General features: G+C 40.2%; 1 protein-coding gene across 1 annotated transcript; it reads left to right on the top strand.

Moving 5' to 3' along the window:
* The first annotated feature begins 45,028 nt into the window (after positions 1–45,028).
* On the top strand, positions 45,029–48,094 carry CCN2 (cellular communication network factor 2). The gene is made up of 5 exons (XM_061130101.1): positions 45,029–45,131; positions 45,246–45,468; positions 45,771–46,022; positions 46,152–46,363; positions 46,739–48,094. Exons 1-5 carry the CDS (start codon positions 45,066–45,068, stop codon positions 47,033–47,035), a joined length of 1,050 nt encoding a protein of 349 aa, XP_060986084.1. The 5' UTR covers positions 45,029–45,065; the 3' UTR covers positions 47,036–48,094.
* Positions 48,095–72,089: the final 23,995 nt, after the last annotated feature.

Raw genomic sequence — 72,089 nt, 5'->3', positions numbered from 1 at the left:
TGGAAGCAACCTAGATGCCCATCAGCAGACGAATGGATAAGGAAACTGTGGTACATATACACCATGGAATATTACTCAGCTGTTAAAAAGAATTCATTTGAATCAGTTCTAATGAGATGGATGAAACTGGAGCCCATTAGACAGAGTGAAGTAAGCCAGAAAGATAAAGAACATTACAGCATACTAACACATATATATGGAATTTAGAAAGATGGTAATGATAACCCTATAAGCAAAACAGAAAAAGAGACACAGATGTACAGAACAGACTTTTGGACTCTGTGGGAGAAGGCAAGGGTGGGATGTTTCAAGAGAACAGCACTGAAACATGTATATTATCTATGGTGAAACAGATCACCAGCCCAGGTTGGATGCATGAGACGAGTGCTTGGGCTTGGTGCACTGGGAAGACCCAGAGGGATAGGGTAGAGAGGGAGGTGGGAGGAGGGATCGGGATGGGGAATACATGTAAATCCATGGCTGATTCATGTCAATGTATGACAAAACCCACTACAACATTGTAAAGTAATTAGCTTCCAAATAATAAAAATAAATGAAAAAAAAAAAAAAAACAAAACTAAACCATCACCACCACCATAGTTGATTAACAATGTTGTGTTAGTTTTAGGTGTACAGTAAAATGATTGATCTTTTCTCAGGGCTTTCCAGGTGATGCAGTGGTAAAGAATTTGCCTGTCAATGCAGGAGATGCAGGTTCGATCCCTATGTTGTAAAGATCGCTAGCAGGAGTATCACCACTTCAATATTCTTGCCTGGAAAACCCCATGGACAGAAGAGCCTGGTGGACTACATTCCATAGGATAGCAAAGAGTCAGACATGACTGAGCACTCACTATTTTTTTCAAATTCTTTTCCCATTTAGGTTGTTGCATAATACTGAGCAGAGTTCCCTATGCTATACAGTAGGTCCTTATTGGTCATCTGTTTTAAATATAGCAGTGTGTACATCTCCATCCCCAACTCCCTAGCTATCCTTCCCCCCACCCCTTTCCCCCTGATAACTATAAGGACATCATTTCTTAAGTTATATGGTTTCAAACTACATCTTCTATATGTTCTACTTTCCACATTGGGCTTCAAACCAAGAAGCACAACAACCACCACCTAGATTTTATGAAACATACAACATAGATTAAATATTCTCATAAATATCTTCATTTTCATGTGGATTTTGTACAGATACTTTAAGAATACGTGACTCAGTAAGTAAAAGGTACATGGTATACACATATATTCATGAAGAATGATATTCAAATATTTAGAAAGTGCTGTTAGATTGAGTCAAACATAGTGTGACCTCGTGGACTGCAGTCCGCCAGGCTCCTCCGTCCATAGAATTCTCCAGGCAAGAATACTGGAATGGGTTGCCATACCCTTCTCCAGGGGATTTTCCTGATGCAGGGACTGAACTCCCATCTTCTGCATTTCAGGCAGATTATTTATCATCTGAGCCACCAGAGAAGCCCCAAGGATTACCATACATAGTAATACTGTCTCTGAAACTTCATCATACTAAAAAATGTGAGAGAGTGCTTACAAACCAGGTTTTAAGCTAATGAGTTCTATTCAGTCAAATGCTATGAATAGCAATGTATTCAGTTTGTTTACTTTCATTTGCCATGGTTATAGGTATCCACATCACACTTATAAATGTTGGGATACAAATCCTACTTAATTTTAATCATAAACTAATTATTTTTCCATGAATTTGGATTTATCTGACTGCTTCTCTACTTTCAAGTCAATATTAAATTATAATTCTGTATAAGAGAAGGCAATGGCAACCCACTCCGGTACTCTTGCCTGGAAAACCCCATGGATGGAGGAGCCTGGTAGGCTGCAGTCCATGGTGTCTCGAAGAGTCGGACACGACTGAGCGACTTCACTTTCCCTTTTCACTTTCACGCACTGGAGAAGGAAATGGCAACCCACTCCAGTGTTCTTGCCTGGAGAATTCCAGGGACTGGGGAGCCTGGTGGGCTGCCATCTCTGGGGTCGCACAGAGTCGGACACGACTGAAGCGACTCAGCAGCAGCAGCATAAAGTCAAAAACAGCAGAACAACTTACTGAATATCTTAATTCTAGGAAAGAACAGACCAAGCACAGCAACTTGCATAGATAAGCCTGAATACATCTTTTTTTAGATTATTTATAAAGTGAGGAGTATTCACAATTGATACTGGGAACAGACCTCAGCACTTCTGTATTTCAGAATAATCTTGATGTACAGCTAGATCAAGAAACTTAAAAGCATTTATGGATGCCTATGCATTAAAATGTACTACATGCAAAGCAACAAATAAACTTTGCCCTGAATATTGTGTTTAAGCGTCTCATTTGTAAAACGGAAGGAACACCACCAAACTCTTCTGCCTGGTGCTGTGCAGCCATCAGAGGAGGGAAAAGCATGTGAAAGAACAATGGAAATCCTAGAAAGGGACCCTACAGACAGTAAGATGTTTGAATAGTTGCAATTACTGTTGGTATTCATATAAGCACAATGCTTACTCGACTATGAACCTAAATGTCTGAACCCTGTATTTTTTTTTTTTAATTCAAGCTAGAATTTCCTTGGGGACAATTTTCTTAAGACATTTTAGAGATTTTCATGCTTATTTTACTTCTAACCAAAAGTGCTGCAAAAAAAGCCACTGTCGTAATTCTTTCACACCTCTGTTTCCAATCCTGGCCAGATTCTCAAAAACGAAAAAGATGTGTTAAGATAGTCAGGGGAAAAGTTCAGTGGATGCTACTGAACCTCTAAAACAAACTTTGGAACAAAAGTGATGATGCTTACTTTTTGGTGCTCAGTTTGAGGTTCTTCAACCTACTGAGGTGGTCAATCTGCCCTAATTTCTAGAGTTTTGGTGATTAAATATTTTAATTGTCTATCCTATTTTCCTTATATTTATAATCCTTATTCCCAGAACTGAAATCCTATAACTGCCTAAGGCAATGGAACATATATAGGTGCATTCAAACCCTGCCAGATTTGAAAATGCGTTCAAGCCTACATATTTAATATTCATTAACTTCAGTAATAGAAGCACTTGATAATAAATCATGTGTTTCCTCTCACACTTACTCTAATAAGAATTCACAGGAGACTCAGGAGAGTGTGGAAAGGGAATAAGAGCCATCCTGTTAGGATGGAAAAATCTCAATATTCAATGATCTCCTTTAAGTTCATGCTAAGATCCTGGTATGGTAAAGGAATTTATGTCAATCTTCTTCAGCTAAGGAGAGAAGAACTCTATTAGACAGACAAAGAGTAAGATGGAGAATAATAGCATGAAAAAAAGAGAAACAGAATTCTTGATGGTGAAAAATCCCCAAAAACAAAATGGAAACTAATATCCAGGTAGATTATTTTAGGTGTTTTGATGATGTCATTCTTTCAAGGGCCATTAGAAGTCAGTGAGTTATTTAAAAGGAGAGGTTAAAAGGGTTTAGGGGAACTAAAGTCCCACAATTTCCAGGAAATAAAAAGCACACATCTACCCTCGTATGCCTTTAAGTGTATAATTAAAAGAAGAAAGCTTTAATGCCTTTCTAACCATGGCAGCCAGGACTTCTATGCTTTATTTTTTTACCTAAAAGAAGAAAAACAACAACAGTGAAACTAAAACCACCAAGTTCAATTTCATGGGCCAAACCCTAAAAATAGGTCAGACTTTGCTTTCTTACGGAAAGAAATACAAAGTAAGAAAGAAAAAGCCAGAAGATCTGAACTGCATTGCAAAGTTGTCTGAATTTAATGTCAAATCCACAAGGAGGCTTGGTTTTCAGGGGCTTCCTGTGAACTGTGTTGAGCTCTAAACAGTCAACAGTGACCAAATTCACAGTGCTGGGAGGTAGTAGGGAAAAAAATACTATTAAAAAGCATATATGCTTGGCTCTTTATGTTAATATTTGAACATACAATTTCAGTTATTACAGAAAGTCTTCACAGCTGTGGTTTAGAGTTTTATGTTAGGGCTTCCCTGGTGGCTCAGATGGTAAAGAATCTGCTTACAATGCAGGATACCTGGGTTTGATCCCTGGGTCGAGAAGATCCCCTGGAGAAGGGAATGGCTACCCTCTCCAGTATTCTTGCCTGGAGAATTCCAAGGACAGAGGAGCTTGGCGGGCTGCAGACCATGGCGTCACAAAGAGTCAAACACGACTGAGTGGTTAACACTACCACTATTCTCCATAAGCTCACACATAAAATGGTAAGACTAATCATGCAAGACAGTTTACTCTGCATTGTGAATACTAGTTTCAGCATGTTTTTCTGCATGCATCATAAGGACTATGGTTTAAAATAATCACACTCACCAGTGACCAAGCTCACAATGCTGGTAAGTGACAAAAAACACAGGTTATTAAAAACATGTGCTTACTTCCCATACTAGCGTTTGAACAACAAATTCAGTTATTACAGAGGAACTTCATAGCTGTATTAGTTCTCCATAAGTTCACATATTAAATGATGGGATTAAACATATAAGACAATCCAATTCTGAATTTTAAACACTGCTTTCAGTGTGTTTTCCTGCATTGTCATAAGGGCCACGGTTTAAAATAGTTTATCTTACATTTGTATGATACATAATTAAATATAAAAGAAAACAATTTAGGATTCAGAATTTTTCTTCAGTATCACATCATCATTCATAAATATCCTCCTTAGTTTATAGAGTATACTCTAAGATAGATATTTTCATTGGAGTAGTATTCCTAATGGATCAACTCAGCCAAAATTTTCATTAAAATGATACATCTATTGAGATCAAGAGAGGAAGCTCAGAATCTCATTGTTCTACATATATTTGCCCTCTAGATTCATCTTTCAGCAAACACTTATAGAGTATCTGCAACTGTGCCATGGGTTATGTTGGAGACAAAGATAAATGAATAATCAGCATGCATTAGTGGAAAGAGGTTAAATAATTTATGTTATTAATTGCTTAGTTCATTGCCTATAACAAAATAAACCCCCAGAAGGTTTTAGCTACTGCAATGGTGGCAGTGACAATGATGACCCATAGGAAAACATTCCAGAATTTCTGTGCTTTCAGTTTTCACAAATATACTGTGCCATTAATTTAATTTTTAATAGCAACAAGCTTTCTTCCTGCCAGGAAAGAAGGGTTGGACAAATGAACAAAAACAATACATAATACAACGCATAATGCAATTAGAGAGGTAAAGCCAAAGTATTGTGGTCCCTCCAAAAAGGGTGTTAAAATGAGGAAAGACTGCTTTCTTGCAGAGGTTAGTATTGAATCTAGGTTTTGAAAGATGGGAAGCACTTAATCAAAGAGTTCAGCTAGATTACAGAATACATAAAGGGAGTTGCCAAGTAACAGAGCAGCTGATCTCGAATGCCAAGCTTAGAGTTTATTTTAGATTTTATTCACCAAAAAAATAGGAAGCTTGTAAAAGCATTTGAAGAAGGAAGTAAAATATACAAATTCATGTTCACATATATGCAAGCATATATGTCTGTGTGCATATATATTTCAAAGTACAGTCCTATCCTATTCCAAAGTACTTTCTTCCTTCCTAGTCAATAATTCACTTTTCCACTCTGGGGACATGATGAGCGAGCTGCAGAGGGCAGGCTCGAAGAGCTGGGTGCATATGAGGTCAGGCACTGTGTCCTCGTCTTGGCAGGCAGGCACGCAGGCCTCAGGTGGGGAGGCTGGGTGACAACCTGGACTCTACAGGGCCTGAGCAGACTTTGCCCCAGGAGACCTGTGGACACCCTTGGGGAAGGCTGGAAGCTGCCAGCCCGTGTCTCATGACAAGCCTTATTTGTTCTGTAGTGCTTGCACAGGAAGGATTGTACTAGAAGACTGAAATGTTACCTGTCCTAGAGGCTGGGAGAGAGACAGCTCCTGTTTAGATCTGGAAAGATCTGGGAGCAGAAAGGTTGCTTGTCTGCATCTTAAAACTTGGATGATTCTTTTTCTACTGCTTGAAGTGTTAGTTTCCTAGGACTGGAATAACAAACTGAGTGGGTTAAAACAACAGAAATGTATTCCCTTCAAGTTCTGGAGGCTGGAAGTCCATCAAGGTGTTCTCAAGGCCATGCTCTCTTTGAGGACTCTAAAGGAGGAGTCCTTTCTAGTCTCTCCTAGTTTCTGGAGATTGTTGGCAATTCTCGGTATTCCTTGGCTTATCTGCAGATGCATGACTCTAACCTCTCCCTCTGTCTTCACACAGACTTCTTCCCTGTTTGTGTCTGGGTCCAAATTTCCCTCTTCTTACCAGGATGCCAGTCATTAGATTAGTGCCCACACTGACACAGTGTGAACTCATCTTAACTCGATTACATCTGTAAAGACTGATTTCCAAATAAAGCCATATTCATAGGTTCCAAGAATTGGGACTCCAACATACCTTTTGGGGGGAACACAATTCAACCCACAACAGTTGGCCTGCTGATCACCAAAGAGAAACTGTTGTGTCTCCCATCATTCTCTTTGATCTAAAGACCTAATATGCTAACTAAGGTAAGAGAATGGTAAAGAGAGGCTGCATTCATAGAGATTTCTGACAACAAAACTGGCAGGATTTGGTAACAAAACCAAATATATCTTCCATCAAATATGGGAACTTTTTAGTTCACTGCAGGAACTTTTTCCTGCACTGTTTCCCATGTCCTTTTCAGACCCCACTTTTGTTCACATTAGACCTTCTAATTCTATCCTATAAGTGACAGAGTCTTAGTTCATTTTTACTTCAAATCTTTTTTTCTCTTTATTTAGATTCAAATTGAATCATTAGTATTAGCTGTTTTCAGGTTTATTGGCTTTTTCTTCTGTCATCTTCAGTTTTCTCTTAAGCCCATCTGGCAACTTATTTTCCCTTTCAGATCATGTTTTTTCAGTTCTCTAATTTCCATTTGGTTCTTTTTTGTTTGTACAAATCAGGTTGGTATTTATCTGTTGAAACTTCCTCTACTGACTTATTGCGATCACATTTTTCTTTACATTTGTATATGATTATAACAGTTGCTTTAAAATCTTGTCTGCAGATTACAATTTCTTGGAGTAAGGCTCTATTGATTACTTTTTCTCTTGAGTATGTGTGCCACTTCTCTGTTCTCTTCATATATTTAGTCATTGTGTTTTGCATCCTGATTCTTGTCGAGAATATGTTACATTTCTCTGAAGAGTAGAAATGATTTGTTTGTTTGTTTTGGCAGGAAAATACCTAGGAAAACTCAAAGTCCAAATTCTGTTTGCCCTGTGGTGGCCAACTGCTAAAATCTGTTCAATCCTTTCAGCATTAGGATTGCCCTCTACCACACATGCATACTTCAGAGGCCAACCAGATATTTGGATAGAGTTAACACAAAGAATTTTGAGCTCTCCCAATGTGTTTCTCTCCTTTCTAAGATTTTCACCCTCACTCTCCAATCTCTGTGCTAAGCACTAAGTCACTTCAGTCATGTCCGACTCTTTGCGACCCTATGGACTGTAGGCCTCCAGGCTCCCCTGTCCATGGGATTTTCCAGGCAAGAATACTGGAGTGGATTGTCATATCCTACTCCAGGGGATCCTCCCAACCCAGAGATCTAACCAGCATCTCTTATTGTCTCCTGCATTGGCAGGCAGCTTCCTTACCACTAGCGCCACCTAGGAAGTCCAGTCACTATGGTAACCCTGAAAATAATGCTGAGTGGGAATATGGGAAACTCACCTAATGCTATTCTCTTCTTTGAAGTATCAACACATCCTCATTTCTGCCCACCTTTTTTTGTCTTCAAACAGCTTCAGATAGTTGTGATATATATACACGCACACGCACACACACACACACACACACAGAATCACACACACACAATATGTGTGTATGCAACTACATGTGTGGATATAAAATTATGCATATATTGCAAACTTATGTATATATTGTTTATGTGTATAACGTTCTCATTGGAATGGTTGATCTGATCTGAGTTACTCTGCCATTACTAGAAGGAGAATCCATACCTAACACAGCATTAGATGCATTCCCTTTTTAAAAATTAGGGAAAAAAGTAAATAATAAAGTCCTTAAATGAAAAATGAAACATAAGAAAAAAAATAACTCAATACAAAAATGAGCAAAAGAATGAATAAACCACCATTTAATAGAGGGGAAAACACAAATTGTCAATAAATATATAAAAAATTATCAACTCTAGCAATAGTTGAGTAACTTCAAATTAAGATAATAAAATTATACCTATTTTTAAAAAATTAAGACAAATAACAAAACCAAGAGATGGATCGATGGGAATTGATCTGCTTGTAGAAACAAAAAATTGTACTTTGGAAAAGAATTTCATATTATCTTGAGAAGCTGATCACTTGCTATGATTCAGCAATTCCATTCCAAAATATAAACAACCTAAAAAAAATCTCCTTATTTGTGCATCAGGAGAAGTGTATTAGAATGTTTAGAGAAGTATGTTTCATAATAACAGTAAAAACTGGAAAATCAAATCTCCGTTTCTAAAATGACAAATTTTGATACAATCACAAAGTTAATATCACACAGCAATGAAAAGAAATGACCTACCACTACAGACACTAATGTGTATTATCTTAGAAATAATATCAAGTAGAAAAAGACTAGAAAGATAAGTATGCAACCATTTTTATAAAGCTTAAAAAATATAGGTATAAGTTATATCTTATTTCAATTCATGTGGTAATTTTTAAGAGAATGATTAATAAAAAATTCAGCATAGAGGTTACCTCTTAGAAAGAAACAGGAAATGGATAAGGAAAGAATAAAAAGATGTTTGGCATTTTTCTAATTCTTATAGAGATGATGGGTTCATAGGCATACTTTTTAAAATGTACTATGTAAGCATTTACATTTACAGAAAATTTTGTATGTATAAAATAAAATGTAGAAGAGGCAGAAAATGGAGAGGGCTTAGAAAAAATTGAATAATATTATAATAGCAGGGAGAATCTCTTGCTCCTGTTTTCAGCTAAGTAAATACTTCTTGGCTAAATACATATTTTTGTAAATCCCAATTTGAATGGCATTTAAATAATTAGGTCATCAAATGCCTTTAATATTAGCCTACTTTTTGGAGTTACAAGGTTTTCAAAGGTCATATTTCTGTTAAAAATGATATTCTGGGTATTTAAAAATTAGCAATTTGTAAAAAACATATTTTGATAAAATAATTTTGACTTCAATTTTATGTACTCTTGTACATCATAGTGGCACTTGTAACTTAGTAGTAAAGCTTATTACTTAAATAAGCCCTCCCCTTTGGTTTACAAGTAGTTTGATAGTATATACCTAAAAACTATTGATATAGAAAATATTAAAATCTATTATTTCCATGTGAAAAGAAAACACACCAAAGATTTCATCTATTGTGGTTTTAGGCATTCAGTACTGCTGTCTGGAAATTATGGAACAATATTATGACCTAGTCTAATTCCTGTATAAAATATAGGTGCATTTATATGTATATATACTCATTTAATATTAGTAATGCATAGAAGGAGAAATGTAGAAAAAGAATAGACACCAGAGTATTAACATTTATTACCTCTAGGGTTCCTGGAAGAGGAAATGGCAACCCACTCCAGTATCCTTGCCTGGAAAATCCCATGGCCTGAGGAGCCTGGTGGGCTACAGTCCAAAGTATTGCAAATAGTCAGACATGACTGAAGTGACTTAACACACGTACACACATCTCTAGGACTGGGATTAGACCTAACTTAATTTTTTAAGCAATATAGTTCTATAAAAAGTTTAATGTTTCAGTAGTTTGTGCTTTTTTATAATAATAAAGATAATGAAAAAATTTATTCTATTATTTCTAGATAAAGTTTCTGAGTCAAATCCTCTCCATCAATATCTCATCTAAACTGATATAAGTTTTTTTCTTTTCAAAATGTGGGCCATTTTGAAAGAAATGCTTTCAGAAGAAAACCGCATATGATTAATGCTAACTTGAAAAGATACTCTAAAATTCTGTGGTCTTCTTAACATCACATGTTGAATAAAGCTATTTGGGATCATATGATCATATTGCAGACTTCCCAAAAAGGCCACAGAGCCTATTTCTAGTAATGTTATAGAGTTCCTCTTGAAAGCAGCTGGGAATATTTAGGGAAATAGTCACAATTTGGAATGTAATTAAATTCTTAGTCATTAGGGTAAAGAACATACCAGACAACAATCAATATGCCAGGCTTTCTTAGGCCGAACAGAATGTGAATTATAAACCTAGAAATAAATTCCAGAAAGGAAAAAAAATTCCTTATTTGTTTCTCCTACTTACCAAGTATGTTTTGAGTTCCAATGGGTCAGTTTCTCCAATCTGATGATCTTGGAACCCTGAAGAATAAAATTATAGGTGATTAAGAGCAGGGACAATGCCCATTTGGAGTAAAGTTAACATCTTTCCTATTCGAGTGTGGTCTGTGGGCCAGATGGGAGTTTGGTAGAAATGCAAACGTTGGCCCACCCAGACTTACTGAGTCAGAATCTTCATCTCCACAAGACCCCCATGTGATTTATGTGCACATTAAATTGAGGGACTCACTAGTGTAGATTAAGTTTATTTCAAATAAAGTTACGTAAAAAAACCACTTGCTTTTCTTCAGGTCATTAAATTCTACAGTAATATATACAAATAATATGAGAAAGATGTTGCTGTTGCTCTTTTCTTTTAATCTCTTTTCTACTAAAAAAAAAACTATGATATATCTTTTTACGGATATTTGTTTCTATAAACTAGAAAAAAACAGGAAAGGAGGAATTTCCCTTAGGATAAAGGACACAGGCAAGATCTTCAAGGGCAAATACCAAGCTGGAATCATTGTTCTGTTAAAAAATCCTTTTCTGCTACTGTTGCTGTTTTTAATTAAAGGATAAAAGAAAACAGTTATCCCAGTAGATATTAACATTTTAATGTATGAAGTTTGAGTTAAGAAGAACTGGAAGAACCCAGTTATGATGCTGCCATTAGCGTTTACAGATAACACAAAAACTCAAAAGTTCTAAAAGTACTTAGAAACAAGGCCTTTCCTAATTCACTGTGTAATCCATAGGCAAGCACCATCCGTTTCTGCCCTGCCATACACTTCCAGGTGTTCTCCATTTCCTCTGAAATCCTTCTCATCCAGAGCACCAGCTCTCTCCTCGGCCAGAGCATTAACCCCCTAACTGGTCCTCCTAACTGGTCTCCCTTCATACCTCCTTGTCTCTCTCCAGTCCTTCTCAGACGACAATCAGAAGGACCTTTGTAAACATAAACCAGATTGCCGACTTTATGACTTACAGTCTTCCACTGGCTCCTACACAATGGCCCAATGGGCCCTCTGGGAAAGACCCCCGCCTCCTTCACCACCGGTTACCCCCCTGCTCTTCCCAGGTGCACCCACACCAGCCTCAGGTCCTTATTTCTGGCTCTTTTCTGCCTCTGGGTCTTTGCATCTGTTCTTCTCACTTCACCCTAACACATACACTCTGGCTTTTTTCACACTCAGCTCACTCTCATCCTTCAACTCAAAGGCCTCTGCAGACAGGCTTTTCCGGCCTGGCGACATTATTTGAAATAGCACCTGACCCCTCACACCCCAGTGACTTTATCTCATCACTCTGTCTTTCCTAGTATCCCATGTGTGAAAGTGTTAGTCGCTCAGTCATGTCCAACTCTTTGCGACCCCAACAACTATAGCCCACCAGGCTCCTCTGTCCATGGAATTCTCTAGGCAAGAAGTGGTGTGGGCAGCCATTTCCTTCTCCAGGGGATATTTTCCAACCCAGGAATTGAACCTGGATCTCTTGCATTGCAGCCAGATTCTTTACCAACTGAGCCACCAGGGAACTCCCATAGTACAAAACATAATAATCTTTCTGATTGGGTCCCCTGCTAACTGCCTGTCTGCCCAGCTGGACTCTGTGGTCTGTGAAAATAGGACTGGCCTATCTTTTTCACTGCTCTGTCCCTAGCACACAGAGGTGCCCAATAAACATGTGATGATGAAGCAATGAATGAAATGAAATGAATTAACATTACCAAGACATGCTTCTTGCTACTGCTGCTAAGTCACTTCAGTCGTGTCTGACTCTGTGCGACCCCATCCCTGGGATTCTCCAGGCAAGAACACTGGAGTGGGTTGCCATTTCCTTCTCCAATCCATAAAAGTGAAAAGTGAAAGTGAAGTCGCTCAGTCATGTCCAACTCTTTGCGACCCCATGGACTGCAGCCTACCAGGCTCTTCCATCCATGGGATTTTCCAGGCAAGAATACTGGAGTGGGGTGAGACATGCTTCTTAGATGGTTATTATTATTGTTAATTATTTCTTAGTAACGTCTTTCAAATAGAAAAAAACTTAAAACATCCCAGAGGTATCACTGTACTATAAGTCATCATTAATATCACCTTCATATCTTTCATCAATATAATAATCTCTAGGTATCATGGCCACTAAATTTAGGAGAATATGGCAACCAAGTCATCTAGTTCCAAATCACCTTTGATAGTGCCCACAGATATCTTCCTAAGAATCACATCTAATGTCACACTTCACAGATAGTTGTCTACACAATCTGTTTTCCTTTCTCCCTTCCTAACAGAACCTGCATTGTGGGAACTGAAATGTGTCCAGATAGCATTTCTCAGCTTTCCTTGCAGTAAGTTGAGGGCCATGAAACACAGTTCTGGCCAGAGAGACAGAAACCTAAATCTTTAAAGAAAGTTTGGCATTCTTCATAAAGACTCCACTAGTTGCTCTGAGTTGCTTCCACTAATTTCCAACCTGAGACTTGAATATGGTGGCTGCAGCCACAGCAGCCACCACTCAACCATAAGGAGAATATGAAGAGAATCACAGAGACCTTGGATCTGATACCCTTGAGACACTGAACCAAAACCAGCAACTACTAGTCTTCCAAACAAAGGAGGAGGGAAGAAACGGAAAAAAGGAAGGAAGATTGACACACACACAAAAGGAAAAATCTCAATAACACTGTACCTGTGAAAGAAATTAAATCTCTAATTTCTCTCTCAGGAAGAAAACTTTAGACCTGGGTTACATCAGTGATGCCTTGAAACCTTCAAGGAAGAAATAACACCAATCTAACACAAAGGCTTCCAGAAAAAAAGAGATAAGGAAATCTTTCCAATCTCATTTTGTGAGGGCAGCATGTGATATCAACATTGAACAAGAATTTTGTATGAAAGAAATACAACAAGCAAATCTCTCCCTTGAACACATATATAAAATTCATGACACAAGATATAAGCACAAAATTAAATTCAGTTGCAAATCAAAAGGATAAATATCAAAACTAAGATTTGTCTCCACTAAATGTGCCCAGGTGATTTAATATTTAAAATCTTTTAATAAAATTCAATAAATAAAATTTAATAATTCAATAATAATTATTTTGAATTGAATAATTGAATTGAATTTAATAATTCAATAATAAAAGTTAATAAAAACTGAAAGAAAAAGAGAAATGTTTTTTCATATGTTGTTGTTATTTACTCATTAAGTCATGTCCAACTCTTTGCCATCCCATGGACAGTATGAAATGAAATGAAATGAAATGAACAAGAATTTTGTATAAAAGAAATAGTAGCCTGCCAGACTCGTGTGTCCACGGGACTTCCCAGGCAATAATACTCTTGTGAGTTGCCATTTCCTTCTCCAGGGGATCCTCCCGACCCAGGGATCAAACTTGTGTCTCCTGCATTGCAGACTGATACTTTTACCAACTGAGCTACCACAGAAGCCTGAAAACTCATATGGTCATCTCAAAAGAGCTAGGAAAAAATAATCATTTGATAAAACTCATGCTCATTCACGGTAGAAAAACTTTTTAGCAAATTAGGAATACTGACGAACTTCCATAATCTGATAACCACAAAAACAACAAAACAGAAAAAGCCAAAGGCAAACATCATAATTTATAACAGAAGAAGGTATGTTTAGTCAACTGGCACATAGTAGGTACCCAATAAAGAGCTGCTGAATGAATAAAGTTTAATTTATCTTATTTGAAAACAAAAACACTAAAATATGCCTGTTATAAAATTAAGCTTTCTTAGTAAGACAGTAACTGCTATTAGGTAATATTTCCAAATAAATAGAACAACATAGATACGCTATCATGTGTAAGATGGATAGCTAGCGGGAATCTGCTGTAATAGCACGGGAAACTCCGCTCATTGCTTCATGGTGACCTAAATGAGTGGGATGGAGGCGGATGGGAGAGAGGCCTAAGAGGAAGGGATATATGTTTACACAGAGCTGATTCACTTTATTGTACGTCAGAAGCCAGCACAATATCATAGAGCAACTGTGTGTGTGCGTGTGTTAGTCACTCAATCATGTCCAACTCTTTGTGACCCCATGGACTGTAACCTGCCAGGCCCCTCTGTCCATGAAATTCTCCAGGCAAGAATACTGGAGTGGGTTGCCATTCTCTTCTCCAGCGGATCTTCCTGACCCAGGGATTGAATCTGGGTCTCCTGCATTGCAGACCTGGGTTTGAACCCCGGCTCAGGAAGATTCCCCGGAGAAGGGAATAGCTCCCCAGTCCAATATCAGTTCAGTTCAGTTCAGTCGCTCAGTCGTGTCCGACCCCGTGAATATACCCCTCAATTAAATACATAACTAAATAATCTGGTAATGGCACCAATTGTTGAGAATTTCCTGTGATCCAGTCACTTCACATTTGTTACCTTATTTAATTATTACAAAACCCTCACAAGGCAGATACTATTAATATATGCAATTTACAGATGAGGGCAATAAGGCCTAGAGTCATACAGCTTGCCTAACTCACAAAGATACTATATGGCAGAAGGGTTTGACCTCAAATAATCTGTCTCTCACAATACCTTTTCAACCTCATGTGTTACTCTATCTTTGATTTCTAAACCATTTTTCACTTACAGTATGTAGTTTTTAAAAACCAATAAGAAAAAAGAAAAGCAATAAGCAGAGTCCAACTTCCTAAAAGGAGATATGAGACATAATGAAAGTGCTTATAATGGCACCTAGTGGAGCCAAGATGGTGGTTTTAATAAAATTGAGAAAGAGTGGATTGCTTTCCCACAGAAATTGTGGAAACACAGAGGCCGTCCAGCCTAAGAAATATAAAATTGTTCATGTTTTTGATCTCTGGACCAAAGGAAAAACTACAAATTCCAATGTTTGGAACATTAAATGGAAGAGTTTTAAAGGAAACCATTATAATCATGGTACCCACCACCACGATGAGAATCCAAGCCCTGTCAACATTTCTTTTTAAGTTCACTATTAGGACTTTCTAACTTATCCAGCATTATTCAGCTAGCGCTTAAAAATCTTAAATGTAAGATCTTAACTTGTGAGTGATATTATTCCAAGAATCATGCAGAGGAGAATGGATATCATGTGATACAGACACAAAAGAAAAATACTTGGCTTCTGCAGCATTTTAACAGGTATTAGCCATCTTTTACTTTATTTTTCTTGCTTTGGAAGAAGGTTTAGGGGAGCAGGGTTGACCTGGGATGGAAGATTATATTGTCAACTCAATCATGAGCAAAATTTTTAAAGTTTAGTACGTTATGTACAGTTTGATAAACTCTTTAAAAACCTAGATACTGTCTCCATTTTCTGAGTCTACACAAAGGGTTGAAATCTCATAAAGAAAGATTATTTTTAAGAACTCTGGCACTCTCTTTTTTGTCTGAATCATAAAAAAAGAAAGAAAGAACAGTCTTTTCTAATCCTGTCCAGTACATTCCAGCTAAATAGCAGCAAGAAACAGAATAAAAGGAACTATTTGGTCATTTCAGAACTTCAACAAACATTGAGTTAAAATCTTTCCTCGGTAAAAATTAAGGCTAGAGAGCCCTGATCCTTCTGAAAATGCTTCTGTTATCTCTAACTGCCATGTTCCTTGACATTATTATTTTTTTCATCTCCCTTCCTTGAGATGACTTGACTTTAAAACGAAATGAAAGGTGAAAATAGAAATGTAGTAAATTATATCTTACAAAGGCAAATGAAGTAAACTTATTTAACAACTCAACCTGCAATTATAGTTCATGCCACCATTTACCATGCTTGAAAAGCATGATGAATGTTTTTGTAAGATTACAGTACATGGCTAAGTCAGAAGAGAATGAATGAAACAATGCAACCCATCCAATTCATTACAGTCAGTCCACATAGTCACATAATATGGAAGAAACCAAGAAAAAATAGGCCCCTCACTGACACTGAAAAATAACATAATGTATTGTCCAAGGCCACTCTACTTTTTTGGAATCAAATAAACATAACCTTATGTGACTTATTTTCTTAATTGACCCAATGAGATTTTTTACCTCACTGGATCTTGAAAAAATACAGTGCACATGAAGTTTTAACTTTAAACTCCCTCTGTCTCCTGGGATTACTAAAAGTCAATTGGTTGATTATTAAAGGGCAAAGTAATTTAGATTTACTTCCTGGTAGGGCCTGATAATCCTCACCAAAAGAGTTGTCAGACTGTTTTTACCTAAACTAGAATTTTTCCTTCTGAGTTTATTTTACATAACAAATTTATACATCAAATATTCACTTAATGGGTAAAACCTCATAAAAATAGACCCGTTTTAAGTAAACTGTCCAATAAATAAGGAAAGTCTTGAAACTATGGGAAGTGTATCTCTTTCTACAATTATGCTCTAAATCTTATGATTCACACAACTTTCTCATGTCGATTTTTTTGGCTACAAGTACATCCTAACATTAAATAAAAATGGTTTCAAAGCAAACTAGTTCATGTGTCAGCCTAGTCTAAATATGGAAGGCATCATCTTATAAGTAGAAATGGTGCTAAAATTCTGAAGTTAGAAGATTTACTGTAAGTAAGAAGCCAAAAGTTCAGATACTCAAAGTTGATCCAAACCTTTTGGGTTGGAAATATCACAGAAGTGGGCTTTTCCATGAAATGGCCTGTATTTCCTGTTTTTAGCTAAGCTGGAAATGTAGTAGGAACAATACTCATTATGGCATGTCATTGCATCTACTTTGGGTTTGAAAACACCAAGCAGAGACTATGAGCATGACGAATCAAAAAAAAAAAGTGAGTAGAGAGGTGTTCTGGGCTAAGAAAAGGAGAGTTAATGGGAACAGAATTTCCTAACTTGACCACCAGTTAACCATAGCTTGGACATCCAACGTGCTATGAGTCACTAGCAACTAGCTCCAAAATAACACAAGAACATCTTGGGCTAGATCATTACTGGAGTATATTGTTAATAATATTTCCAGAAAAAAAAATTAAGCAGAAACAGTTTGAATAACTGTTCAAGGGATAAAATGGTGCACATGTAAATTTCATTTTCAGAATAATCTGGAAATGAGATGAAGCGAACAACTTGCTAGACAGACAAACGACTTGGTAGACATTCACCACATTCATTTAGAAACTTTAGGCAAAAATCACAGCTCTCATCAACAGGGTTGATAATAGCTCTTTACAAGAAGAGTGTGGAATTGTTAGACAGAACACAGACTGCATTTTCAAAAGCAAAGTCTCAAAATGTTCATGGATTGTGAATACAGAGGTATATTTTGCATTTTCCAGAAGGCCACTTAATGACATTGTCTGTAATTTAATTTCCTTCACTCTTCAAAACTAAAACTCCTTAGTTGGTAAATTCAAACTACTAACATTCAATCACTTAGTTAAAAAAAAAAATCACTTAGTTAATATATATATTGGATCTGAACAATATTGGTTATGCATACTCAGTTAAGAAAGAAAATTAGAGAGCTGTTCTCCTTTTCTACTTGATTGCTCCATAATCAAGGGCACATTGTGAAGTTGGACAAGTCACTTAGTGATGCAATACCTAAGGGTCCCCTTAGAAATATTACTTGTCCCCTAACAGATCAATCCTCAAAGATGAAAAAGAACCAAAAAAATTAATAATGAAACACAGAAAAAGAAAACAAGTGTTTAGGATTTGCATCCAGGAAGAGACAGCCTCAGTAGCATAATACATAGACACTAACTACAAATGAAGTTTGTGAGTCCTTGCAAAGAAGAGTTAAAAGTAAGAAAAAATGAAATGAGACAGCAGAACTGAGACACTGGTCTGGGTGTCACTATCTTCCTCATCCATTCCTGTGTGGGGGTCTATCCATCCTAGAAAAAGCAGCAGGCTAAGCAGGGTGGGTCAGGATGGCATCCCAGGTGTCTAGAACTTGGTGGTGCAGTGGCCCAGTCAAGATCAAACAGAAGAGCAGAGGCACATTGCTCAGAAGTGGCCCTGGAGAAAGTTCTCCTTCAAGACTAGGGTATGAAGCCAAGTAGGAAAAGAGCCCACAGATTCTGGAATAGGGAGCTAGGCCAGAATCACAGGCTCAAAGATGATGAGAGGGCCTAGCCCTTTGCAGAGAACAGAGAAGCATGCCTAGAATGTGCTCTTGGTGGGTACCAGAATTGAGGACATGTCCCAGAGCCTGGGGCAGAGATCCAGCCCCAGAGTATCCTGTTTCATCGTGTTTCTATGGTTTTGGGCAATCTCCCTTTGTCCACAGTTGCTGTCTCTCCCCTTTATTTACACCCTTGACTTTCATATGTGTGTGACTTGTGTGTCCTGAGGAGTTTGTACTCCAGATGTGAGTGACACTTACCATGAAAACAGATTAATCAAGTGCACGTACAGTGTGTTTATTCGTTGTTTCTATGGTTGGATTAATTACTGAGCAATTTTACTCAATTGAGTAATTGAGTCAATGGTTAAAAAAGACACAGAGATAAAGAAATAACAGGTCTCTTGTTTGGGGGCAGTCAGGCTTCCTTCCTGGAACTGGGCTGTCGGCAGGCTCTGAAACTGGCCTGTGCTCCATTGTGAGGCCACATTCAATTGAGGGTAAAACCTAGAATAGTATTGCTGGACTTGAACTAGAAGACTATGTATATTCATTTTTTTTCCATTTATTTTTATTAGTTGGAGGCTAATTACAATATTGTGGTGGTTTTTGCCATACATTGACATGAATCAGCCATGGATTTACATGTGTTCCCCATCCTGAACCCTGATTCCATGACAAAAAACTATGTTCGTTTTCCTGAGAAGGACATTCCCTTGCCTCGCTGAGGGAATTCTGACAATAAAGGAAACTCAAACTACGCAGAAAAGCCAAAAAATCACAAACGATGTGACTCTCCTAATTTCTCAACTACCTGAAGATGAAACCCTGATAGTGAGTTATCGACTGGGGCAAAAACCATTCATTTTTTATTTCCCAACATCTAAGCATAATGTCTGGGATATGGTGGGCATTCTGTAAATACTCAGTGAGCTGAACTACACCATGTTGTTTCATATTCCCATCACTGGTTTCCTTTCATCTGGGTGAAAGCTGTACTTGACCTTGGCTCACCCTTCATTTCTTCAGAAAGACACTACCTGACCACCCCGACTTAATCCACTCCCCCTAATGCTTACAGTTAAACTACTATGTACTTTCCTTCTAAGTACTTATCCCAGCTTTATTTTTATGTTTATTTGCAAGGCTCTTTGATATAAACAATGCAAACCAAACCTTCAACAACCAAGTCTGAGGAGGCGAGGACTGTGTCTTTTTGTTTACCGCTCATGCAGTAAATATTGTTTTTGTTGGCCCTCAGTAAATATTTGTTAAAGTAGTGAACCAAGAACCCATAATTTTCATGGTTTCCTCTCATTCTAATAATACTCACAAGACCTCAAATAATATGAAATAAATTATTCAGCACCCAAATCACATAATAGAGCTGGGAAAGTAAGTTTGTGCCACAGGCCATTCAGTTAGGAAGAATTCTGATAAGGCAAAGGAAAAATGCCAATACCTTTCATTATAGCCAGAAGTACACCACCATGGAATGTACCATAGAAATTTTCATAGAGAAATTTTTATTCTTTTTAATCATCCAACTAATATGCAAGGGAGCTGTGTAAATGAGCAGTTGGGTGAGAATACGCATAGCTTGCTTTCAACAAAGGTCAGCTTTTCTAGTTTGGCTCTGATCTTTTACCTGATCCTGTGACAAAGAAGACAATTTTATGGCTGATTTATACCAGCTTTGGCTAAAAGTAAAAGTTCAATTCTCCTCTTCAACCATAGAATATGTGCACCAGATGCCCCTGGCTCTTTTAGAAGGTAGAAAAGAATCTCAGTTCTGTCACTGCGTGACTTTAGAAAAATTACAAACTTTCTCTGTTGTGCCCATTTTTTAAATCAGTAAAATAAATAATTGATGTATTGATAATAATACAGTAACTTTGTGGAATAAGGCTATATATTAATATCTAAAGCACTTGGCACAGTATCGTAAGCTCTCAGCCAATGTTGTTATTATCATATGATTTGTGGCATTATTACCACTCTTTCCATGTATTATTTTATTGGAAATCAAGGAACTGGTTAGATTGAAGAGCACTGGTTAAGACTCAAATAAAAAAGATCCAATGCCTTCATTGAATAATTCTACAAATGTTTATTGAGCTTCTGCAAGGCATCAAGGTTGACCAGCTCCCAGAATCAAATGCGTGACTTATTGAGAAGTTGGAAGGGAGAGGGTAGAACTGAGGAAGAATAACTGAACCATAAGTTAATGGTACCAAACTGAGGTCCAGACCCTGAAGACAAGAATTTCCCTGGCAGTCCATTGGTTGGGACTCTGTGCTTTTTCTGCAGGGAGCATAGGTTCAATCCCTGATTGGGAAACTATTAATAAGATTCCACACGCTACGTGACATGGCACAAAAAATCAACCAAACAAACTCTGAAGATAGTGAGTATAAGCAAAATGAGTCATGTACAGAAGTGAACCTCAGAGTCTTTGGGCATCATTGCTGCTGCTGCTAAGTCACTTCAGTCACGTCTGCCTCTGTGCGACCCCATAGACGTCAGCCCACCAGGCTCCCCCGTCCCTGGGATTCTCCAAGCAAGAACACTGGAGTGGATTGCCATTTCCTTCTCCAATATGTGAAAGTGAAAAGTGAAAGTGAAGTCGCTCAGTCGTGTCCGACTCTTAGCAACCCCATGGGCCGCAGCCTACCAGGCTCCTCTATCCATGGGATTTTCCAGGCAAGAGTACTGGAGTGGGGTGCCATTGCCTTCTCCGTTGGGCATCATTAAATCTTAGAAAACTGTATTAACCTTTCATGAGAGGAGATGCCAAGGTTGGAGAACTTTCTTATCCATGACCAGCTCCCACTTAATCTACAATACTATAGAAAAAAATCCACATCTTAAATGATCTTAAATCTCATCAGAAATGGTTTGTTGTGTTAATGTCAATCATTCATGGTAATATCAAGAATTATCATCCAAAAATGAAATGAAATTCATTTCAAGTGTATTCAGAAATGGAAGTCTAGTACACAGTTAAGGATGAAAATCCAGCCCACTGAGGAACAGTGAGGATAATTTCTAAATATGTTAAGTAATGAAAGGAAAAAGTAAAAGCAGTTCCTTAGACCAAAGACCTATATCCCAGGTTTGCTCAAGGCTGGTCTTAAAGAGACTGAAGTTCGCAGGAGAGGAGCAGAAGTGAATTATCTAAAAGTCTCCAAATTCTCTGCAATGTCACGATTGGCTGATTAGTCTCCACCAACTACATATCTGGTTTCCACAAACAGTGTGCATTCTGAGATGCCAGAATCATCCTGCTAAAAATACACAACTCAGGAAACCATACTCATGGACCCAAAATGTCTTGTGCCTTTTTTTTTTTTTTACACTAGACCAGAGATTAGGAGAGGGAAGAGATGGCTTGTCAGCTGTCAGAACTGTGCTGTGAAGGCTATTTGCAAACTAACATTCAGCCTGTCATACATACTTTTATAGATGCTGGAAGAAGACGTGACATGCCTACATCAGAGACAACTGACTTTATTTCTCTGAGCACGAATGGTAGCCAGAAGATCAGTATAGAAGGTCAGGTGACACCTGGACATATATAATAAGCTTTATAGGAGAGGGACTCTGAGTTTAGGGAACCTGAATCTTTTATACTGGGCAGTAAGCATGCCTGCTCTTTGCTCTGGAGGGAGACAGCATCTCCATTTTTAAGGCTGTACAAACAGTCTGGATATAATAGAATGGAACAAAGTTAGTTATTTCTTCTACTCACAAGACAGAGAAATGTGAGACTCACTCCAAAAATTGTCTCCCATGACCCTGACACTCACAGAACACGCTTTAGTGCTTGGCATCCTGTGGGTTGACAGCTGAAATAACTGTGGATCTGCAAAAGCCCTTTCTGACTCAGGATGGGTCAGTCTGAACAAACCATTATTGCACATTCCCAAGAACATTTTCCTAAGCTTGTCAATTGTCAAACCACCTGCAGGTATTCATCTTCTCTTTTTAAAGGTCAGCAGAAATTTCTAAAACTATTGTCTTTCCCCATTTCCCAAAGACATTGAAGGATTCGTATTGTAGAAGGCTTCTGAAAAGTAGCAATGAGTAAGCCAAGGCACTACAACTAGAGAATCTGTGCACCACAACAAAAATCCTTTGTGTCACAACTAAGACCCCAATACAGCCAAATAAATAAATAATACTTTAAGTCCAAATAAAAAGTAGTTAATATCCTGCCATTCTAGTACATAAGTATTTCATTTACCATGAACAGAGCATTATATAATGATAAATATTTAATGTTTAAGGAATTAACATTTTCACACAATTTTTACCTTCTAGTTAAGCCACTTCAAGATACATAGTGTTTGTTCATGTATCTCTCTATATATTCCTCTTATAGCTATGAGGGAAATGATGGCATTGCCATCAGCTTGATATTCCTAGGGAATAACATGGTGCCTAGTAGGTGCACAGAGCAGGTGGTCAAGATGATTCATGAGTTAATCAGTTAAACATTGGGAGGATTTGCACTGATCCAAGGGCATGTCCATCATGCTGATATCAAGCTAAATGGACTTTCTGTCAGGTATACCTCTGAAATAAAAGTGGAGAAGAGAAAAGAATCTGGATTGTTAAAGGGCTCTAATTTATAGATTCTTTGCTCGGAAGGATATACGGTACAATCAAAAGAGCAGAAGAGGAGAAGATGTGTATTCAAGAACTGGCTCTGCCACTGTCCATCTGGGAGTGTCTTTGAGCAAGGCACACACAGTCTATGGAGTCAGTTTCCTCACCAGTTAAAGGAGAGGTATGTGGGACTTTCCCAGTGGTCCAGTGGCTAAGACCGTGCTTCCTCTGCAGGGCACGCAGGTTCAAACCCTGATCAGGGAAGTTCAACAACAAAAACAGAAGAGGTACACTCATGAGTTTTGCAGGAGTGGTGAGTTTTGCAGAAACAGTGAGTCCAGCTCTAGCCTCCCGTTCTTACAACACCACGGGTGCTCCTTTTGGGTTTTATAGATTCCATTTGTGCAATAAGGTGCTAGATTAGAATTCTGTAAAGCTTAAGACCACATGATCAAAAATATTTTTCCAACTTTACTAGTTATATATATTAAACTGGATGAGAAAAAAAGAAGCTGCCAGTTTCTATAATCATAGCCAAAAATTAAACTATTACTTTTATAGTACTTACTTTTGGCAGATTTTCTAAGACAAATTCTCAAGACTTTCGTAATTTTTAAACTCACATACTTAGTGAATATTTAATCCATGTCTTAAATTCACTTACCTAGAATTCATCACAAAGCTTCTACCCTGAGGACTAATGCCACATCTAAAAGGGACTTCTTAGTCTATTTAACAAATTTTTTTTTTTTTCAGAATAAAGCCTGAGTTTCAAAGCGTGATAATTTAATTTAGTGACTAAGCTGCTAATTAGCCTCACTTATGAAGTTTTTACTAATTGAAAACATTATCCTTCTGTTTCTCATTTATTGGCCCTTACCATGAGCTAACAAGGCTTATGAGCAAGATCACTGGAGCACTGAGAAGCATTTTGTCCAAAACTGAATTTCTCCTGGTCCCTGATTTTTTAGTATTTTGATTGGGGAAAATAAATCTTTCATTTTCCTTGATAACATTTAAAATTAAAGTAAATATAATAGTATTTAACATTTGGGGAGCACTTACTAGATACATCAACACTATTACAAACACTTTAAATAAACAATACTCCATTGAATTCTCACAATCTACCCCAAAGGTAGGTTTTGCTACACTCTGCATTTTCCAAAGGAGCAGCTGAGACATAAACTCTCAACGTTTAGTGAGGAGAAGAACCAGCCCTACCCAAATCCTGCTTCCTGAGCCCAAGTCTGGAACCACATTGCTGCATGTCAGCATCCACTGCAGGACATTAACAGCCTGGGAATGAAAGAAACCAAGACACTGAAGATTACTAAAACAACATCCGTAAGTCAGAATCCACATCACTCTTCTCCATTTATGTTTATTTTTCTCAGAATATATTTTCCCACAGTAAATTAAATAAGATAGGATGAAGTAATGAGAAAAACAAAACAAAACAATGGAGATGGAGCTAAAGTCAGTAAACCTGCCCTTAACATCAGTTCTGTCTCTAACTGGTTTATGTGGCTTTGCACAAGTCTTTAAATATCTATTCCAAGCCTTAAGAGAAAAAAAACCAACAAATCTAACAACTTTACATAAAACTCATGAGACTTTTAGGGAATCATATCAGTAGTATTGTTAATCACCAAAACATGTGTGAAAATTATTATTAAAGGAATAACTGTAAATAATAGGCATGCTTTATTATACGATCCTAAACTAGTTTTAAAAAAACCTATTCTAAGACAGTTTAAAAATGGCTTCCTTTGTTTCGTGGAACTTTTCCTAAAGATAACACTGAACTTGTCACTACTTCCTGCATGACTCTTCTTCATTACTCTGCAACTTCCAGAAGATGAACCACATTAAATAAACTCTAGAGAGGCCAGTACTCAGCAAACACTATTTAAGTTGGTACATCTTATAGGATAGATGCTTTGCCTTTTATTTTTCAGAAAAAAAATAAGTTGAAATTAAAAGCACATATTTTTTATCTATTTATGTTGAGTAAAATCTAGTCTCCAAGTGTAAATACTAAACAGTAAGATTCGGTCGATATGTGATCTCATGCTAGGCTTTCCACTAGGATTGTTCCTTTCTTCCATACCTTACCTTTTTCATAGTAGGAAGTCAGGCTCTAGCAGTCACTTCATCCTGCTACCTGAAATGGAAGGTCATGGTGTTATTTTTAGGAAAAGCTGAAAAGAAAACTCCTATTCTTAAATTTGCTAGTGGTATGCCCAAAGTTGAAATTACTTTTCCCTCCTATTCAGGATTTGCCCATATAAAAATATCTGCTAACACCTATATATGTAGAAATTTATAACCATTTAGGGTAGCTGTGCTTTAAATAAGTCAACCCAGTAAAATGTGTAAGTTAGTTTTTCAACTCCCTTCTTTGGGATTAGGGAGTGGAGGTAGGAATTTGATCTTTGCATTTGTTTTTCAATTTTTGGCTAATCATATGCATCAACAATTATTCCACAGATTATATGGGTATAAAATTTTAAAACTACCAATTTTCAGTTGGTAGTTCAGTTTGATTTAATGTCCTAGGTCTTTTTTAAACTTATTTTTTCCTTTTGAACATTTTATTTTGTTTTGGGGTATCAGAGGATGAGATGGTTGGATAGCATCACAGACACGTGGATATGAACTTGGGCAAACTCCAGCAGATAGTGAGGAACAGGGAGGCCTGACATGCTGCAGTCTGTGGGGTCGCAAAGAGTCAGACACGACTTAGTGACTGAACAACAACGACAAATAATCAACTAACAACGCTGTGATAGTTTTAGGTGAACAGCAAAAGAACTCAGCCACACACATACATGTATCCATTCTCCCCAACACCCACCTCCAACCAGGCTGCCACATAACATTCAGCAGAGTTCCATGTTCTGTACTATACAGTCCTTGTTGGTTATCTGTTTTGAATACAGCTGTGTGTAAATACACTCGTGAAACACTGACTCTATATTGTTTTACCACTCACCTTCTAAGTCAAATGTTTCTCTTGATTGAGTGATAATAACAATCACCACCTTCATAGCCTTCAGGCTCTAATTGGTAATGCTCTCAATGAAAATGACTTCACTACTTTCATCCATATGTAAACACACCACATAAGAGACAAATTCTTGGACTTCCCTGGTGGGGTAGTGGATAGAAGTCCTCCTGCCAATGCAGGGGACACAGCTTCGATCCCTGGTCTGGGAAGATTCCATATGCCGCAGAGCAACTAAGCGTGTGGGCCACAACTGCTGGGCCTGCGCTCTAGAGTCTGCAAGCTGCAACCACTGAGCCGGACTGCCTACAGCCAGTGCTCCCCAACAAGAGAAGCCACCACGAGGAGAGGCCTGTGAACCACAGTGAAGAGCAGCCACCTCTCGCTGCAGCTAGAGAAAGCCTGTGAGCAGCAGTGAAGACCCAGCACAGCCCAAAATAAAAGACCAAAAGATTTGTTAGAAATAATATAATTCAAAAGGAAATAAAGGACATTTGGAATTAAAAAAAGAGACAAAATCTTGCCCCAAACAATGCCAAGAATTTAACAGTAGGATGTGGCTTTGAGTTTATGCATAATTCCTGAAATTGTCACTCCAATACTTTGGAGTGAAGGGAAAAGAAAGCTGATAAGGTTGGCTTATTGGGTCTGTAATGTCCTGCTTTAATATCCAGCTGTTTTCCATCCTATGTGACTATTTGTGAGAATTCCAGGAGTTATATAGAATGGGAAATTGTTCCACAGATTAATTATTGAAAAGGAATGCTCTATCCTCACGGCTTTGGGGGTGCCAGTTGACTGCAGGTGGGTCCAAACAAGATAAATTCAGTTCAAGTCAACTCATACTTACTAATATGCAAAGTAACCTGTGAAGGGTATGGAGAAAATTAAAACCAGCATAACCTGGGCCTAAGGCATCTCTAGGAAAAATAATACATTTCAGCAAATCTCACGAGACAAAAATCCACTTGTGCTAAGCCCTCCCCCTCATTTTGCATTTGTTTCAACTTCTCTTCCAAATAGTGTTCTAAGGATGAAATGACATCATTGCCTTTACCCAATCCAAGACTTGTGAGTTGTCTCGAACCTCTAAACACATAAAGGCACATGTCTGATTATAAAGTAAACTTTACCTTAAATATAGATTATATTTTTTCTCAAAAATTTCTGGTGGTGACTGAAAGCTCACAATCAAATAAATAAGGACATACTAGTGGATTCCCGGAGAAGGCAATGGCACCCACTCCAGTACTCTTGCCTGGAAAATCCCATGGATGGAGGAGCCTGGTAGGCTGAGGTCCACGGGGTTGCTAAGAGTCGGACACGACTGAGCGACTTCATTTTCAATTTTCACTTTCATGCATTGGAGAAGGAAATGGCAACCCATTCCAGTGTTCTTGCCTGGAGAATCCCAGGGACGGGGGAGCCTGGTGGGCTGACGTCTATTGTGTATCACAGAGTCGGACACGACTGAAGTGACTTAGCAGCAGCAGCAGTGGATTTCATTTTATTTGTTACAAACAGCATTGCTAAGTTTTTGAAAAATATTTTAAATCTCATCAGTCTCTACTTCCAATCTAAAGATAATAATTGTTACTTATTTGATTTGAGACTGTCAAAAAGAAATTTTGAGTGTTATTTAATTTGGTTATTTAGAGACAGTCATTATTTATTTAAACACTGAATAAATATCACCCTTTCACTAACAGTTAAGGGCTCTCCTAGTGGCTCAGTCGGTAAAGAATCTGCCCGCAATGCAGGAGATCCGGGTTCTATCCCCGGGTTGGGAAGATCTCCTGGAGAAGGAAATGGTAACCCAACTCCAATTCAGTCTGGAATGCTAAACAAAGCGACAAGAGAGCTAAGACTTGAAGGATCAGTAAGAGTCGGACAGCCTGTTTAGTTGCTAAGTCATGTCCAACTCTTTGCAACCCCATGGACTGTAACCAGCCAGCCTCCTCTGTCCATGGAATTTTCCAGGCAAGAATACTGGAGTGTGTTGCCATTTACTTGTCCTAATGATCTTCCCAACCCAGGGATCAAACCCACATCTCCCGCATTGGCAGGCAGCCTCCTTACCACTGATCCACCAGGAAAGGCATAAAATCACCATCAGACTAACAGTTCTTAGTACAGTTCCTGTGAATGTACTCATGACTGAATGACTGAATGAATGAAAGAATGCATGAGACAGTTTGACCAAGCAATATTGGCTTCAGTCATGCTTGTTTCTCAACAATATAAACATTTTCAGTACTTTATAGTTAGTCCACTGCATGTAAAACAACATATAGGAGTCATGGAGAATGACAAAAAAAAAAGAAGAAATATAATCTCTGCTCTCAAGAAAGATGCATTAATTCAACAAATGTTTATTGTGCTTTATGTTTTTTCATATTCCTGGTGCTTTGCAGGCTGTAGACAGAAAAAATAATAGATACTACTTAAGGCCAGAGCGGCTTGCAATGCAGGAGACCTGGGTTTGATCCCTGGGTTGAGAAGATCCCCTGGAGAAGGGAATGGCAATCCACTTCAGTATTCTTGCCTGGAGAATCCCATGGACAGAGGAGCCTGGTGGGCTACCGTCTGCGGGGTCGCAAAGAGTTGGACACGACTGAATGACTACTAAGGCCAGAGGAGAAACAGAAGCGTGACAATAATGTCAGCATTACTAACTCTGACTTTTGAGACTCTCTTAATCATTCCTTATAAATCTTCAAGTGTATTCTTAACATTCTCTAAGCTCTGAAAATTATTATAAAGCTATATATATATGTGTGTGTATATAAATATATATATACACACATGGCTCAAGACAGTAAAGTGTCTGATTGCAATGCAGAAGACCTGGGTTTGATCTCTGGGTTGGGAAGACCCTCTGAAGAAGGGAACGGCAGCCCACTCCAGTATTCTTGCCTGGAGAATTCCATGAACGGAGGAGCCTGATGAGCTACAGTCCATGGCATTGCCATATGTGTTCTAAAGACTAGAGGACTAAAACTAAAACTGAAGTATTTAACATTAGAGTAAAAGAAAGACATTAGGATTGTAGTTCCTACACTGTAGTTCCTTCCTTAATATTTCCATTTCATTCCTGTGAGTTCAGGTCCAAACAGCCCACCTATTCTCTTCCATATACGTCACAACATTCGCAAAGTCAACTGATTTCATCATTCCTAAGGTCTGGAAAGCCCTTGCTGTTTCTCTTGTCCTCATCTTTTAACCCAGCTTGTAGCCATTAAAAAGTCATGTGGGGTTTTCCACGTTGGTTACTTCTCCTTCCTCTTCACTTATAGAACACTTAAGGCTATATCCGCTCATGACCACTTCAGGGCTCAGTACCAACCGAGTGGCACTTGAGAAAAAGCTCTCAAGCCTCAGAGCATGCGGATCTATCATAATCTATACCTCAAAGTTCTTCAAAAGTTCTAATAAACTTTGGGGTCATGAAATACTACATCGCACCAATCCTCCAGAATTTTCAGTGTCATGTGGTTCCCATGTCAGAAAACTGAGCATCATTGGTTTAACACTTATAACCTGCTTCTGCAAATAGATCATAACCTCTTCATAAGCAAAAACTAGATATCTTTTAATATCCCACTGTGTTTGAAACAGAAGTATATCAAATGCTCAAAATATTTGTGAATTACTTATTTCATTGGAAGGGAAACAATAACAAATGTCTATTTGTTTAATTTAGAGCATTTGAATAAATTTACTAGCCTGGAAGAATTTTCCACTAAGTTCTTCTTATGCCTAAGGTTAGGCAATTTTGACAACTGCATCAATTGTTAACAATACATCAACCAGCAACTTTTCTTATATTCCTCATATCCAATTTTCTAAAGAATTCTTTACCTCAATAAAGATTATGGCTTGAATGAAATAAACATTGTATTCTCCAGTGTTCTGAAAACCATAAGTTTACCAGATATGAATACATAAGCCTCAGATACTTTATTTATATGATCAATAAATGAGTTGATAGAAATAAGCTATATAAATATAAATCACCATAGTTCCTAATACCTTAGTAAATTTGCAATTTTAGCTAAACACAGAATATTTATAGAATATTTTAAAGCTCAAACCAGTTCTCAAACTTTATATAAGGAATTCATTGAATGGTAGATTTGTTTGTACTTGATGCTATGTGAGAGGTTATTCACAAATACTCAGAAATCAGTTTCCAAGAAATACTTTAAATTACCTCAACACTTTTTTTAAAAAGCAGCAAGTTTCCAGTAAGCTTCCCTATGATCTTTGATATCTTTAAACCAAAGGAATTTCTATACCTTTACCGGTCCAAAATTTTAGAACTTTTAGAAAGCCTTTGCCCCAAAACATCATATCATACTATCATTTTCTATGTATTCCATTATGCTATTTTAAAAAGGGGTTGCCTGGAAAGCATTGTTATATCCTAATACTATGACAGAATTGGAAAAGGTTATAAGTAATTACTTTAGAAAATATAAATGTGAAAGTAAAACTATTGTCTCTCAGACTGGCAAAGTCTGCTTCAGCCAGGACATTTTGGAGTATGATACCTGAAACCCAGTGCATTCTCTTGGCAAAACTCTGTTAGCCTTTGCCCTGGTTCATTCTGTACTCCAAGGCCAAACTTGCATGTCACTCCCGGTATCTCTTGACTTCTGACTTTTGCATTCCAGTCCCCTATGATGAAAAAGACATCTTTTTTTTTTTGGTGCTAGTTCTAGAAGGTCTTGCAGGTCTTCATACAACCATTCAACTTCAGCTTCTTCGGCATTAGTGGTTGGGGTATAGACTTGGATTACTGCAATACTGAGTGGTTTGCCCTGGAAACAAACAGAGGTCATTCTGTCATTTTTGAGACGGTACCCAAGTACTGTATTTCGGACTCTTCTGTTGACTCTGAAAGCTGCTCCATTTCTTCTAAGGGATTCTTGCCCACAATAGCTGATATATTGGTTATCTGAATTAAATTTGCCCATTCCGGTCCATTCTACTTCACTGATTCCCAAAATGTCAATGTTCACTCTTGCCATCTCCTGTTTGACTGCTTCCAATTCACTGATTCATGGACCTGACATTCCAGGTTCCTGTGCAAAACTGTTCTTTACAGCATCGGACTTCACGTCCATCACCAGTCACATCCACAACTAGGCGTTATTTTCGCTTAGGTCAAAGCCTTTGACTGTCTGCATCACAACAAACTGTGGAAAACTCTTAAAGAGATGGGAATACCAGACCATCTTACCTGCCTCCTCAGAAATCCGTATGCAGGTCAAGAAGCAACAGTTAGAACCGGACATGGAACAACAGACTTGTTCCAATAGGAAAAGGAGTACATCAAGGCTGTATATCGTCACCCTGTTTATTCAGCTTACACGCAGACTACATCAATGTGAAATGCCAGGTTGGATGAAGTACAAGCTGGAATCAAGATCACCAGGAGAAATATCAATAACCTCAGATATGCAGATGACACCACCCTTACAGTAGAAAGCAGAGGAACTAAAGAGACTCTTAATGAAAGTGAAAGAGGAAAGTGAAAAAGCCGGCTTAAAACTCAACATTCAAAACACTAAGATCATGGCATCAGGTCCCATCACTTCATGGCAAATAGATGGGGAAACAATGGAAACCGTGACAGACTTCATTTTCTTGGGCTCCAAAATGCTACTGCAGCCATGAAATTAAAAGCAACTTGCTCCTTGGAAGAAAAGCTATGACAAACCTACACAGCATATTAAAAAAGCAGAGACATTACTCTGCCAACAAAGGTCCATCTAGTCAAGGCTATGGTTTTTCTAGTAGTCATGTATGGATGTGAGAGTTGGCCTATAAAGAAATCTGAGTGATGAAGAATTGATGCTTTTGAAGTATGGTGTTGGAGAAGACTCTTGAGAGTCCCCTGGACTTCAAGGAAATCAAACCAGTCAATCCTAAAGGAAATCAATCCTGAATATTCATTGGAAGGACTGATGCTGAAGCTGAAACTCCAATATTCTGGCTATCTGATGTGAAGAGCCAACTCACTGGAAAAGACCCTGATGCTAGGAAAGATTGAAGGCAGGAGGAGAAGGGAACGACAGAGGATGAGATGGTTGGATGGCATCACTGGCTCAGTGGACATGAATTTGAGCAAACTCTGGAAGATGGTGAAGGATAGGGAAGACTGTCATGCTGCAGTCCATGAGGTCGCAGGATTCAGACATGATGGAGCAACTGAACTGAACTGAACGGATATGGAACCCATTTAAAAAAAGGAGAGCTAGACATACTGGCTCATGAAACTGACAAAACTGATTCAGTATCAAGAACTCAGGTTTTCTCTGCATCTCTGCTCTATATTTTGCTAGAACTCCACATATTCTTCTCCCAGAAACTACAGGTGCTCTTTTGATGATCCTAAAATGTCTACAGCGTCCCCAAACCTCACATCCTCACAAGATCTTCCCCTTTCTTCCAATGCTTACTCAGATAGCCTATCCTGATAATCTGGGATTGCAAAGTTATATCCATATATCTTATTTCTAATGTGTGGTTTCCATGAGACAGTAAAATAAGCTTAGATATTGAAAGGATTCTTAGATCCAATTTCAGTGTATGTGTTGCGGGGCAGGGGGAGCTTCTCTGCATTAACAAACAATTCAGATTGCACAATTAAAGGGCTCAGTCTCATAAGACTGTCCTCCACTTCAGAAGTCAGTTGCAAGCCCATGCTCTTACCAGTGCTTCTGACTGACTGCTTATAAATTAAAGGTTTCCACAACCCCCTCCCTGCTTTCTATTAATTTGCTTGAACAGCTCACAGAACTCGAACAAACATTTTACTTCACAGCCAGATGGAAGAGATGTATAAGGCAAGGCAGGTGGAAAGGGTGCCGAGCTCCACACTTCTGCAGCCACACCAGGCTTCTAAACCGCCACGTGACCATCCCGGACACTTCCTGAAGCCTGTCCTTTTGTCCTTTTATGGAGGCTTCATCACATAGGCATGGCTGATTAAAGCATCAGCCATTGGCGATTGATTGAACCTCTTGCAGCTCCCCAGAGGTCTGGTATGGTGGGGGTGGGAAGAGGGGGAAAGGAGGGCTCAACCCTCTAATCTCAAGGTTGGTGCCAATGGCAGTCCTTAAGTGCTTCCAAAGTTTACCTCATTCATATAACAAAAGACACCTTTATCACTCTCAACACTTGGGAAATTTCAAGCGTTCTGAAAGCTGTGAGACAGAAATGGTACAAAGACCAAGCATACATATACCACTGAAAGACCATTATATATTTCTTATAAATCACAGCATCACTGAGGCCAAAATCAACATTTTTAAAAAATGAAATAGAACTCATTTTAAAGTACCAAAATTATCACATATGGTAACAATAAATATTGTTTCTATAAGTTTTTTGTTTCACTAAATGCACGTGTATGTGTGAATGTATATGTACTAGATCAAAAAAAAGCTCCCAATACAGTTGAAAGTTTGTGTTTGGAGTAAACACACTTTACAGCTCCTCCAGGTGATGGATAAGCGAGGTGAGTACGTAATAAGGCCATGATTAGCATAGTGAAACTAAGTTACTGGAACAAAACATGAAATGAAAACAGGGCAGGGGTGGCAGGTATTGAGAAATAAGAATGGGAAAGATAGGAACCAGACAAAGGAATTTATTTTGAAGGCAATGAAAACCATGTGAAGCTTTTAAGCAGATAAGTAAATACTTTGCAGCACTTCTGGCAGCAGTGAAAGGAGCAAATTAGAAAGGGCAAACAAGGTAGGTCAAAATGCAGTTAATAACAGAAAGACTAACACAGGGGTTCAGCCTAAAGATGCTAATGGCATGGTATACTGGGAAAATGTCATGAAAGGTAGGGTCCATAGAGCTTTGGGGCTGACTAGACATAAGATGTGAAAGAGGAAAAGGAGTATCAGTGTACAGGCTTTAATATGGAGTGACACTGGTTCCCAGCACTAAGACTGGGAAACTTAAAGGGAGTAGATTTGGGGGTGGCTTTGAGTACTTGAAGGTCTGCGTAGGACATTCAGATTAATGTCTTGTGCATAGCAAGAACGTTTCTGGTGAAGACCCAGACATAGATGAGGCAGTGGAAGAACATGTAAGTAAAAAGAGGACCAGGGACAAAAGACTATAGGGCGTCTGTGGTAGGGCGAAATGAGACTTCAAAGGGAGACTAAAGGAAATGGTCAAAGAGATGGAGAGGGGATGAGACTCAACTACAAAACCCAAGAGAAATCAAGTTATATATAAGGACGGAAAAGAATCCACTAGATTTGGCAAAGAATTGGTGGCAAATCACGGTGCTAAAATCAGAAACCTTATTACAGTGGGTTGTATGGTAAAGATTTGGAGACAGTAAACAGAGAGGGTGGGTGGGTGGGTGTGTGTTTGTGTGTGTGTGTGTGTGTGTGTGTGTCATTGTGTGCCACGTATATACGTGTGTTTTAGGAGCTTCAGAGTATAAAAACACACTCTATAGAAGGATGTGCAGGACAAAGGGAGGTGCGTTTTGTTTGGCTGGCTTCAAAGAAACAGGCAACAAGAACTTGCAAGTGTTTTCCGGTGGATACTGGAGTAAACCCATGATGTTTACAGGACTTCGGGCTCAGTGGAAGGGCAGGAGCCAGGTACAGAGCCCCCAACAAGTCAGAAAATTTGTAAGTGTGCTGTAAAGACACACAGGAAGATATTTCACAAGAATAAGCATCTTCACGACAGGGTTTGTTTAGAACACTGCACCACTTTGGAGACGGGGGAAAGGGAGGCAGTTTGGGGAAGGAGTTCTCATCTGTGCATATCAGGATCCTGAAGGCGGGCTTTGGGGGAAAGCAGAGAGAGACAAAGGAGGCTGACCAACCACTGCCGAGATGACTACTTTCCAACAGGGAAGAGTCACATGGTACCATCACCAACCTACCCAATCTTTAGGTTTCTCTATTCAGCTTCCCTAACACTTTCGTTGTGTCTCACTTTCTCCCGAGAGGCAGACGAAATACCACATCTTTTACTATTAGCATGGTAAAATTAGGTCACCTCTTTTATGGCCATGAAGTGCAACTGCATCATCCAAAGGGATATTTCATTTTCCACTTGCAGAGTTCTATTTTGACATTGTCTTTTCTAGCAATTGAATTCCATAAAGTTAAATTTTCCCGTATGTACAGAGGGGACTCAGTATCATTCATGATGTGAGGCTGTGTCATATGATTGTAGCCAAGCCATTCTCATCCTCATCTTATACATATTAGACTTTCTTTCTCTCTTTTCCTCTCTTTCATTTCATGATTTTAACAGCAAAAACTAGAAACTTAAATTTTCTTCCCTCTCCTACAGTGTCAGTATCGCCCATGTGGATACACAGACACACAGACACACACATCTCCTGTCCCACAGAGACATTTTCCAGACATTGTTTTTGCAACAAAATCCAAGATGGAACAGCAGCCTAGTTTATTATTTTAGCATAAATACTTTTACTTTATCATGTATATTAAAATAATCTGCTTAGATGTTGTTGATATGCACACTCAATAATAACTGGGTATCAAATTCCTTAGTTGTATTCTTCACTTCTTTCAAGAATTTATACTCTGCCCCCTGCCCCCTGTGGCACTTTGATGGCAAAAAAGAAAAAAAAAAGGGGGGGATCTTAAGGACAGAATCACAAGTCATAAATCATTCACAAGTGACATAACAATGGTATGTGTTTTGCTGGAAAAGGGCTGTCAACAGAAACTGTTAGCACATTCTTTTCTTTCCATGCAATATGCAGACAGCACAGCCCCGAAACCTGCTGGGCTAAGGGGCTGATACTCGGTCAGTGTCCTAACGTAGAAATTTAGATCTGAAAATATTTAGATATGAGCTAAAAGGAAAGTTTTCTTTTCCTTTAACGAGCATTCATTGAGTGCTTATACTGTGACAAGCATTGTCCTTGGCACTTTACAAGATTTGGAGATTTCATTCCCTCAAACTGTCCCAACAATCTTATAGGGTAGGTAATAGTAGATCTCCAAGAGGTGCCAACTGAGGCTCAAATAAGTTAGTTTGCACTATGTCACACATTTAATAAAACAGCTGATTAATGAAATAATAAAGAAAAAGGAAAAAAAATCTCTCCTGAAGCAGTCAAAAATAGAAATACTAAGTCCAGCAAATCCTATATTCACATCACTTCTGTATTACTTCTATCAACAGAACATTTGAAATCAAGATAACAAAAAGTCAGCCTCGTTAAATCCACAATGGTGACTAATTATAGGAACTGTTTTAAACTATAGAATTAACCTTCTTAAAGCAATAAAATTTCATACTAGAATATCAAAACGTATTCAAAGGCAGTGACTTCACCTCTATATATATATTGTTAGTATTAAAATCATCTACATTTATTTAAACTTCTAAATTGGACTGTTCGCCATTACTCTTTGTAAAGACACATGCGTGCGTGCTAAGTCGCTTCAAACATGTCTGACTCTTTGTGACCCCATGGACTGTGGCTCGCCACACTCCTCTATCCATGGGATTCTCCAGGCAAGAATACTGGAGTGGGTTGCCATGCCCTCCTCCAGGGGATCTTCCCAACCTAGGATCGAAACCACATCTTTTAAGTCTCCGGCATTGGCAGGTCATTTCTTTACCACTAGCGCCACCTGGGAAGCCTGTAAAGATGTGTATCTTTCAGTAAACTACATTTTTAACTTTTCAAAAAAGAATTGTTGAAAATCACTTTAATTAAATACAAATCAAGTTTACTTTGTAGGCTTTATTCTTGAGATCTTAAAATGTAAGCAACAAAGGTTTTCAAAACATGCTCTACTGATTTCTTTGGTTTTTTCCCTTTGCTTTCCTAAGCTTGTCTGAATACTGGGCGGCCTGAAATAACAGAACAGTAAAATTTCCCTACCTCCATCATTGCCGTTAAAAAGAAGGAGCCTAAGCAAGTGACCTTCAGCAGTGCATTTCTAAAAGGACAACACGTGATGCACTCTCATTGACTTGGTCACCTGCCCTCACACAGAGTCTGAGAAACCCCCCAGTCCTTGGCAGTTGTTGTAGGCAGAAGTCTATAGATAGCCACTTCTACTCAATAAGAGGTCCTTTTCCCTTCCTGGAAAGTTGTATGTGAGCAATACAGGAACTTCGCGTTCCTGAGCTCCCTTGAGATTAAGACCAGGCTTCCGTGAGCAAGAAGAGAACACCAGAGAAGCATAAGAGGTACCGCCATGTCATGGCAGCCCCTGGCTGGCAGCTCCTCCGTAAGCTGGTCTGGTGGACTCTGCGGGACTGGTGAGCAGAGGCCTGTGCGATGGAGGGTCTGTGCTCCGTTCTACTGCGGCAAGCACCCGCCACAGTGCCCAGCAGTGCCTCACTCACCGCAAAGTAAAACTGGCTCACAGTCTACATGAAGACAGGCCGGAAGTTTGCCTGCCTACCTCCAGAGTCAAAAGCAAGCAGTGGGAGTCTCAGGGATCTGCCACACTTGGAAACAGCTGGGTAAAACACATGAGCAAGAAGAATCAACGGAGACCAGTGGGAAATGATGAAGATACCACCAAAGATTCATTTGGGCAAAATCAGCTTTCATCATCTACATGTGAGAAATGGCTTAATGGTAAAATATTTCCAGACATGAGCAAGTTAAGTCTGTGGTTACATGAAACTTTATCCTGCAGTTGTTAGCTTTCATACACACACATGGGTCAATAAGAAAATCCCCACATTACAAACCGGCCACTCCCAGACAACACCACTCTTAATCTCTGCCATGTGTGGTGATGACACAGATCTCATTCCATGGACAACATGAAACTCAGAAGGATTCAAATCATATATCATTCCATCGAGAAAGAAGGGGAAAGTTGTAAGCCTGAAATGCACACTTGATTCAATACGAGGAAAGTGCATTCACTGGAGATGAAGTCCATAAAATAAGCACTATGTTAATAACATGCTAAGACATACCTACTAAGTAACAAGTGTGAAAAATCAGACTATGGTAGACACTGCTTCAGTGTTCATGGCCTGTCTGAGACTCTGTCATAGTATCTATTCATATGGGTAGCTTATCAGGGAATGATGCAATTATTCAAGAAGATATTTTTTTGATGCCTGTGGTTGGTCCTAGGCTCAGCCTAAACAAGACAGCACTGAGTTAGAGACCGAACATTTTCAGTGTGGGCTGAAGCTGATGTCACAGTAGTACACACCCTGATATTAAGCCTCCCAAAGCATACCCATCATCTTGATTCATGTTTCCTTTTTTAGCTATATTAGTTTGTTAGCGGATAAGAAGCAACACATCTGCCTACACAGCAAAATCACAAAAATCTTAATTGTCCGGGAAAAAAATCTTTGTCTAAGCCCAAGAGTCTCTCCTAACACAGATCAGTAAACGTTATCTTTCTACTTCATGCTTATCTCAGCAACATAATGCTAACTCTGCTAATTATCCCACAGTGTTTTATATGCCTTCTAGGGTGTATGCTTCCAGAGTTTTAAGAAGCTCTGAAATAACTATTTTAAGAACATGCACTGCTCAGAGATCAGTGTATATAAAAAGCGAAGAAAAGAGGCAGTGGAGTTTGCAAGAAGAGGGAGGGTATTCCCTTTAAAACTGAATTTAAATTCACATGTCCCTGCTCCACCTCTGCCCACGCTTATGTAAAGTTACTCAGTCTTCCTGGACCTCGATTTCCTCACCTACAAAATGGGAGCAATATCCCTCACACGGTTGTTATGAAGTTGAAGCGAGATCGTTTAGGTAAAAGGGTTTTTGTAAATTTAAAATTTCTACATAAACACAAGGCGATACAGCCATAGAGGGTATCCATTTCAGGCACACAGACAGAGCGCTAAGAAGCATTCCTGTTAAATTGATCAGACAAAATTGGCATTGTGCATTCTAATGTCAAATGAAACAATGCATTAGTTCACATTTACTTCAAATCTGATTGTGTCAAGAGTTTAAATAGAGTGGCTTTTCTTCCTTTATGGTGTAAGCTCTGACCTAGAAGCTCTGATACCTTTGCAAAAAGCCTTACCCATCTGTCAAGGTTTTAATATACAATTCCCATATGCACAATTTTTTAAAAACACACATAGGAGAATATTTAGAAACTCTTTGGACAATTTGAACAACTTAGTTTTCAGTAGTGTAGAATGTACTGGCTACCAGTTCCCATTTAATTTGAAAATCTGCTTGTCATTCTCATGGTAGCACAGTTTGCATTATAAATTAAAGAAGAAAGTCAGTCCAAATATATGTAGAGTGTAAAATGTATGTGGCATCATGTTAAGCATAAAATATCATCTTGGCTTTCTGAGAAATAAATAACCTAAAGAAAACATCATAGACACAGGAAATAATAAAAGTTCAGTTGTGTCCTAAATATTTACATTCTATATTCTTACCTAAAACTTCATTTGTTAAATGTCCCTACCAATTCTGAGCACCTAGGCTAAAAAATGAAGTCAGATTTGATTTTCTCTAAGCTTTCGCACAGCTTTAATACTCAGAAATCCCTGCAAAGATAAATGGTGTTATCAAGTCAAACTGTGATGGAATTTTTAAAAATCAAGGCTCAGCTGGATTTAGTCCTAAGAAGAGCAAGAGCCACTGAAAGAAGAGATGGGTACATATAAAGTTGCCAGACATTATCTAAAAGTACTTTCATAAACATGGTCTCCTTAGGCTAAAAACACTATAAGCAGGTGAGAAATTGAGTACTCGGAGATCAGGGCCATCTCTGAGCTCCCATGGAAGGTAAACAGCAGGCGTGGAACTCACATCTCCAAGTTCCCAGCCGGTTCTGTTGTTGTTGTTTAGTCACTCAGTAGGGTCTGTCTTTTTGTGACCCCATGCATGGACTGCAGCCTGCCAGGTTCCTCTGTCCATGGGATTTCCCAGGCAAGAATACTGAAGTGAGTTCCCATTTCCTGCTGCAGGGGATCTTCCTAACCCAGAGATCCAACTTGAGTCTCCTGCTTGGCAGGAGGATTCTTTACCGCTGAGCCACTTGGGAAGCCTAGCCAGTTCTCTGAGTCCTACCTAGTGATTTTCAAAAAGTATTCCAGGAAGCCCTGAAGTTTTGAGAAGGGGCCTCAGGCTTGTTGACAGGAGGTGGAAGTACATTTCAAAGGATGAACTGATGGCTCTGGCTTCATCTGCCCCCACCTTCCTGCTCCCCAGCAAAATCTCTAAGGACACATTCAAGTATATTCTACATTAGTCTTCTCAAAACATTCATCCTTTCACTTACTCCCATTCTCCGAAATAAATGATATCATCTAAACTGTATCTTCCTCTTAAACCTATTGATTTCCTTTCCCCAAATCACACATTTGAAAAAATGGTTACCTCCATTCTTTTCATTCCTACTCACTTATCACCGTTAAGCATCTAGGAGACTCTACCTAAGGGCTGTAAATATTCCAGGTTGCTATGGCAATACACTTGTGTTGCTAACCTATCAGGAAAAGTGTTAGAGAGACACATCTCCATGCAGAAGCATCTGTATTCTCCAGCACCATCTCAGACTAATTAATGCAAGCAGACTAGAAGCAACACAGGATTCTCATTCAACAAACAGGATAAGTGAGACAAATAGCAAACTGAAGGAAACAGCATATTTTTTTTAAAAATTCTTTACTTCCCTCACTCCGCTAACCCTCAACTTCATTTACCAGCAAGTAAATGAACAAGCAAACATAAAACACAGACCACATGGAACAGTCTTGACTACCTTCTGACAAATACCTTTGCATCAGAAAATAGCCTCAGAAAAGCAGAGAACTAATTATAAGGAGAGGAAAGCATGAAGGAAATGAATGTCATTTCAATAGTAAACATCCCTGCTTCTTTCCCACCTCTGAACTCCCAGGGAGTTCAGCCCTCTCTTTAACCTTCATCTTAAGCAAATATAAGGAAATGTAAGCCAAGCCAGGGTCCCAGAAGATTTTAGGATAATATTTATTACTATTTTTCCAAAAGCCTCTGGCACACCTTTTTTCCTTTTCTTTTTTCTTTCTTTCTTTTTCTTTTTTTTTTTGCTGGAATTCATTTACTTGATTGGATTTGAGGCATGTCAGAAATATCATAAGCCCACTCCCAACCCACGACAAATCACTCCCTGTCCAGATGTCCTTATACGGCCAGACTACCTATAAATCTGACAGCTCAGTGTATGCATTGCGTACGGCTCTTGGCTCTGAGTCACATTCCCTGGGAGCTTTGATTTCCGCTTTGAGGGCTGGCACAGACTCCCGCTTGCTCTTATAAGAAAATGTCTATGACTGAAAGTTGAAGTGTGCAAGATTTCTTCTTTAAGCACACAAACACTCCAAGTCTGGCCACTTTACTGTAGTCCCGCCAGATTTTCTGTGTCTGATACCTGATCAAGTAACTTATCTTTTTTTCAGGGGGGGGAAAAAACAACAAAGAACATACGAGAAGGAATGTAGTACATCCGCAGCTGAACGTCTTACAAGCCTTAACCAAACGACCTGTACAAAGGATGCCTGAGTAGACGCACGCATACCTTATATAGCTCTGTAAATAGGACTCAGTGGCCATCTCAGTGAATTCCTCATTTTACCAGGGGAAAAAAAAAATGCTCTCTAAAAAGCATTGGCCAGATAAACACTTGCTTACAAGACAAAATTAGTGCATCTTAACCATTCTGCACACAAATTCAAAGAACTTTTTTCTTCCATTTCTGACCTGCTGTCAGTCAAAAGCTTTGGGATAAGTCAGAGCTGGAAGAAGTTGTAAGAAGCCACTATTTCCACTTTACCGCCCAGGCACACACAAACATTTGCTGAGTCATTTATAATAGTACAAGAATTCAGATTCCACGGCATGAGTGAAAGACAGAGTGTCAGCCTTTCCCTTTGAATTTCCTGACACCAGATGATCTGTATCACAATATAAACATACTTTTGAGTCTGTGAATGTCTTGGGCGTATTCACTCTCTCTCTCTCCCTCTCTTTCTGTCACTCTCTTCATAATCTTTTGTTTTAAACCTTTCAAAAGAGTTTTGATCATAAAGCCCCAATCTAACCTTACATGCAGAGCATGTTTTTCTATTCTGAGATTCCATGTTCTGTATATTTCAACATGCTGTCTTCTTTTAGCCAATATTAGAACCATCCAATTGGAGCTAACTATGGACTTCTGAGACTTTGAAAGACCATGTGAATTTGACAGTAAAACCAAGTTCTTTTTATAATATGTCTTGATATTTTTTTAACAGCACCGCAGAATAGGAATATACTTGTTATGTGCTTTTGGAAAAACAGGAAATCAAGAAAGATAAATAAAATAAAGCACTAATTCTCTGAAAACTATAATCTAATTATACTTAAACCCTATGAAATAAAATAGTCTTACTATTACCATCACTTTATAAGTAGAAACTTAAGAATATGACTCCTACTTGTGACTTCCCTAAAATTTGTGAATGGCAGTTCCAAGAATACAACCCAGGTCACCCAACTGGAACCGAGTCTTGCAATTTAGCCCCTCCATGAATGAGTCTCCACTCTGCTGGACATGAAGCTGGTGGTGGTGGTGGCTCTTAGGACCTCTAGAGGATTCAAAAATCCCCAACTGGTTTTCCCAGCTCTCTCACCCTGCAAGCCAAGAGGGCTCATGGCCTAGGCCGCAGGCCACCTTGGGCGAGGTCCCAGCTTCTCATCCCTACCCTTCCCCATCCACCACACCTTTCCAGCCATTAGTGGTAGATATAATTGGAGGTTTAGGTCTTGAAAGATTTCACTGTGGCTTCCCACATATTTTGGACTTTTAAAATCATCCACGGGGGAAGAAAAAATTGGGGACCAAGTTGCCTTTAATACACATGTGGCTATTAACATAACTTGGAATGTTCCTTCTTTAAATAGGAATTTTTAAGGCCTCTTCTCTTTGAGGAATGCTTGGAAAGAACATTAAATAACAATGATGAAAATTCTTCCTCAGCTTCATAGGCCCCCATTGCTGGCTGGTCATTCATACTGTTGACATGCAAGTACACTGTACAACATGTGGATTGCTTAACAAGGTAATTGTGCACAGATGATGTGGTTTGTGCTGAAGTTAGTTATTTTTTTCTTGGCTCTTTTTCAACAGAATAAAAATGAAACTTGAAAAAAATGTGGCCCGTTTAAACAGGCTATTTTCAAATTATAATCTATAATGTTCTGAAAGCTTGCTTTTGCATCCTAAACAGATAGGTTAATCTTCAACTTATACACGAAATAATCAACAGCTAAAATGAATCTGCTCATGGGTAACACCAGCATCAAACAATGTGACATTACAACAGGAAAAAATGGCATAGCCCTGGAATCATTCTCTTTCCATTAAATGGAAACTGGAGTTATTAACAAATAAGCAACTAAACTATAGATTCTAAAAGGAAGCATGGTTAATTACCTGACTCCTTAGTGAAGCTAGATAGCAATATTAGGAAAGGGACATATGTTTAGATTTTATTGGCCATATTTGACATCTGCACAGGATCACAGGGAATAAAACCTGTTCCTGCCTTGATCTAATCTCACTCTATTAGGCTTCAGACTCCTAGGGTAATAAGAAGTAACAATCACTATTTATAGGTGTGTGGAGAGCCACCAAAATATATTATTTACTGACACTCAGTTTACAATCAAATATAACGGTATACAGTGTTCTTGTTATATAATTGGATTTTTTTTTTTTATACTGCCAGACAAACCAAGTCCAATTGACATTCAAAGATTATAGGTTTTAGTGTAAGAAAAATCACTCATTTTTCAAAAACCCATGACTGTGTTTAAAACTCCCCAAGTAAACCCCAGGCTTCATGTTGGTCCCCTCCTGTACGGTTTTCCTGTCTTCCCACCCCTTTTTACATCCCAACACCCGGGGCTTCCACCTACCCAGCACAGAATCAGTTGTCCTGTCATAACAACAGACCGATTTTTCCTGAAGTGTTGATGCCCAATCATCCCTTTTCCCTCTCTATGCCCCCAACACTAAAACTGCTACGTATTAAGAGAACACGAAGAAAGAGTGTGGAAATCTCTCCCACAAAACTGCATCCATCCTCAGACCCCTGACTTTATTCTCTTTCTACTCTGGTCATGGCACCCACGTTATTTCATACGACAAATGATCAATTTCCTACACCCCCAACATACGGAATTCAGAGATTTGCAGGTATGCCTCTGCTTCTTGGGAATTTCAAGCAGTTACAAACAATGAATCCCTCTTGTGCCCTCTCAAGAGTTTCAAAGGCAGACAGCCTCTAAAACTAAAAGTCATTACCAAAAAATAAAAAGGAAACCCTTTCGGATTTTTCAGGAATCCCTGCTGTTAGCCTCTTCTCAGCTATCTATCTCCTACAAAGGATTTATGTCAGTGGGTAGAACAGGCACAACTATTAGAAACAGAAATGAGTGGTATTTAAAAAAAAAAAAAAAAAAAAAAAAAGTGGTATAAAAATAACGATAAAATCACTGCCGGTATGTTTTTAAATGATATAAATCAGGAGTAGTGCGAAGAGGCAAAGGGGGAAAATCCTATTTGGTAGCTGGAAATACTGAGCTTTTTTTTTTTTTTTTTTTTTTTTGGTGAGCTGGAGTGTGCCAGCTTTTTCAGACGGGAGGAATGCTGAGTGTCAAGGGGTCAGGATCAATCCGGTGTGAGTTGATGAGGCAGGAAGGTGGGGAGGAATGCGAGGAATGTCCCTGTTTGTGTAGGACTCCATTCAGCTCATTGGCGAGCCGGGGCCGCCCGGAGCGTATAAAAGCTTTGGGCCGCCCGCCCCGGCCTCACACAACAACTCTTCCCCGCTGAGAGGAGGCAGCCAGTGCGACTCCCACCGCCGGCGACCCACCTCCTCCAGCCCGACGGCAGCCGCCCCGGCCGACAGCTCCCGAGACCGCAGCCCGGCGCGCCCCGGCCCCCGCCTCCGGCCCAAATCCGCGCCGCCCGCCCGGCCAGCAGCCTCTCGCCGCCCGCCGCCCGCCGCGCCCCGACCATGTCAGCCACCGGCCTGGGCCCCGTCTGCTGCGCCTTGGCGCTCCTGCTCGCCCTCTGCAGCCGGGTAAGCCCCGGGGACCCCGCGGCGGCCGGCGCCGGGGGCGGGACGCGGAGGGCGGGAAGGGGGCCCCGCGGCGCCGAGGGGCGTGCAGCGGCCGACCGCCGTCTCCCTCCGCAGCCCGCCTCCGGCCGAGACTGCAGCGCCCCGTGCCAGTGCCCTGCCGGCCCCGAGCCGCGCTGCCCCGCCGGCGTCAGCTTGGTGCTGGACGGCTGCGGCTGCTGCCGCGTGTGCGCCAAGCAGCTGAGCGAGCTGTGTACCGAGCGCGACCCCTGCGACCCGCACAAGGGCCTCTTCTGCGACTTCGGCTCCCCGGCCAACCGCAAGATCGGCGTGTGCACCGGTGAGACCTGCAGCCCCCGGCCCCTCCCCACCTCCCCGAACCCTCGCCCCCGCCCCCAACACCGGGGTCCCGGGCGGGTCGCGGGGCGGGGGGGACCGTCGATGACCTCTTCCCTCACACCCACCTTCCCGCCACCGGAAAATAACGCCGCTCGAATTGGGTCCCTTCCTCCCCTTCGGCTGTTTCCAGCCTGCCCCCTGGAGCCCTGCTCCCAGCTCGCATCTCCGATGCGCTTCCTGTTGGAGGCTCCAGAATGATGCTTGACCCCTGCATCCCCCGCTTTTTCCCTTCCTCTCCTTCAGCTAAAGATGGTGCCCCCTGCGTCTTCGGAGGAACTGTGTACCGGAGCGGAGAGTCCTTCCAGAGCAGCTGCAAATACCGGTGCACGTGTCTGGACGGGGCGGTGGGCTGCGTGCCCCTGTGCGGCATGGACGTCCGCCTGCCCAGCCCCAACTGCCCCTTCCCGCGGAGGGTCAAGCTGCCCGGGAAGTGCTGCGAGGAGTGGGTGTGTGACGAGCCCAAGGAGCACACGGTGGTCGGCCCTGCCCTCGCAGGTGAGCTGAGCCTCCTCTAAGTCCGCCTGGTGCTTCTCCCCCAGGGGCCGAGTCCTGACTTGGCCGAGGGCAGGGGGAAGTGTCTTAGCCTGGCGGCTCACCTTGTGTTCGTGTGCCCTGCTCTCACAGCTTACCGGCCGGAAGACACGTTTGGCCCAGACCCAACCATGCTCCGAGCCAACTGCCTGGTCCAGACCACAGAGTGGAGCGCCTGTTCCAAGACCTGCGGAATGGGCATCTCCACCCGCGTTACCAATGACAACGCCTTGTGCAGGCTAGAGAAGCAGAGCCGCCTCTGCATGGTCAGGCCTTGCGAAGCTGACCTGGAGGAGAACATTAAGGTATGCTGTTCTGTTTCTGTTGACTCCTGGTCATGGAATAAGAGTGGACTGGCCCAGAGCTACGTCTCTTATCACCCTTGTTACATAGGCCTGTTATCTCCAAAAATACCATTGAGCTGTTTAACTGGGATGAGACCTTCCCTAATAGAAACCACCAGTTTTCCACCAGGAAATCCTCCACAGCCCTGTTTCATTCAAGACACCTCCAAAGAGGCCATGTCTATTTTTGGAAAACTGGCAAATGAGACTCAAACTTTCCCTCCTCAAAATATAAACAGAAGTTGGATGCCGGGGAGACTGGAACACACAGAGGTTGCAGAAAGCCACACCCCTTGCAGAGTCATTGATTTCTCTCTCCTCCCTTGTCTTCCTCAGAAAGGCAAAAAGTGCATCCGGACCCCCAAAATCTCCAAGCCTATCAAGTTTGAGCTCTCTGGCTGCACCAGCGTGAAGACATACCGAGCCAAGTTCTGCGGAGTGTGCACAGACGGGCGGTGTTGCACCCCGCACAGAACCACCACCCTTCCCGTGGACTTCAAGTGTCCTGATGGGGAGGTCATGAAGAAGAGCATGATGTTCATCAAGACCTGTGCCTGCCATTACAACTGCCCCGGAGACAATGACATCTTCGAGTCACTGTACTACAGGAAGATGTACGGAGACATGGCCTAAAGCCAGAGACAGTGAGACACCTGACCATTTTAGGCCGGCACTTGAATCGATTCACATCTCATTTTTGTGTACACATGATTTCAGTGGCACGAGGTATTTAAATCTGTGCTTCTAACTGGGGAAAAGAAAAATTCCCACCAAATTCAAAATACTGTGCCATGTGATATCCAAACGAATAGTCCGTCAACCCCAGACACTGGTTTGAAGAAATTGAGACTTGACCATAGGACTGTATTAGTGCACAGCGCCAGCATGTATGCTAGGAGCAGTGGGAGGAGGCCAGTAGAAAGCCTTGTCATCTTTAGGAGTAGTGATGTGACTGCTATTTGGAGTGTCACTGAAAAGGAAAACTTTAGCATGCTCACTGACCTGCCTATAGCTCCAGCGACAGCTTGGATGTGCGTTCTCCAGCCATCATGAGGCTGAGTCAAGTTCGTCTTTAAGTCAGAACAGCAGATTCAGCTATGACATTCTGATTTGATGACATTGTTCAGGAATCAGAATTCTATTAGACTGGACAGCTTGTGGCAAGCTAATTTGCCTGTAACAAGCCAGATTTTTTTATTGATACTGTAAATATTGTGTGTGTATATATATATATATTTGTACAGTTATCTAAGTTAATTTAAAGTTGTTTGTGCCTTTTTGTTTATGTTTTTAATGCTTTGATATTTCAAGTGTTAGCCTCAATTCTGAACACCATAGATAGGATGGAAAGCTTGTCTGATAATTCAAAGCATGCAATGGATATTCAAATAGAAATTCTGGGCAGTTGGAGCAACAGTCCATCCAAACAGGTTGTTTGCTGAAGGTGAGGCAGTGATGTCCTTCAAAGTCTGATCTGTAGGTTGGAAACACGGTAGCCTCACTTTTAACGAACAAATGAGCTTTATTAAAAACGAGTGGCTCTGTATAGCTGATTGGTTTTTCCACCTGGAAGCATTTGTCTCTACTTTGACTATGACTGTTTTTTGGACAGTTTATTTGTTGAGAGTGTGACCAAAAGTTACATGTTTGCACCTTTCTAGTTGAAAATAAAGTATATATTTTTTCTATAAAGGGCTTGGTTTTTCATTTATTAAATGGGAAGTTTTTGTCTTAGAACTATGCACTTATAATTTTCTAAATATCTTTTCTCATCTATGCTTAATTGGTTGATCCTTTCAATAGGATTTTTACATAAACATTTCACAGTGAATCAGGTGTCACAAATTTACAGGCACACACTTGAGCACACAGGCATTTTTCATTGTCTTCATAGTACTTTATAAAATCAGTTCTCTTCAGATTGATTGTTATTATGCTTGTTTATAACATAATAACAATCCCTGTTATGCTTGATTCTGTTTATATTTAATATCTCTCTGCTGTTGTAGGCATTTAATTTCCAACCCATCATCATAAACTAGCCTACATGTGCCTTGCACATAGAAGATTTTTAACTATTTTTTGAATTTGTATGCTTTACTGTAGATCTATTTCTGAGCTTCAGTATCTTACTATTAAATCTGTAAAAATAAGTTATTTTGCATAATTCTGCTTTCAGTTACCATGATAACCAATCACAAATAGACGATGGCATAAATACGAAAAGAAGGATAAGTCAACCTTCCATTCATTTGTATTACAGAAATTTGCCTTAAGACCAACTCCCATTTGCCCAAGTTTTCACTATATCAGATCTCAAGATCAATAGTTCATTAAGTAGTTTGACAAAACGAAATTGTTCAAGAAGCCCTGCATGGAAATGATATTGGATCTCTCCAGGTCTCCACTGAAAAATCAACTAACATAAGTGGCAGACAAAAGGAATACTCCAGAGACAACTGGAAGCCCATTTTTTCTAGATAAGAATAGCTATGGATTCTAGGGAAAAAAATAGCTGCAGACAGACTAAGCCATCACAAGGTAATTAGCAATGTCCTAGTGCCAGAGTCATTCTAAGAGACAAAAATACATCCGAAAATAAAGGCTAGTTCTACAAACAGAGCCCATGCCACAAACCAAAGGGAAAACTTCCCGTGTTCAAAATGTGAAAAGTATTTCTGGTCAAAACATTGGACTTTCAGAATACACCCACATACGTATATAGCAACACCGCCAGTAGCTGTGCCCCACTTCCCCAAATAAATCCACGTGCAAACACACACACACGCACAACACAGAGCACATTGCTTGGTTTACATTTCCTTTCTGTCACTTGACTCCTAGCTGCAAAGATGAAGGGCCATGGTAAATGAACCTGACTGTTTTAAAAGGAATTTGAGAATTCTGGGAAGACAGAAGTAAGAATGCAAGCATAGATTTTAAGATTTTCCAAATTTCCACATAAAAACAGAAATTAGATTGCGAAATCAAAACACCATGAGACATATAACAAAATTAGTTGGCAAAACATCCTTTGCACCCTAAGATATGAGTTGGGGGAAATCAACCACAAGACTTTTACTATGTCAGAATAAAATGTGAGAAAAAGCAAAGGAATACAATGGTATTCGATGCATCTGAGAAGAGGAGAGCTTCAAAATAGCTAACAGTAAAATACAGATCAATCTGAAGATAACTTGTGAAACTGGTAAGAGTTTTGTTTTGCCCATTCCAACAAAAGTTACAAACCAAGCCTGTCTCCCAAGGGAGGACTCCACATTCTTAGGAGTAAAATCAAAATTAAGTCAGAGACAACAAAGACATTCTGAGAGAAGGTCCAGATAAAAATGAGAAGAAAACAGGTTCAAAAGCTCAAGAAGCAGATGGCCATATTTTTAACACATGAAAACAATAAAAGAGGGAACTCTGTGTAGTTAGAAAAGCTATTTAAACCGAGCTGTCTTCCTAAATAAAGTTCAGGAAAAATAATTTTGTATAAAAAATAGAAAAACAAAGTCATCACAGCCAAATCCATATGAAGATATTATATGAAAAAATAATAATAGGGGATAGAATAGCATTTCTACAGATAAAAGGAGATTGCCAGAAATACATGTTCAGAAAACATGCCTAAACTATAACCTACTATTTCGAGAGAACATTAAGAAAATAACACTAGACATAAATAATTAAAAGGAAACGACTAATGACATTAAATAGCAACATAAATGAGTTAGTAAAACTTGGAAATAATTTCAAGAAGAAATTAGAAATTAAGGAAATGTTAGAAAACTACATGGGACACAAGGGTGAACAAACACAACAGATAATTCCTTAAGAAGAGTAGTTGATGAGGAGGAGGAAAATATTTTTAAATAAAAAAGTTTAAAGTTTCAGGAGTGATAAATATTATAGATAGGCAAAGAAGGTCCAACATATGGATAGTAGGAATTCCTGATGAAGAAAAAACCCAAAAACTATCAATTAAAAAAAAAACTGAAATAAAAAGTGATTTGAAAGTGATACAGGAAGGTACTAATAAAATCAACCAACACTGAGACATATTCTAGTAAAATTGATGGAATATAAAGAAAAAGAAAAAATTGTTAGAACATCTAGGCAAAAAGAACATGAACCTTGTAAGTAAAAGAAAAGTAATTCATCATTCTGATAATGACCACAACACTTCATATCAGAAAAATTACAATAACATATTTAAGGTACTGAAAGAAAGAAAATGTGAGCCAAAGAATTTTTATCCTTCAAAACTGATACTCAAGAATAAAGGACACAGACAAATCATTAAAACCATATAAGATCTCAGGACATATTATTCTTATGAACCCTTTCGAAAGAGCCTACTGGACAGGCTCAAAAAACAAAAATGTCTGAGAAATGTTAACATTAAGGACTGGTGGTGGGCATTAAACATAGCTTATCTTTAGAAGTAAGACTAAATAAAGACGAAAGAGGAGAAAGTACAGTATACAGCGGCCCTACACTCTGATACTGTAGAGTGCAACCATAAAGGTCTGGGGAGAGAATAAAAGTAGCATACGACACTCATCCCCCAATACACACACACACACACACACACACACACACACACACACACTTAACTACTTTTTTGGTGGTAGGGCCTTCCCCACTAGTGGTAAAGAACCCACACACACACACACACACACACACACACACTTAACTACTTTTTTGGTGGTAGGGTCTTCCCCACTAGTGGGAAAGAACCCAACTGCCAATGTAGAAGACATAGGAGACTCAGGTTCCATCCCTGAGTCAGGAAGATTCCCTAGAGGAGGGCACAGCAAACCACTCTAGGGTTCTTGCCTGGATAATCCCATGGACAGAGAAGAGTGGCAGGCTACAGTCCACAGCGTTGCAGTCAGAATCAACTGAAGCCGCTGAGCATGCGCGCATGCCCGCACACTTGCACGCTCTCACTGGTTGTAGTGGCGATGGTATTGTTATTCTGAGACTATCGAGTGTATAACGCAGGTTAAAGAAAATTAACTGCTATAGACATTCTAATACTATCCTTAGCGCTGGTGAAATACTGGGATTCTTAGTAAGAAAGTCAGAAAATACAGATTTAATATAAAAGTGGTTAAGTTCCTATGGCTCTTTCATGTTGATGCTTGGTAGAAACCAATGCAATAATGTAAAGCAATTATCCTTCAATTAAATTTTTTTTTAAAAAGTGGTTAAGTTAGATTCTGTAGTCCTGAATTTGGATTAGAAATATCAGCATAAACTTATGATGCATTTTATCTTTTAAAACACACACACAAGGCTTCCCTGGTGGCTCAGTGATAAAGAATCTGCCTGCCAAGGCAGGAGACATGGGTTCGATCCCTGATCCAGGAAGATCCCACATGCTGCAGAGCAACTAAGCCCACTGTGTACCACAATAATTGAGCCTGTGCTCTGAAGTCCAGGGCCACAAATATGAGCCTACATGCCACAACTAGTGAGGCACATGCACCCTAGAGCCCATATTTCACCAGAGAAACCGCTGCAAAAGGAAGTCTGTGCACTGCAACTAGAGAGTATCCCCCTCTCCACAGCTAGAGAAAAGCCCGTGCAACAATGAAGACCTGGCAGTGTCAAAAATAAATGAATAAGTAAAAGCATCTTTGTAAAACACAAATTATATATATATATATATATATATATATATATATATATACACCTAAATATTTTGCTACATCTTCTCACTGAAAAAACTACAATGACAACTCAAAAACAATGAGCATCCCTAGGCCCAAACTGTACCTTTGTAATGTTACTTTCCACCAAAACAGCCAGAGCTTCTTAGAGAATAGCTGATTCCAGGCCTGGAGCAAAAAAAATGTGTAAATTAAAAACAATTATGCAGGGAATACCTTTATATATTAGGTAATAGTGAAGTTCACAAGGACGATTAAGGTCATTTTGAAAGGATTCAAGAGCCAAACTGAAGAGACTTCTACTAAAGATGAGGCAATTTGAGCTTCTTAGGACAATAAAAATCACAGTGTATTAAGCCTATCATCTACACTTAAATTCATTACCTCATTATGACAATTAATTATATGATTATCACCTGATAATCATAGGGAATCTATTCATTATACACTAAATGTAATATTTCCATGATGACTTCTGTGTCATATTCTTGTTCTCCATAACTAACAGTGCCTCAGAAGAGATTGGTCCAATCTGTACCAACCCCAGACATAAGCCATAGATGACTTTTAAAAGAAATTAATCTCTTAATAGTATTCATCACATGATACTCAATTTAAAACAATTTTATATTCTTTTAAAATAATTTTCTGTATTTTTCCAAATTTCCAGAAATGAATATGCAATATTTTATAATCAGAAAAAGAGTTTAAAAACAAATCTTTTAACTCCTCATTTTAAAAAAGTAGCAAAGGATATGCCAAAGTCTTCAAGTTTTTCATAATTTCAGATTTAGATAAACAGGTCACAGTATATAAACAGATGACTAAATAGCCTATGATAAACCATAATGGAAAAGAATATAAAAAAGAACATATGTATATGTATAACTCAATCACTTTGCTGTACAACAGGAATTAATATAATATTGTAATAAATCAAGTATATTTCTATTAAAAAAAAAACAGATGACTAAGCCATTCAAGTCACTATTCCTTAATTTTCCAAGTGCCTAGGAGCATGTGCAACACACATAGAGACTCTATGGAATTCATGTATTCATGTAAACTCAATGTATATTCTTACCTCATTTTCCAATTCCATAAATAAATTCATGGAAGATTTTTCTTTGGTAAGTTTACAATAGCTATTTTTTATCTCATGAATCACACTGATTATATATAGACTGTTGCTAAGACTAAGAATAAGGCAAACATAAAATGTATTCTTAAAATACTATCAGATTCCAAATCTAAATACAGGATACAAAGCAATAGACATAGAGACTCTCTTCTACACTGTCGTTGTTCAGTTGCTAGACTTTTTGTGTCCGACTCTTTGTGACCCCAAGGACTGCAGCATGCCAGACTTCCCTGTCCTTCACTGTCTCCCAGAGTTTGCTCAAACTCATGTCCATTGAGTTGGTGATGCCATTCAACCATCTCATTCTCTGTCACCTCCTTCTCCTCCTGCCCTCAATTTTTCCCAGCATCAGGGTCTTTTCCAATGAATCAGTTCTTTGTATCAGGTGGCCAAAGTATTGGAACTTCAGCTTCAGAATCAGTCCTTTCAATGAATATTTGGGGTTGATTTCCTTTGGATTGACTGGTTTGATCTCCTTTGATATTTAAAAGACAAAGAAAAATTAGTAAGAAATGTGGAATATCATCTATTAATTAGAATTTATGTCTCAAGAAGGTAAAATAAATTAACACTTGCATTAGGTTAACAAATTCTAACACAATCTTTGTCAGCACTGTTAATAGTGTAACTTAGATAAGCATAATAACATTAAAAAACAGTCTGGCAGAATCTGCTAAACCTAAACATTTTACATAGAAAACTTTTACTCCTAGTATAGATCCAAAGAAATGATCAATACATGCATGCAAAATTCTGAAAGCAGTTTTATCCATCCCCAAAGCTGAAAACGATCCATATATATACAGGAGAATGAGTAAAATATAGAATATTCATGCAATAGAATAGTATATATCGATAAGAAAGAACTGCTGATATACTAAATGAAAGAGGCCAATACATACAAATCACATATACTACATATTTCTACTTACAATGACATTGAATAATAGGCAAAACTAATCAACAGTGATGGGTTTCAGAACAGTGGTCATTTTGGAGGTGGGAGCATGAGAAAACTTCACATATATTTTTAATATGTACTTAATATCTCAATTGAAAATTTTTAAAATAAGTAAATGGATTTAGGGAATTTTTTTAAAAGAATACTAACAAGACATTAAAAGGGATTATTTGAGGGTTATTTTTTCCATCTTCATGATATTTTAGACTTTCCAAATGGTCTACAAAAAACAGTCATCACTATATAGTAGGGGAAAAAGCCTTCCTTTTAATATTTCAGATAATGAGCTCCTGAAAGATAATGCATAGTGCATATAACAAGTCCAGTGTAACAAAACCACTACAGCCCCTTTGATATGTATGGGAAATGAAATTGAGAAATTAGTAGAGATAGAAACTCAAAGCTAGAATTATTTGTAAGTATTTCTCAAACTGCACAAAGATCTTAGGGAGGCATTGGATTTCCCTTTCAATATCAGATGTACTCATGCCAACTTTTATTTAAATCTCAGAGGACAGATTGATCTTTTCCAACATTTTTTATTAAGTTATCAGTAGGCTCTTTCATTAAAACATAATTCCAAATGAAGCTAACTATTAGAAATCATGAAACTATATATTTGACGTATACTTAATGGGACTTGATAAATACCATTTTATTAGAGTGCACAACAAGCTTTTAAGGTGTCTAAAGTCCCTTGTGGAAAATAACTTCTCATTCTGTAAGTTCTACTTCAGCAGTAAGGTTTATCAACACTTTATTATGTGTGGTACATTTCAACAGGATACAGACAAACAAATGAATAGCAAATACTACTTTATGAAAAACAATAATTTCCTCTATCTAATTAAAACCAACAACAAAACAAAAGCTAGAGATGACCTAATAAAGCTAATAAAGCATCCAGGGACACAGCAGAAGGGGCTGAGAGAAGAGAGGAAGAGGTAATACTTTCAATCATGTTTACTCAGTGTGAATAAATGCAAATTTCAAACTAAACCCAGCTGTGTGATCTTTAAAAAGTAGTTCCTACGTACAGACTCATTTTCATGCTCATTTTCATTTTCAACCAGCCTCCATGAACATCACTTGTGGTACCTTGGGTCTTTTCCCTGAAAAGGCTGGGCTATAAATAAATACTATAGTGATTACATTTTAGTCCTAAATATAATAAAGACCAAGAGAATAATAATAGACCCATGAATCCAATTGGTTTAAGAATATCTTATATTTATTATCCTATATTTTCAAGTGACGTCCTGTCAATCATCATGTTTATGAAAACAATATGGAAAGCACAGAAAGTGCCCAAACCTGGAGCTGATACGATGGCTGCTGCACAAAGAGGTCATTACACAGTTTAGGAAACACACGTAGATTTAAAACAAACCATATGAAATGCAAGAATCAGTTCTGTTAGGCACGTCCAGCTCTTTGCGTCCCTAAGGACTGTAGCCCATCAGGCTCCTCTGTCCAGGGGATTCTCCAGGCAGGAGTAAAAGAATGAGTTGCCAGTGCCTTCTACAGGGGTTCTTCCTGACCCAGGAATCAATCCGGGGTCTCCCACATTGCAGACACATTCTTTACCATCTGTAGAGCTATTTAAATTGGGAAATTGAGATAAAAATTTAAATTTATACTTCTGCATTCACTGCTAACAATATCGACTATTTTTCAATCCAATGTATATTGATTTATTCTAGGTTTGTGATTGAAATCCTCTGATACTAAAACCCTTAGCATTAAAAAAAAAAAAAAAAGACAAACTATGGTAGTTTTACTCTTTTTTCAAATGTTCTTTTATACCATTCCAGAGGGATTTTTGTTTTGTTTTTAATAAGAATAGATTCAACTCCTTATTTTTCTCCTCAATCTGAATTCTCTCTACCTAAATTCATTCTGATCTGTGGTCAGTATTTGTTGTATCCTCTGTAGTGAGCTATTATAGAGTGCTGAAAATGACATTAAAAGCAAGGACTTGGGAAATATTTTCTACATGACTGAGTTTGTTGTTGTGTTTGTTTTGTATTTTACTTACTTGCTGATTTTTAACCTTTACCCATAGTTTGAGCTGATGACTCTCAGTGTGAAATTTATTTCACGTCATGATAATTTGTAACTCAAGGCATTTCCATGTTTACATTAAGGAGTTCTGAAAAGTTTGAGGCAATTCTCAGAATTCCATTTGCATAGACATCTTGATAGAGGGTTGTGGAGAGAGAAGGGAGCAGTGTGGACCATGAGCCAAACACTAGAATTCCCTGGATGTGGGGAGGGAGTTGCTGGTAAAAGTGAAAGTGAAAGTGCTAGTCACTCAGTCCCGTTCAACTCTGTGTGACCCCACGGACTCTGGTCCCCCAGTCCCCTCTGTCCATGGGATTCTCCAGGCAAGAATACTGGAGTGGGTAGCCACTCTCTTCCCCAGGGGATCTTCCTGACCCAGAGAGATACCTTTTAAAGAAGACAGGAGCTTTGCTCAAGCTGCAGAGAAGTCAATTCATGGATCTGCCTTAGTGAACAGTGAGAGAGAGTGGGAAAAGCAACTAAAATGGTTTCCTGAGAATATTATACACATTCTCAGTTCACTCATACAGTTTCTGACGGCTTTCATTCCTTTGGGTTTGAGTCGTTGTCAATTTTCTAACAATCTTTTTGTGGTAGTCTTTCTGCTGCTCTGCTCAAAACATGATTGTCCAGTGACCTCCTTCCCACACGCAGGTTGCTCAGCTCTCTGGAGTACCCAGAGGATCCCACAGTGAGAAAACACCCATCAAGCCAGAATCCCAACATCTCTGCCCATGGGACTTTTCTGCTAGAGGTATGTAGAGTAGCCAATGGAGATATAAAGAACTTTAAAAGAATAATGTGGCATCTTAACGGCCCCTTAAGGGCTTAATACGGAGCCTATTGAGAGCTGGCCTTGGGGAGTGATGCTGGAAGTCTAATGTGCCCATTAGTCACTGAGGGAAACCATAAGCCCTTTAAGATGTTTGGGATTGAGATCCTTTCAAATTAAACCTTTTGGAATTTAAAGGGATTCCAGGGATACAGGGGTCAAGAGCTGCTGCCAATCTCTGGCAGTCTTATTCACCAGATGGAAGACCTGCCCGGAGATGTTGCCGCCGGCTAGGATCGGTGACAATATGGGTGGCCACTGGAAGGTGCAGCTATGGAAATTCATGCTGACCACTGTTGGAAGTAGTGGCCAAGACAGGGTCATTGCCAAGAACAACAGCCAAGAGGCTCCCCTGGGAGATGTTGACTGGAGGCACCGTTGGGTGTATTTAATAGAGAGCTAGGTCTGGGGACCATCTACTTGAAGATTTTTTTGAGGGAGGTGGTGGTTTATTTTGTATAAACACGGTTTGGTGAATCATCCTTGATGTTAGGAAAAAAAGAGAAATACTATTGGTCTTATTATGCTCCTCACTAAGAGAACATCACAATTTCCCTCAAAATCAGCTTTTCCATGTGACTCTGCATTTCTATTAATAGCACTATTCATCTACTTGTTACCCAGGTGGGAACTCTCCATTGTCATGGAATCCTCCACTTTCTTTTTACCCACCCTCAAATATTTTAACTTCAACTTAGAGATTCATTTACAGAGAAAGTAGCCCCAGACCCAGTCCTAAGGGGAGTCCCATGCTTTTGTGATTCTTCTCCAGGACCTCTATGTATATTGGAGGAAAATTCTCTCTTGCTTCAAGCAGGGGAAAGACAAAAGTGACCATCTAAAAATATACCAGAGCACTCTGTTCTTAACAAGGCCAAGCCCAAAGAGAAGTTATTTCACTAGAGCCTAACCTATTGGGGTTTTTTTAGAGCCTAACCTGTCTGGAGGGTTTCCTAGGTGGTGCTAGTGGTAAAGATTCCGTCTGCCAATGCAGGAGAAGAAAGAGATGCTGGTTCAATCCCTGGATCAGGAAGATCCCTTGCAGCAGGAAATGGCAACCTGCTCCAGTATTCTTGCCTGCAAAATCCCAAGGGTAGAGGAGCCTGATGGGCTATAGTCCTTGGGGCCACAGAGAGTCAGACGTGACTGAGTGACTGAGAACAGTCTGTCTGGAGGAAGGAAAAGGCTTAATTTCAGCTCCCTCTAGCTATGTGGTCACACCAAAGTTGGGGACACTGAGAAGGATTGGTGATGTTCGCAGGGATACAGGCTCACCAAAAGACTGAGGGAGGAATTAGGATTTCTTCATTAAAGTTCTCCCCATGAAGGGCTTCTCTGGTGGTTCAGATGGGAAAGAATCTTCCTACAATGCAGGAGACCCAGGTTCGATCTCTGGGTTGAGTAGGTCCCCTGGAGAAGAGAATGGCCACTCACTCTAGTATTCTTGCCTGGAGAATTTCATGGACAGAAGAACCTGGTGGGCTACAGTCCAGGGGGTCACAAAGAGTCAGACAAACCGAGTGACTAACACACTTTCACCCATGAAGTAATAGAGTGTTATATGAAAACAGACTTGAATTTTTTTTAAATGTGTAGTGTACTCTAGGGCAACTACTAAAAAATGTTTGAAAAGAAATATAACTGATGTGCTAAGAAAGGACAAAAAATGGAATCCCATAGTAGAGATAATCACTTTAAAAGTCTGTGTTCTAACCAATTAAAGGACACAGATTATTAGAATGAATCAAAAAACAAGACTCAACTATAGGTTGTCTACAATTCTCCCACTTTATCTATAAAGACATATGTACATTAAAAGGAAAGAGGTGGAGAAAGGTATGCCGTGGTAACGCTAATCAAATGAAAGCAGGAGTAACCATATTAATTTTGGAAAGAGCAGACTGTAGAATAAGGTAAGTTAAGGATATAGAGGGGCATTGTGTATGTATGTAATAAAGGGGTCAGTAGTCCAAGAAGACATAACCATCTTTAATGTGCAGGCACCTAAACAATAGAACATTGAAGTATATGAGGCAAAAGCTTACAGAACTATGAAAATAAATAAATGAACCCACTGTTATTCTTGGAGGGAGATTTTGATACCTCTCTACCAGAACTGGACAGATCCAACAGGCAGAAAACCAGTAAGGGCACAAATGAACTCGAAGCACCATTGATCAATAGGACATAATTGACATCTATAAGCTACTTGATCCAACAACAGTATATTAAACCTTATTCTCAAGCTCATGTGGGACATACACCAGTATATATTCACATGCTGGGCCACAAAATGTAATTTAACAAGTTTAAAAGAGTTGAAATCATATCATGTCTGCTCTACAATAGAATTAAACTAGAAATCAAAAACAGAAAGATAGCTGGAAAATCCCCAAATACCTGGAGATTAAATAACACATTTCTCAGTAACACATGAGTCAAAGAAGGACACTCAAGAGAAATTTTTAAATATTTTCAACAGGATGGTTCTGTAAGTAGGGCTTCCTAAGGGGGCCAAAGCAATCTCTGGGCAGTTCTATTACTTTTGCGCCTTCTCTAAACTCTCAGATGCTTTGGTGACCAGTGGAAACTGAAGTCCCCTCTCCTTTCTCTTTGAAAGCTTCATAAAGCTGTTATCAGGTCGCAGTTCCCTCCATCCTATTCCCAGGTGCCAAAATCCCTTCTCACTTTGACAGTGAAAGGTACCACTGCATGCTCTCCTTTCATCACAAATCTCCAAAGAAAAATGGTAGGTACCAATTTCTATTCACATGCCTCCAAACACAGAAACTTCTAAACCATCTCAAAATTTCCATTTCCATCATTCTTGTTACATATTTCACTATTTTGCCAGCAATACTTGTATGAGTCTGCTAATACAAGTTTTCGTTTTCCTGTCCCTCCACAATTCTTCTTAATTACTGCCATCAGATTGTCATCTCTGGTCACATAAATTTGGTGCTCCAGAAAAGTTGCAAAAGTTATTACCAAGGTAAATACCATCTTTTCAGAATGGTAATCAAGATCTAGAAAATTAGATCAAAGAATCTACCCAGAATAATTTCATATTACTATTGTACATACGTTTATGCCAAAACCAAGCTGGCCTTACCAGTTTCCAAATAGTTTCCACACATTGTTTTATTCACTCTAGTCCCTCTCCCTGCAAAATTCTTCCCCTGATTCTTTCATAATGTGTATGGTGTGTGTGTGTGCATACACACATTTATATATAAACCAATACTACACATCTTTAAAACTCTTCCCAGAAGTCACTTGCACAAATATTTCCTAATTCCCCTGACCAGTTAATAGTGTTATTTTTTCCTAAAACATTCTAGCAAACATACTGTTTATAACCTCTTATGTCGCTTATGTCAGTTTTACCCATTTTCTAGTTCTTTGCTGTCCAGATGGAAACCAATAGACAAGTGTAGCTATTAAATTTGCATGAAAAATTAAATAATGTGCAAAATTCAACTTTTCTTTCACTCGAGCATTATTTCAAATGATCAGAAGCTCATGGATTCTATATAGGACAGCATAGATGTGGAACACTTTCATCATCACAGCAAGTTATACTTAAAAGCACCATTCTAACTGTGTATTTTAGATTTGCTTTACGGGATATTAGTAGATCCTATCTGCTTCAAAGTTCTTGAGCTCAGAGGTTCAACTTTGACATGGAAGAGTTTTAGTAAACATGGGTTGAATTAAGTGGGTTATTTAATTATCAGTTCAGTTCAGTTGCTCAGTTGTGTCTGACTCTTTGTAACCCCATGAATCGCAGCACGCCAGGCCTCCCTGTCCACCACCAACTCCAAGAGTTTACCCAAACTCATGTCCATTGAGTCAGTGATACCATCCAACCATCTCATCCTCTGTCGTCCCCTTCTACTCCTGCCCTCAATCGTTCCCAGCATCAGGGTCTTTTCCAATGAGTCAGCTCTTCGAATCAGGTGGCCAAAGTATTGGAGTTTCAGCTTCAACATCAGTCCTTCCAATGAACACCCAGGACTGATTTCCTTTAGGATGGACTGGTTGGATCTCCTTGCAGTCCAAGGGACTCTCAAGAGTCTTCTCCAACACCACAGTTCAAAAACATCAATTCTTCAGCACTCAGCTTTCTTTATAGTCCAACTCTCACATCCATACATGACTACTGGAAAAACCATAGACTTGACTAGATGGACCTTTGTTGGCAAAGTAATATCTTTCCTTTTTAATATGCTGTCTAGGTTGGTGTTATGGTCTTCTTGACAGAGCAGAACCTGGGGACAGGAGTCGATGAAAAGAAGGATGCGGGGGACCCAAGTCTCTAGCAGAACAAGGATGCTTTACTCATGGCCGCATGTGTTTATATATTTATATATTGTTATACAAGGAAGCTTTAGGCAGAAAAATAGAGTTGAGTAAAAAACACCGAAACCAGATGCATAGCAACAGTAGCTAAGGGGATAACAACAGTCATAAGTCCCTAACAACTGTAACTAGGGAATAACAATCATCACAGGGCCAAAAGACAATCCATGTATTGGAAATAGGAACATGACTAAGTAACTTTACAGAAAAGTAAAAAGGTTACCGAAAGGAATCCAAGTATGCGTTCTGCCTCATGACCTCAGTCCTGAGAACTGTGTGCAGCTCTGCTCGTTCCTGTTTTCCAGGAACTGATAAGGAACAGAGGGCCCTTGAGAAACAGAAAACAACATATGCAATTCCTTAAACATTCCCTGACAGGTTGGTCATAACTTTCCTTCCAAGGAGTAAACATCTTTTAATTGCATGGCTGCAATCACCATCTGCAGTGATTTTGGAGCCCCCCCCAAAATAAAATCAGCCACTGTTTCCACTGTTTTCCCATCTATTTGCCATGAAGTGATGGGACCAGATGCCATGATCTTAGTTTTCTGAATGTTGAGCTTTAAGCCAACATTTTCACTCTCCTCGTTCACTTTCATCAAGAGGCTTTTCAGTTCCTCTTCACCTTCTGCGATGAGGGTGGTGTCATCTGCATATCTGAGGTTATTGATATTTCTCCCGGCAATCTTGATTCCAGCTTGTGCTTCTTCCAGCCTGGCATTTCTCATGATGTACTCTGCATATAAGTCATATAAGCAGGGAGACAATATACAATCTTGACGTACTCCTGTTCCTATTTGGAACCAGTGTGTTGTTCCATGTCCAGTTCTAACTGTTGCTTCCTGATCTGCATACAGGTTTCTCAAGAAGCAGGTCAGGTGATATGGTATTCCCATCTCTTTCAGAATTTTCCACAGTTTATTGTGATCCACACAGTCAAAGGCTTTGGCATAGTCAATAAAGCAGAAATAGATGTTTTTCTGGGTTATATCTTTAAAATAAATTAATCAGATCTAATGTTTATTTGTAGATAATATTTAAAAATTAAATATCTCTTTAAGGAGTTGATATTTTGCATTTAAATCCCAAAGCTACAATGCAAAACAAATCAACCATGAAATGTGCAAATAGCTTATGGAATGGATTGAATTCAGAAGAATACACTTAGGATTTAGTTTAATTTCTCACCCATCCTCCAACCCCTAGCCATTAGACATTTTTGGAAGGTATTTTGTACTCTATTTCTTTATGTTTTGGGTAGATCCCAGAGCTTTGGGATTATTTTTGTCTATGAGTGATAGTCTTTCATTCATTTCTGATTCTTTGTGATCCCATGGACTGTAGGCCACCAGGATCCTCTGTCCATGGAATTCTCCAGGCAAGATTACAGGAGTGGGGAGCCGTTCCTTTCTCCAGGGGATCATCCCAACCCAGGGACTGAACCTGGATCTTCTTCATTGCAGGCAGTTTCTTTACCACTGAGCCACCAGGGAAGCATTTTTGTCTGTAACACTATTCTTATATTTAGTATTTTAAAAGTTTACTCCAAAAAAAATCTTAGTAGTTGCTACTGTTAGGTAGTTAGAATAGGAAAAAGGAGTCCAAAATGGTGGTGGTTAAAAGACAAAGAAGGGAAAAGCCCGGGAAGATAGAACAGAGGAAGCTCCATGGACCGGAGTGAGGACCTCAAGTAAAACAAACAGCCCTCCTGGCTATAGCCCAATTTACATAGGGCAGGCTCAGGGGGAGGAGAAAAAACATATAAAAAGAGGAGCCAAAATTGAGTGGGGGGAGGGGGGTAGAGAGGGGGGAGGGGGCTTCTCTTCTCTTCACGTCTTTTGGGTCCACCCAGCCTCACGCCTAGAGGATACATTTTCCTTTGCTTTCTAAACAAAACTGAGCTGTAACACAGAGCTGTAACAATGGCCCATCAGTTCAGTTTGTTGTAGCCACGCGTTCTGGGAACAAACTCACTCAGAAGGACAATGCAGATAGTGGAGTGCAGTTTATTACACCGGTTGGCCCACCCTGACCAGCATTTGTGAAAATCTTTTATACCCCATGTATACGTGTCCGAACCCACCACCCCAAATTCCTTGAGACTGACATATACAAAGGAAGGGTAAATACAATCCCAATAACCCCATCACTCATGTGCCATGTGCTCAGACAGTTAAACAATTAGCCAATAATCAATAAGCATGAGGTTACACTCCGACAGGTACAGAAAAATTTATGGCCTGTCTGGAGGAAGGGGTGATTAGTGTACGTCTTCTCTTAGGCAATGAGTAATCTGGATAAGATCTTCAAGATTCCCCTGGCCAGAGGCGGTCTTATCCTTCTGTTGTTGTTTCCATAGGCACTAAACCCAGAGTTCAGAGTCCATTGGAGAGGTGGCCGAGCGTGGTCAGCATGAACAGGCCTAATTTGGAGTCCAGGCCCTATGGATTCCTTCTTCATTCCCCGCTCTTGATGTTCCTAGTTTCCGTAACGAGCATCATTTATTGTGATATATTGTACCCTAGCCCTTTGGCCACCCACATGAGAGAACGTGTCAACCTCTGGGTTACAAAGTTCATAATACATTGTAAAACTCAGGGCCCACAAAGCAGAACTATCAAGGCAACTATAACAGTGGTAAATATAGTTTTCCACCAATCACCCTTCACCCAAGATAGGACCAAAGTCCAGAAAGGAATGTTTTCATTTGACATTGCTTTTACCTGGTTTTCATGTTTCTTTACCTGGTTTTACCTGGTTGTCATGTCATCTAAAGCAACTGATACATTGCCAGAAATCAGGAATATATACACAACATTCAACCTTAATTATAGCACAGGTCCCTCCTTGAGCAGCTGTGAGTATGTCCAAAGCCATTCTATTATGAATTACTGCTTTTCTCATTTGGATTTGCTCTTCATTTAAGGCTTGGATGGCTTTTGTTCTATCTAGGAGGGCCTGTTTTGTGAAATTAGTCAAGGCCTCTACTTTCATCATAATATCTGTCGTGCCTCTAGAAGGTACGAATAAGGCAGCACTATACTCATACCATTGAAACACAGATCTTGTCCACCTAGCATGTAAATAAGGTAGATTTACCAGGGCTTGTTGTAGGTTAGGCTTTTGTTACACTGGCTTTTATATCAAATGTAACCCAATGACCCGAGTCTATTGACTGTAGGTCTTACACCAAGAGAGCAAGGAGAGGTTATGATTGACAGGAGAGAGGAAAGGCTCTTTTTGTCATCCCAGAAAAGAGCAGAGAGGTTTAAAATCTCCTTGGCAAAGCGATGACACCCACCAAGGAAGTCCATCCATCACTGACAGAGGCATAGCCCCACATACCCAGCAGTCCGCGTAGGAATGTGCCCATGAGATGAAAACATTGTCCTGAGTTGAAACAGAAGTGAAATTCAAAATCACGTTGATGAGGCCAAGCAGCAGGAGTTGACTGTGCGGCTTCATCCTGGAGGGTCTCGTCCGGGATCTTCTTTTCCTTCTTCTTAAGGATGGTCTTAGTCTCTCGAGGGTCAGTGGGGTCCCTCTGTGCAGTCCACTCAGCGTTTTCTGGGTCTGTGTGGTACGTTCTCTTCACCCTCGTATGATGGATCCAAGGGACAATACCTGCAACTTTCACTGCAGCAGGCGTAGTTAGAATAACATAAGGGCCCTTTCACCAAGGGGCTAGCAAAGCATGTTTCCAATCTTTGACCCATACTTGGTCACCAAGTGTAAACTCATGAATCTGTTCCCCAAAGGGGAGCGGCACCCTTTCTTGTACAAACTTAGTTACCTGATTTTTTACCTTACCCAGTTCCATCTGCTGTGAAATCCTATCCCCCCTTACCTGAGGCAAATTTGTTGACACCTGTTTTATTATGGGAGGAGGCCTCCCATACACAATTTCGTATGGAGAATAGCCTTGGGACTGTGGGGTCATCCTGAGTCTGAGCAGAGCCGTCGGAAGCAAGTCCACCCAGGAGCACTCAGTCTCTCTGATCCACTTGGAGAGTCTCTTTAAGTGTCCAGTTGGCTCATTCCACCATCTCAGAACTCTGGGCCTATGTGCAGTGTGCAGTTTCCATTTGATGTTTAAAGTTTTGCTTACTTGTTGTACTAAATCAGCTACAAAAGCCGGGCCATTGTCTGAACCGATGCTGGTAGGAAGTCCAAATCTGGGAACTATTTCCCTAAGCAGGCACTGGGCTACTTCTGATGCTCTTTCAGTTCAGTAGGAAAAGCTTCTACCCATCCTGAGAACGTACATACCATGACCAGCAGGTAACTGCAGTGTCGGTGAGGTTTCATTCCAGTGAAGTCCACTCCCATGTGTTTAAAGGGCAGCACGCCTTTCAGCTGAATACCTGGAAGTTTTTGTCTGAATACCTGAGAGGCAGCATTAACCTGTGAGCAGGCAGTATGGCCTAGGTGGGTCGCTTGGTGTGTTTGGCTTACCAGAGTGTGTGCCAGCTCCTCCAGTACCAATAATTTGCCACTTGACAATTCCCACCATCCCTTTTCAGTCTTGATGGCCCCTTCCACTTTGGCTAACCTGACAGCCATTGTCCTTATTTTATCAGGCTAGTGCTATCAGTATATAGGACCCAATTAGAGTCTGGAACATTGTGTCCTTCTTTAAAACAAACCCCAGATACCTTACCTCCTCCTTGCAGATCTGTGCCTTCTTCGACACCCGACAACCTGCTTCTATCAGCAGCTGGAGCAGACCTTTTGTCCCTTTCCAGCATTTTCCCTTGGTCTCGGCAGGCAGCAGCAGGTCATCCCCGTATTGTAGGAGCCAATATCCATACTCTTCCGGATGGAATGAGTTCAGTTCAGAAGCCAAGGCTTCCCCAAAGATGGCTGGGGAGTTCTTAAACCCTCATGGGGGAGGCCAGATGAGCTGTTTGGTGCTCCCGACTGGATCTTCCCATTCAAAGGCAAAGATGGGCTGTGACGCTGGGACGAGGCGTACGCAGAAGAAGGCATCCTTGAGATCTAGGCGAGTATAAACTTTAGTCCTCAGAAGGAGGAGGCTGAGTAAGGTATAGGGGTTTGGAACAGTGGGGTGTAAAGTCACAGTAGCCTGGTTGACTAGCCTGAGATCTTATACAGGCAGATAGTCCTGTCCTCCTTCCTTTTTGACTGGCAGGATCGGCATATTTCAAGCTGACTGGACTCTACTAGAATGCCCGCTTGTTTCAGTCTATTGATGTGGGGCAGCATGCTGGCCCAGGCCTCTACTGGTAGCGGGTACTGGTGCTTTCTAACTGGGATGGTGCCTGGTTTGAGTTCTGTTATCACTGGGGCGTGATGTTTAGCCATCCTGGGGGGCGGGGGGGGGGGGGGGTTGTCTTCCACCCAGACCTCAGGGACTAATTGAGTTAACTCTCTTTCATGCTCTTCTGACCCACCCGGTTCTTCCTTCGGAGGCTCATGCAACTTCCACTCATCTTGGTGGGTATTGAGAGAGAGCAAATAAGTCATAGTGCCCATCCGGAAGGTGGGCCTCTCCTCCAGGGAGAAAGTCACTTGTGCTCCTAGTTTGGAGAGCAAGTCTCTTCCCAACAGGGGTACTGGGCACTCAGGAATGTAGAGGAATCCATGAATCACTTGGTGCCCCCCATATGACATTTTCTGGGCTGACAAAACGATTTAATCATCTCTTCTGCCGATACCCCAGTTACATCGATAGCCTTTTTGGACAGTGGTGCCGCAGGTTTTGTTACTACCGACAGTTCTGCTCCTGTATCCACCATGAGGTCAATGTTTTGGTCCCCCACCTTTAAGGTTACCATGGGCTCTCAGGGACCTGATATCTCTGAGCCCCGGCAGCCCTATTTAATTTCCAAGTCAGCAAGCCCCACAACTGCGGGAGTTTCCTCTTCCTTCCTTGCCTTAGGACATTCATTCTTCCAGTGGCCCAAAACTCGGCACAGGGCACACTGGTTTGGTTGTAACGGGTCCCAGGACCTCCGTTGGGACCGGCTGGAGGGCTGTCCTGACCTCGAAGCTGGAGGGGGTGGGTCTTTCCTTTGGCGGTGGAAAAGTCTTCGGAAGACTTTCCAAGTGCAGCAGCCAACATTGCAAACCTCTCGTCTGTTCTCCTCTGCTCGTCTTTATACCTATTCTTGTATTTCTTTTCTATTTCTGTGTCCCTATTCCAGAACACCTTATCTGCTATTTCAATCAGCTGAAAACTAGACATGGATAGAACTCCCTCAGTCTTTTGAAGCTTTCCTTTTATGTCAGGAAATGCTTGTGAGATAAATGCCGAATTGATAACAATCTGGGAGCCCATAGCTTCTGGATCTATGGGTGTATAGAGTCTGTAGGCCTCACAAAGTCTCTCGTAAAATTCACAAGGTGACTCGTTCTCCTTCTGAACTATTCCAGCTGGTTTTGACATGTCCGTTGGCCTCCGGGCTCCCCTTTTAAGTCCTTGTATAATCGCTGTCCGGTATCTGTCTAATTGGAGTTTTTTCTTTCTCTGTATTATTGTCCCAACTAGGTCTGTCGGTGGGAAAGGGCTTGCTCTATCCACCTCTCTGGGTTAGCAGTGCCCTCAGGAACCATCTCCTGTAACCATTTCCTCGCCTCAGTGTTGATCCTATATCTCTCTTCTGTACTGAAGAGGGATGCTAATAATTGCATTATATTGTCCCAGGTTGGTCGATGAGTGCAGAAAATAGTCTCCATTAGTCTAATCATGCCCTGGGGTTCCACCGAGTAAGAGGGGGTGTGTTTTTGCCAGTTCAGTATATCGGTTGATGAAAAGGGCTGATAGTAGTAATAGGCTACAGGAGCTTGGTGATAATTACCGTCTTCCCCTATCATTGGAGCTTGCTGGACTTCTCTAGGAGGCATCTGCAAGGGTATTCTTTCTTCTGGCTCTTTGGCAGAGCGGAGCCTTTGTTTAATTCCAGTGGTTCCTCCCGCTTGTCCGGGAGTACTTACCGGGAGTGGAGGGTAGAGTTTAGGGAATGTAGTGGCAGCAGCCAGGGTGATAGAGTCCGTGAGCTCACTGTCCCTCCAGCCGAGGCTGCAGCCTGCTGGGGGGCGGCTCTACAACCTCTGGAGCTGTCGGGACAGCTGAGGAGTCCGGAGGCTTACGGGTCTCGGGCTGGTTCCTCCGGTTGGGCCTCCAGTGGCCACAGTGATACTAGCTGGCGGGATCATCATTCAATACGGTGGTGGGGGAAGTTCATCTCCTTCAGGGTCCTGTAAAATTTGCTTCTCATCCTTGGTTACCTTTTGGGCCATCAAGATTTTTCCTCCCCCACCATGGGCGAAAAAACGGGCCCATCTGGGGGACTCCTGGGCTATTCCCAGCCAAGAGTCTATGTACGGGAACTGGTTGGGGTGTCCGGGCTTTCCTGTAACTATAGCATAGACTGCCTTTATGAGATTTAAGTCCATAGTTCCCTCTCGTGGCCAGCCAACCCACACCGAAGGCCATTCAACTTCACAAAGGGTCCGGAGCCGGCTGGGTGTCATTTTCCTCCTGTAGTCTCCATCGAATCCTTTCTTAAAATTCTTAATCATATTCTCCAATACAGTGGCCTTAGTTTTAGATTCTCTTCCCCCCATTTTCTCACCTCTGGACTCCCACGTTCCAGGACTTTCCCGAGAAGCCAATCTACCTGTTTCCACTGGCAGGGGAGATGATGGGTCACGCAGCAGATGGGTACCTCCTGGGGGAGGGCAGAATACGAGTGCGCAGAATTCGATATCCTCTTTGTAAAAACCCTGTGGCAACAGCTCCACAAGTTCCCCAGGACGGCGTGGACACACCTCCTGACTGGCTTTCTTAAACCCTAAGTTCCCTTTCTTCATCCCTGGCACGGCCGTCGACCTGAGTGCCGAGCAGCTGTTGTCGCCAACCTAAACCAGTTTCCTATGCGGCTCCCTCTGGTCCCTCCCAGGGGGGTGATCAGACCCCCTCTTCCACCCTACTGGGTGGGCTCCTCCCCACCTGAGCGCTCAGTTCCCTTGCTGCCGTTCACTATTTGCCAAAGCGAAGAAACCGGGTGTTGAAAGGCCGGATTCTTCCAGAAGGGCGAGGCGCCTTCCCCCCTCTAGGAGATTCAAGCCACAAAGCCTCCGGGTGGCCTCAAATGAGACCTGTCTCCTCAAAGTGAGGAGTTTCCCGGTCTGTGCACCAAATGTTGTAGCCACGCGTTCCGGGAAACAAACTCACTCAGAAGGACAATGCAGATAGTGGAGTGCAGTTTATTACACCAGTGGGCCCAAGGCAGAGTCTCCTCTTAGCCAAGGACCCTGACCAGCTTTTGTGAAAATTTTTTATACCCCATGTGTACGTGTCGGAACCCACCACCACAAATTACTTGAGACTTACATAAACAAAGGAAGGGTAAATACAATCCCAATAAGTCATGTGCCATGTGCTCAGACAGTTAAACAATTAGCCAATAATCAATAAGCCCAAGGTTACACTCCTGATAGGTACAGAAAAATTTATGGCCTATCTGGAGGAAAGGGTGATTAGTGTATGTGTTCTCTTAGGCGATGAGTGACCTGGATACGATCTTCAAGATTCCCCTGTCCAGAGGCGGTCTTATCCTTCCGTTGTCATTTCCATAGACACTAAACCCAGAGTTCAGAGTCCATTGGAGAGGTGGCCGAGCATGATCAGCATGAACAGGCCTAATTTGGAGTCCAGGCCCTATGAATTCCTTCTTCAAGTTCAGTTCAATTGCTCAGTCGAGTCCGACTCTTTGTGACCCCGTGGACTGCAGCACACCAAGCCTCCCTGTCCATCATCAACTCCTGGAGTTGACTCAAACTCATGTCCATTGAGACAGTGATGCATCCATGACTTCAAATTTTTTCTGCGGCAAGACAGAACCAAGGAAATTACACACTCCCCCAAGACTGCTTTAATTAATGAAAGGTTATGTTCTCCTGAGTCAAGGTACGTTTATTTATCTAGAACTCAGAGAAAAAACAACAGATTCACACTACAAAGGAAAAAGTAGTGTGCTATATTAAGCTCTTAGGAAATGAGTTGATTTAATTAATGCTGATTTTCTAAGTACAGAAAGAACCTTGCGAAATATTCCTAACACTAGCAAAATTGGCAAGAAAGAATAGTTCACACTTATAACTGAAAGATATAAAATACCTACATCAGTAAATCCCAGAAGATGTCATTAGGGACAAATAAGTAACTTTTCTGATGTTCAAATCTCTCTGCAACTCCACTCCCAAACTCCTCATGTGACCGTGTGGTCTGTGACATGGGTGGTGCAGGGATTATACCTTTAATGTTAATGTACTAATTCTGTTAAAGTGCTAATTCTCATAAGTATGCACAGCATTGTTCTGGGAAGAGTGGAACCTGCTGGTTTTCTTTACTTCTGGTTAATGCAAAAATCGTCTTTTTCAAATTAGACCCATAAAAGATGAAGGAGAGTAATGCTCTCACTTGGGGGTGTCTGCCTCCTAAATTCCTATATCAATCAGCTTTCCTGGGGTGACAAACCAGTCCCAAATCTCAGTGACTTATAACAACAGATGTTTATTTCTCCCAGAGTCCCAGGCTAGCAGCTCCACCACGGCTGTGGGCTGTGGCTTTGTTCCATGTGCTTTCTCATACGAGAACCAATCAAGAAGAGCAGCCCTTCTCTGGGACACTACATCATTATGGTGGACAATGGAAATGGCCAAGAGGCAGAGCCAAATCATTCCACTGCCCCTAAAGCTATTATCTGCATATGGCATTTGCACTGCATTGGCTAAAAGAAGCCAGGTGACCAAGTTGACAAGGTGGCCAAGATTATTCAGTCTCTAGGGTAGCTCAACAAGTTCCATGAAAATGGGTGAGAATGCATAATTATCCTACAGGGAAGGGAATGAGTCCTGGGAACAATGATGCAATGACCACAAGAGCCACTTAGCACTCTTACCTTAAGTCTCTCTTTCTCCCAATAAATAATGCTGAATTTTGTAAGGTTTGCAGTTCTGAAACCTGTAGTTTTTAACTCCTAAGTTAAGTCCTTGTTCCTGAGTTCAATTTTATCCCTCTGTTTCTGTTTCCCTATAGGACACAGGGATTTAATCCATCTTCTCTCTTTCTACACTGTCCTACTGACCTACTAGATAATGAGTCCAATTGTCATTTTCTATAATTCTCCCAGAAATTTCTGAATATTCACATAAATGGAAGGTCTGAGAAGCTAAAGAAGTTGTCAACCTTCTCACTGCTAGAAATTGACGTGTCCAGGATGTGAATTTTACAGACTTTCTGATACATCATCAGTCAGTTCAGTCGCTCAGTCGTGTCTGACTCTTTGCGACCCTGTGGACACATCATGCTACCTGCTATATGGACTTGCCCTATCCAGGAACAGGAAAGGCCAGGAATGGGTTGGATGGAGATGGGTTCTCAAGATCATTTTAAGGCCTTGATAGATGTTGAGTTCTTTCACTCTGCATCATATAAAACATATCAAAACAAACCCCCATCCCACACCAAAGACAATTTGCAGGCAAACAGTTTTTGAAACTATGCTTATAATTTTACCTTTGAAACCATTTTGCTACAGATGGCATTTGATTTGTGGTTAACTATGGTCTGTCAGTTATCACTACGTATATGTAGGGAATGTTTTAGAGTAAGAAAT

The sequence above is a fragment of the Dama dama genome, chromosome 26 (assembly GCF_033118175.1).
Source record: "Dama dama isolate Ldn47 chromosome 26, ASM3311817v1, whole genome shotgun sequence".
In the NCBI taxonomy this organism is placed as follows: domain Eukaryota; kingdom Metazoa; phylum Chordata; class Mammalia; order Artiodactyla; family Cervidae; genus Dama; species Dama dama.
This window is presented reverse-complemented; position numbering and strand designations above follow the sequence as displayed.

Coding starts and splice junctions, on each gene's coding strand:
- CCN2 (XM_061130101.1), top strand. CDS start 45,066: ATGTCAGCCACCGGCCTGGGCCCCGTCTGCTGCGCCTTGGCGCTCCTG. Junction 45,469..45,770: donor CAAGATCGGCGTGTGCACCG/GTGAGACCTGCA, acceptor CCTCTCCTTCAG/CTAAAGATGGTGCCCCCTGC. Junction 46,364..46,738: donor ACCTGGAGGAGAACATTAAG/GTATGCTGTTCT, acceptor TGTCTTCCTCAG/AAAGGCAAAAAGTGCATCCG.